At 38.4% G+C, this 72,089-nt stretch overlaps 1 long non-coding RNA gene across 1 annotated transcript; it reads left to right on the top strand.

The window, feature by feature from the left end:
* The first annotated feature begins 54,794 nt into the window (after nt 1–54,794).
* On the top strand, nt 54,795–57,224 carry LOC123328703. The gene is made up of 3 exons (XR_006543726.2): nt 54,795–56,032; nt 56,117–56,228; nt 56,625–57,224. It is a non-coding gene; the product is annotated as an uncharacterized LOC123328703 (long non-coding RNA).
* The last annotated feature ends 14,865 nt before the right edge of the window (nt 57,225–72,089 follow it).

Here is a 72,089-nt window from a genome sequence, read left to right as displayed (position 1 = left end):
TCAGGGCCTTCTTTGCCCAGGAGATCACTGTGCCTGGAGAATCAGGCTTTTCCAGGCTGGCACATTTCTATCAAGCAGCCAGAAGAACTGGTAATTTTTATTTATTGTCTGCAGTTCATGGCAGCCAGTATTTTACCACCTGCACATCTAAAAAAGAAGGGAAAGAAAAGCACACCAATATTCTCAAAATGTTTATATTCAAGGAGTGTGTATTTCAGAGAGGGAGGTCGTGATGTGTGTGTTTTTATTGTGTGTGAAAGAATCCTTAGTGGCAGTGCAGCTGGAAAAATAATGGAAGCACAGGGTACTGTCTTTTGTGACAAAGTTTCCTCTGGTAAGTTACAATTATAACGTAGAAAATGATACCTTAGACTGCAACTAATTTGTGAATCCTGGGAAATGCCATTCAATGATTCCTCATCAGGACAGCAGAACCTGATCTGTAAAAATCTGGGCCTCAGTGGGAAGCTGTTTGCAAAGAGTGATTTGCATTTCAATTGTAAGTCCAGTACAACCTTTAAATCTCCATTGCTGCACTATCACAATGGAATTTTTCTTTTTTCCTTCATGAAATACTGAAAAAATAAAAAAAGGAATATTACCATACATCAGTTCCACAACTACATACAATAAAATATAGGTGGTTATAAGGAAAAAAAAAAAAATGGTGCTGATGGTTATATTTTCTCCCAACGAGCAATTATATCAAATTTTTATAATTGTAGAGGAAATATGATTCCCCATGTAGGAGCCCACGTTAGTCCACAAGTGCCATGTCCCTTTCCTCTTTTTTTCCTGCAAAATTGCAAATAGTTGAAAAATGTAGTTTATCCATTATTTAATTTTACTTGATGAAGACAGAAAAAGTAAGACACACAAACCAAAACAATAAAATGAAAAAGTTATTTATTAGAATTAGTTTTCTCTCTAAGTCAGGTCATTGTTGGACTACTGAGGGACAACCCCCCCCCCCCCACACACACACATACACACACATAATCACCTACCCCTTTTCACTCAGTCTAGTAGATTCACTGAGAGATTCTTAACTTTTCCATGACTTTAGATTGTTTGGATTGGCATTCCTCTATTCATAGGTGATTTAATCTCTTGGGTGTGACTCACTGTACAAAAATGAATGATTCTAGACTCCCCCTCGCCTCCACCCAGCATTGGCAACTTTGGCCTGCAGGGCCCGCCTCCCATGGCCTCCCTCCTTTGTTGTACAATATGGGTTGGGTTTCCTATTTGACAGAGCAGGCAAGGAGCTGCTGAGCCACCAGAGCCTGCTATGCCACTCCTGGATAGACAACTTCTACAGCAAAACAAACCCCTGAGCCTTTGGAGTGGGAGCACTGACTTCAAGACCCTAGACTACCAGAGAGCTAATCCTAAGGGGGTTATTAAATAGTGAGAACTCACACAAAGGAAACCACTGGAATACAAGACCCAGCATCACCCAACCACCAGTAGCACCCTGTGCAGGATGCCTCATCTAAACAACAAACAAAACCAAAATACAAACCTAATCATCAGCAGACAGGATTACAACCTCACTCAGCCTTGCCCATCAGAGGAAAAACAAACAAACAAACAAACAAAAACTCAGCACAAATCTCACCCTATAAGAAGCTTACACAAACCACTGAACAAACCTTAGGAGGGCAGGAACCAAAAGGAAGAAAGAATTCAACCCTAGGCTGGGAAAAGAAGACCTCAAACACAGTAAGTTAAAATATATGTGTGTGTGTGTGAAGTCACTCAGTTGTGTCCGACTCTTTGCTACCCCATGGACTGTAGCCTACCAGGTTCCTCCATCCATGGGATTTTCCAGGCAAGAATATATATATATATATATATATATATATAATGAAAAGGCAGAGAAATACTACACAAATGAAGGAACAAACTAGAAACACAGAAGTTCAAATAAATGAAGAGGAAATAGGCAACTACCTGAAAAAGAATTCAGAATAATGATGGTAAAGATGATCAAAAACCTTGAAAACAAAATAGAGAAAATGCAAGAATCAATTAACAAAGAAGAATTAAAGAATAAACATACAGAGACAAACAACACAATTACTGAAATTAAAAATACTCTAGAATGAATCAATTGGAGAAGGCAATGGCACCCCACTCCAGTACTCTTGCCTGGAAAATCCCATGGACGGAGGAGCCTGGTAGGCTGCAGTCCATGGGGTGGCTAAGAGTCGGACACGACTGAGCAACTTTACTTTCACTTTTCACTTTCCTACAATGGAGAAGGAAATGGCACCCCACTCCGGTGTTCTTGCCTGGAGAATCCCAGGGACGAGGGAGCCTGGTGGGCTGGCGTCTATGGGGTCTCACAGAGTCGGACACTACTGAAGTGACTTAGCAGCAGCAGCAGCAGAATGAATCAATAGCAGAATATCTGAAGCAGAAGAACGAAGCAGTGAGCTGGAAGATAAAATGGTGGAAATAATTTCTGAAGAGCAAAATAAAGTAAAAGGAATGAAAAGAACTGAGGATAGTCTCAGAGACCTCTGGGGCAATATCAAACACACCAACATTCAAATTATAGGGGTTCCAGAAGAAGAAGAGAAAAAGAAAGGGTATGAGAAAATTTTTGAAGAGATTATACTTGAAAATTTCCCCAACATGGAAAAGGAAATAGTCAGTTGAGTCCAAGAGGCACAAAGAGTCCCATACAGGATAAACCCAAGGAGAAACACACCAAGACAATATTAATCAAACTAACAAAGACTAAACACAAAGAAAGAATATTAAAAGCAGCAATGGAAAAGCAACAAGTAACATACAAGGGAAACCCCATATGCCTAACAGCTGATCTTTCAGCAGAAACTCTGAAGGCCAGAAGGGAATGGCAGGGTATATTTAATGTACTAAAAGAAAAAAATCTACAACCAAAATTACTGTATGCAGCAAAGATCACACTCAAAATTGATGGAGAAATACAAAGGTTTTCATACAAGTGAAAGTTAAGAGAATTCAGTACCATCAAACCAGCTTTACAACAAATGTTAAATGGACTTACATATTCAAGAAATACAAGAGAAGAAAAAAGATCTACAAAACTAACCCCAAACAATTTGTATGTTAGTTGCTTGGTCATGTCCGACTCTTTGTGACCTCATGGACTGTACAGCCTGCCAGTCTCTTACGTCCATGGGATTTTCAGGCAAGGATTCTGGAGTGGGTTGCCATTTCCTTCTTCAGGGGATCTTCCCAACCCAGGGGTGGAACCCGGGTCTCCTGCATTGCAGTCAGATGCTTTACCATCTGAGCTACTAGGGAAGCCCTTAGAAAATGGGAATAGGAACATATATATCAATAATTACTTTAAATGTAAATGGATTAAATGCTCCAACCAAAAGACACAGACTGGCTGAATGGATATAAAAACAAGATCCATATATATGTTGTCCACAATAAATGAACTTCAGACCTAAAGACACATATTGACTGAAAGTGAGAAGATGGGAAAATATATTCCATGTAAATAGGAAGGAAAACAAAGCTGGAGTAGCAGTCCTCATACCAGACAAAATAGACCTTAAAATAAAGAAGATTACAATAGATAAGGAAGGACACTACATAATGATCAAGGGATCAATCCAAGAGGAAGACATAACAATTGTAAATATCTATGCACCCAACATAGGAGCACCTCAATAGATAAGACAAACACTAACAGACATAAAAGGAGAAATTGACAGTAACACAATAATAGCAGGAGACTTGAACACCCCACTCACACCAATGGACAGATCATCAAAACAGAATATTAATAAGGAAACACTAGTCTTGGGGTCACTAAGAGTCAGGCACGACTGAGTGACTTCACTTTCACTCTTCACTTTCATGAATTGGAGAAAGAAATGCCAACGCACTCCAGTGTTCTTGCCTGGAGAATCCCAGGGACGGGGGAGCCTAGTGGGCTGCCATCTATGGGGTCGCACAGAGTTAGACATGACTGAAGTGACTTAGCAGCAGTCTTAAATGATACATTAGATGAGATGGATCTCATTGATATCTTCAGGACATTCCATCCAAATACATAAGAATACATCTTCTTCTCAAGTGCACATGGAACATTCTCCAGGATAAACTACATCTTGGGTCACAAATCAAACCTCAGTAAATTTAAGAAAATTGAAATTGTATCAAGCTTCATCTCTGACCACAACGCTATAAGACTAGATATCAATTACAAGAAAGAAACTGTAAAAAACATAAACATATGGAGATTAAACAACGTTTCTAAATAACCAATAGGTTACTGAAGAAATCTAAAAATGTCTAGAAACAAATGATGATGAAAACACAACTCAAAACCTATGGGATGCAGCAAAAGCAGTTCTAAGAGGGAAGTTTATAGCAATACAATCTGACCTCAAGAAACAAGAAAAACATCAAATAGACAACCTAACTTTACACCTAAAAAAACTGGAAAAATAACAACAACAAAAAAAACCTCTCAAATTAGTAGAAGGAAAGAAATCATAAAGATCCAAGCACAAAGAAATGAAAAAGAAATGAAAGAAACAGTAGTAAAGATTAAGAAAAATAAAAGCTGGTTCTTTGAGAAGATAAACAAGATTAAGAAATCTTTAGCCAGACTCATCAAGAGAAAAAGAGAGAAGAATCAAATCAACAAAAAGAAATGGAAGATGGTGGAGGAATAGGATGGGGAGACCACTTTCTCTCCCACAAATTCATTGAAAAATCACTTGAATGCTGAGCAACTACCACAAAACAATTTCTGAATGCTGGTGGAGGACTCCAGGCACCCAGAGAGGCAGCTCATTATCTTTGAATGGAGGTAGGACAAAATGTAAAAGATTAAAAGAGAGACAAAAGAGTTAGGTATGGAGACCCATCCCGGGGACGGAGTTGTTAAAGAGGAGAAGTTTCCAAACACCAGGAAACCCTCCCACAAGCAGGTGTGTGGGGAGTTTTGGAATGTCAGAGGGCAACATAACTGGGAGGAAAAAATAAATAAATAAAACCAAAGATTATGCGCCTAACTGCAACTCCCAGTGGAGAAGAAGCCAGATGCTCGCATCAGCCGCCAGCAAGGGGGTTGATGAACAGGGAGGCGTGGGCTGCATTGTTTGGGGTAAGAGCAGGCCTGAATGCCCTAAGGGCAATCTGAGGGAGCTAAAGTGAGATAGCAACCCAAACTGTGGGATAGCCAGGGAGAGTAAGAAAAAAAAAAAAAAAACAAAAGATGAAAGAGAGAGAACTTTCCCGTGAAAAGCTCTAACCTAAGGCACTGCAGGCCTGCTCACAGAACAAAGGACTGAGAGAATACCAGAGGACAGCTATCCAGCAGTGAACAGGCCCACCCCCCGCTGGATGCAGGGAGGCAGGTGAGTGACAGCCAGAACCAGAGGGAGAGGGGCAAACTCGTCCCCAGAGACAGCATCCTCTACCAAACTGCGAGCAGGCTCCCAGTTGCTAACCAAGTCTTCCTGGGATCCTGAACAGTTGACATCTGCAGAAGGGTCACAGCCAGAGATCAGCTCCCCAGAGGAGATACACAGCACACCTGAGACAGCACTCTCCTGGTGCACCTGAAAAACCAAGGGATTGGGACTGGGGAGGTGATTAAGACACACCACCCACCTGGGGAGTGTACTCTAGACACGCATCTGGTTGCCTGAGCTGCTAGGACTTGGGAAGGGCACAAAACGCAGGCCCAGCCAAGTTTGTGCCTTTGTGAAATACCCGAGAACCTGAACCTGAGTGGCTTAGACCTGGGAAGTTCATGCAACCCAGGGCCCTCCTTAGACAGCTCCCCTGCAGAGCAACCAGGAGCCTGAGCAGTGTAGATGGGGAAAGCACACATGCTGTGAGTGGGGGCAAACCCAGTGTGGCCCAGACACTGCAAGCACTCCCCACACACACCAGTGATATTTGTTTGCAGTGTTCCTCCCTCCCCGTGGCACAACTGAACAAGTTAGCCTAAATAAATGACCACCTTCGCCCCCTTGTGTCAGGGTGGAAGTTAGATACTGAAGAGACTTGCAAATAGAGGAGGCCAAAATAAACGAAGAAGAGTGAACCACTTTGGAAGTGACAGGTGAAACAGATTAAAACCCTGTAGCTAGCATCGGCTGCATTGGAAGGGACCTATAGACCTTGAGGAGAAGTATAAGCTGGAACAAGGAACTATCTGAAACTGAACTGACCCCACACTATCCTCAACAGCTCCACAGAAATTCCTAGATATATTTTACTATTATCATTTTTTAATTTTTAATTTTTTTATTTTAAGTTCTTTATTACTCCTTTAATTTTCATTTTTAAAACCTGCTATTACCTTGCAAAGAAAAAAAAAGACCCTATTTTTAAAGCAAATTTCATATGTATTTTTTTATAACGTTTGTGGTTTGTTTTTTTTTAATATTGTATTTTTGAGAGTCTAACTTCTACTCTAGATTTTTAATATTTGCCTTTTGATATTTGTTATCAATTCTGTACCTTTAAGAATCCAATCTTCAGTACCCATTTTTACTTAGGAATGTGATTACTGGCTTGATTGCTCTCTCCCCTTTTGACTCTCCTTTTTCTCCCCCAGGTCACCTCTATCTCCTCCCTCCCCCTTCTCTTCTCTACATAACTCTTTGAATCTCTTTGGGTGTTTTGGGCTGTGGAGAACATTTAGGGAACTGATCACAGGCTAGATTGGTCTCTCTCCTTTTGACTCCCCCTCCTTTCCTCCTGGTCACTTCTATCTCCTTCCTCCCTCTTCTCTTCTCTATGGAACTCCATGAACCTTTCTGAGTGTTCCAGACTGTGGAGAGCAAATAGGGAATCGATTGCTGGCTAGATTGCTCTCTCCCCTTCTGATTCCCACTCTTCTCCTCCTGGTCACCTCTATTTCCTTCCTCCCTCTTCTCTTCTCTTCTCCATATAACTCTGTGAACCTCTCTGAGTGTCTCCCACTGTGGAGAATCTTTTCACCATTAACCTAGATGTTTTATCATCGGTGCTGTATGGATGAAGAAGTCTTGAGACTACTGTAAGACTAAGACAGAAAGCCACAGGAAGGAGGTTAAAATCCAAAACTTGAGAACAACAGAAAACTCCTGACTCCAGGGAACATTAATTGACAAGAGCTCATCCAAAAGCCTCCATACCTACACTGAAACCAAGCTCCACCCAAGAGCCAACAAGTTTCAGAGCAAGACATACCAAATTAATTCTCCAACAATGCATTAAATTACCCTGAGCACAAAAATACAGGTGGCCAAAAGTCACACCAAACCCATAGACACCTCAAAACTCCCTACTGGACACTTCATTGCACTCCAGAGAGAAGAGATCCACCTCTACCCACCAGAAGACCAACACAATCTGCCCTAACCAGGGACCTTGACAAGCCACTTGTTCAACCCTACCCACAGGGAGGAACCTCCACAATAAAGAGGAACCACAAACTTCCAGCTTACAGAAAGGCCACCCCAAACATAGCAACCTAAACAAGATGAAAAGGCAGAGAAATACTCAGCAGGTAAAGGAACATGATAAAAGCCCACCAAACCAAACAAAAGAGGAGGAGATAAGGAGTCTACCTGAAAAAGAATTCAGAATAATGATAATAAAAATGATCCAAAATCTTGAAAACAAAATGGAATTATAGATAAATAGTCTGGAGACAAGGATTGACAAGATGCAAGAAGTTTAACAAGGACATAGAAGAAATAAAAAGGAGTCAATCAATAATGAATAATGCAATAACTGAGATCAAAAGCACTCTAGAGGTAACCAACAGTAGAATAACTGAGGCAGAATATAGGATAAGTGAGGTGGAAGATAGAATGGTGGAAATAAATGAAGCAGAGAGGAAAAAAGAAAAAAAGAATGAAAAGAAATGAGGACAACCTCAGAGACCTCTGGGACAATGTTAAACACCCCAACATTTGAATCATAGGAGTCCCAGAAGACAAAAAGAAAGGCCATGAAAAAATACTTGAGGAGATAATAGTTGAAAACTTCCCTAAAATGGGGAAGGAAATAGCCACCCAAATCCAAGGAACCCTGAGAGTCCCAAACAGAATAAACCCAAGGCAAAACACCCCAAGACACATATTAATCAAATTAATGAAGATCCAACACAAAGAACAAATATTAAAAGCAGTAAGGGAAAAGCAACAAGTAACTCATAAGAGGAACCCCATAAGGATAACAGTTGATCTTTCAATAAAAACTCTTCAAGCCAGAAGAGAATGGCAGGACATATTTAAAGTGATGAAAGAGAAAAACCTACAACTCAGATTACTGTCCCAACAAGGATCTCATTCAAATATGAACAAGAAATCAAAAGCATTACAGACAAGCAAAAGCTCAGAAAATTCAGCACCACCAAACCAGCTCTTCAACAAATGCTAAAGGATCTTCTCTAGACAGGAAACACAGAAAAGGTGTATAAACTAGAACCCAAAACAACAAAGTAAATGGCAACAGGATCATACTTATCAATAATTACCAAAAATGTAAATGGGTTGAATGCCCCAACCAAAACACAAAGACTGGCTAAATAGATACAAAAACAAGACCCCAAGATATGCTGTCTACAAGAGACCCACCTCAAACCTAGAGATACATACACACTGAAAGTGAAGGGCTGGAAAAAGATATTTCATGCAAATGAAGACCAAAAGAAAGCAGGAGTAGCAATACTCATATCAGATAAAATAGACTTTGAAATAAAGGCCGAGAAAAGAGACAAAGATCAGATCAGATCAGATCAGTTGCTCACTCGTGTCCAACTCTTTGAGACCCCATGAATCGCAGCACGCCAGGCCTCCCTGTCCATCACCAACTACCGGAGTTCACTGAGACTCACATCCATCGAGTCAGTGATGCCATCCAGCCATCTCATCCTCTGTCATCTCCTTCTCCTCTTGCCCCCAATCCTTCCCAGCATTAGAGTCTTTTCCAATGAGTCAACTCTTCGTATGAGGTGGCCAAAGTACTGGAGTTTCAGCTTTAGCAACAGTCCTTCCAAAGAAATCCCAGGGCTGATCTCCTTCAGAATAGACTGGTTGGATCTCCTTGCAGTCCAAGGAACTCTCAAGAGTCTTCTGCAACACCACAGTTCAAAAGCATCAATTCTTCAGTGCTCAGCCTTCTTCACAGTCCAACTCTCACATCCATATATGACCACAGGAAAAACCATAGCCTTGACTAGACAAACCTTTGTTGGCAAAGTAATGTCTCTGCTTTTGAATACGCTATCTAGGTTGGACATAACTTTCCTTCCAAGGAGTAAGCGTCTTTTAGTTTCATGGCTGCAGTCACCATCTGCAGTGATTTTGGAGCCCAAAAAAATAAAGTCTGACACTGTTTCCACTGTTTCCCCATTTATTTCCCATGAAGTGATGGGACCGGATGCCATGATCTTCATTTTCTGAATGTTGAGCTTTAAGCCAACTTTTTCACTCTCCACTTTCACATTCATCAAGAGGCTTTTGTGTTCCTCTTCACTTTCTGCCATAAGGGTGGTGTCATCTGCATATCTGAGGTTATTGATATTTCTCCCAGCAATCTTGATTCCAGCTTGTGTTTCTTCAGGGATCAAGACCATCCCCATGGAAAAGAAATGAAAAAAAAAAAAAAAAAAAGAGGGAGAGAGAGAGAGAGAAAGAAGGACACAACATAATGATCAAAGGATCAATCCAAGAAGAAGATATAACAGTTATAAATATATATGCACCCAACATAGGAGCACTACCATATGTAAGGCAAATGCTAACAAGTATGAAAGGGGAAATTAACAGTAACACAATAATAGTAGGACACTTTAATACCCCACTCAAACTTATGGATAGATCAACTAAACAGAAAATTAGCAAGGAAACACAAACTTTAAATGATACATTGGACCAGTTAGAACTAATTGATATCTATAGGGCATTTCACCCCCAAACAATGAATTTCACCTTTTTCTCAAGTGCACACAGAACCTTCTCTAGGATAGATCACATCCTGGACCATAAATCTAGCCTTGGTAAATTCAAAAAAATTGAAATCATCTCAAGTATCTTTCCTGATCACAATGTAGTAAGATTAGATGTCAACTACAGGAAAAAAACTATTAAAAATATAAACACATGGAGGCTAAACAACACACTTCTGAATAACCAACAAATCACAGAAGAAATAAAAAAAGAAATCAAAATATGCATAGAAACAAATGAAAATGAAAACACAACAACACAAAACCTATGGGATTCAGTAAAAGCAGTGCTAAGGGGAAGGTTCATAGCAATACATGCCTACCTCAAGAAACAGGAGAGAAATCAAATAAATAACCTAACTCTACACTTAAGCAACTAGAAAAATAAGAAATGAAGCACCCTAGGGTTAGTAGAAGGAAAGAAATCATAAAAATTAGGGCAGAAATAAATGCAAAAGAAACAAAGGAGAACATAGCCAAAAGCAACAAAGCTAAAATCTGGTTCTTTGAGACGATAAATAAAATAGAATAACCATTAGCCAGACTCATCAAGAAAAAAAGCGAGAAGAATCAAATCAACAAAATTAGAAATGATAATGGAGAAATCACAACAGACAACACAGAAATACAAAGGATCATAAGAGACTACTATCAGTAACTGTATGCCAATAAAATGGACAACTTGGAAGAAATGGACAAATTCTTAGAGAAGTGTAACAAACCAGGAAGAAATTAGAAAATCTTAAAAGACCATCACAAGCACAGAAATCAAAACTGTAATCAGAAATCTTCCAAAAAGCAAAAGCCCAGGACCAGATGGCTTCACAGCTGAATTCTACCAAAAATTTAGAGAAGAGCTAACACCTATCTTGCTCAACTCTTCCAGAAAATTGCAGAGGAAGGTAGACTTTCAAACTCATTCTATCAGGCCACCATCACCCTAATACCAAAACCAGACAAAGATGCCACAAAAAAAGAAAACTACAGGCCAATATCATTGATTAACATAGATGCAAAAATCTTTAACAAAATTCTAGCAAACAGAATCCAACAACACATTAAAAAGATCATGGCCAAGTAGGCTTTATCCCAGGGATGAAAGGATTCTTCAGTATTCACAAATCAATGTGATACACCACATTAACAAATTGAAAGAGAAAAACCATATGATTATCTCAATAGATGCAGAGAAAGCCTTTGACAAAATTCAACATCCATTTATGATAAAAACCCTCCAGAAAGCAGGCATAGAAGGAGCATACCTCAACATAATAAAAGCCATATATGATAAACCCACAGTAAACATTATCTTCAATGGTGAAAAAATGAAAGCATTTCCCCTAAAGTCAGGAACAAGACAAGGATGCCCACTCTCACCACTACTATTCAACATAGTTTTGGAAGTTTTAGCCACAGCAATCAGAGAAAAAAAAAGAAATAAAAGGAATCCAGATAGGCAAATAAGAAGTAAACTTTCACTGTTTGCAGATGACGTGATCCTCTACATAGAAAACCCTAAAGACTCCATCAGAAAATTACTAGAGCTAATCAATGAATATAATAAAGTTGCAGGATATAAAATTAACACAAAGAAATCCCTTGCATTCCTATACACTAACAATGAGAAAACAGAAAGAGAAATTAAGAAAACAATTTCATTCACCATTGCAATGAAAAGAATAAAATAGGAATAAATCTACCTAAAGAAACAAAAGACCTATATATAGAAAACTATAAAACACTGATGAAAGAAATCAAAGAGGACACAAATAGATAGAGAAATATACCATGTTTGTGGATTGGAAGAATAAATATAGTGAAAATGAGTATACTACCCAAAGCAATATATAGATTCATTGCAATCCCTACCAAGCTACCAGCAGTATTTTTCAGAGAACTAGAACAAATGATTTCACAATCTGCATGGAAATACAAAAAACCTCGAATAGCCAAAGCAATCTTGAGAAAGAAGAATGGAACTGGAGGAATCAACCTGCCTGACTTCAGGCTCTACTACAAAGCTACAGTCATCAAGACAGTATGGTACTGGCACAAAGACAGAAACATAGATCAATGGAACAAAATAGAAAGCCCAGAGATAAATCCACACACCTGTGGACACCTTATCTTTGACAAAGGAGGCAAGAATATACAATGGAGAAAAGACAGTCTCTTTCACAAGTGGTGCTGGGAAAACTGGTCAACCATTTGCAAAAAATGAAACTAGAACGGCTTTGTAACACCATACACAAAAATAAACTCAAAACTGTTTAAAGATCTAAATGTAAGCCCAGAAACGATAAAACTCCTAGAGGAAAACAAAGGTAAAACCCTCTCTGACATAAATCATAGCAGGATCCTCTATGACCCACCTCCCAAAGTAATGGAAAGAAATGCAAAAATAAACAAATGAGACCTAATTAAACTTAAAAGCATTTGCACAATGAAGGAAACTGTAAGCAAGGTGAAAAGACAGCCTCCAGAATGGGAGAAAACAATAGCAAATGAAGCAACTGACAAAGAATTAATATAAAAAATATACAAGCAGCTCCTGCAGCTCAATTCCAGAAAAATAAGTGACCCAATCAAAAAATGGGCCAAAGAACTAAACAGACATTTATCCAAAGACATACAGATGGCTAACAAACACTTGAAAAGATGTTCAACATCACTCATTATCAGAGAAATGCAAATCAAAACCACAATGAGGTACCATTTCACACCAGTCAGAATGGCTGTTATCAAAAAGTCTACAAAAAATAAATGCTGAAGAGGGTGCAGAGAAAAAGGAACTCTCTCACACTGTTAGTGGGAATGCAAACTAGTACAACCACTATGGAGAACAGTGTGGAGATTCCTTAAAAAACTGGAAATAGAACTGCTATATGACCCAGCAATCCCACTGCTGGGCATACACACCAAGGAAACCAGAATTGAAAGAGACACGTGTACCCCAGTGTTCGTTGCAACACTGTTTACAATAGCCAGTACATGGAAGCAACCTGGATGTCCATCAGCAGATGAATGGATAAGAAAGTAGTGGTACATATACACAATGAAATATTACTCAGCTATTAAAAAAGAATGCATTTGAATCAGTTCTAATGAGATGGCTGATACTGGAGCCTATTGTACAGAGCGAACTAAGCCAGAAAGAAAAACACCAATACAGTATATTAACACATATATATGGAATTTAGAAAGATGGTAACGATGACCCTATATACAAGACAGCAAAAGAGACAAAGATGTAAAGGACAGACTGTTGGACTCTGTGGGAGAAAGCAAGGGTGGGATGATTTAAGAGAATAGCATTGAAACATGTATATTATTATATGTGAAATAGATCACCAGTCCAGGTTCTATGCATGAGACAGGGTGCTCAGGGCTGGTGTACTGGGATGACCCTGAGGGATGGTAAGGGAGGGAGCTGGGAGGGAAGGTCAGGATGGGGAACACATGTACACCCATGGCTGATTCATGTGAATGTATGGCAAAAACCACCACAATAGTGCAAAGTAATTAGTCTCCAATTAAAAAAATTTTTAAATGGCCAAAATTGCATGTAAAAAAAATTATAAATGTAAAAGGAGAGGTTACATTTGACAATGCAGAAATACAAAAGATTATAAGAGAATATTATGAACAACTATATGGCAATAAAATGGATAACCTGGAAGAAAAGGACAGATTCTTAGAAAAGTTCAATCTTCCAAGACTGAACCAGGAAGAAATAGAAATTATGAACAACCCAATTACAAGCACTGAAATTGAAGCTGTGATCAAAAATTTCCCAAAAAATGAAAGCCCAGGACCAGATGGTTTCACAGGAGAATTCTATCAAACTTTTAGAGAAGAGCTAATGCCTATCCTTCTAAAATTCCTTCAAAAAATTTCAGAGAAAGGAACACTCCAAACTCATTCTACAAGGCCCCCATCACCCTCATACCAAATCCAGACAAAGATAATGCAAAAAAAAAGAAAACTACAGGACAATATCACTGATGAACATAGATGCAAAAACCCTCAACAAAATTTTATCAAACAGAATTCAGCAACACATCCAAAAGCATATACACCATTATCAAGTTGGGTTTATACCAGGAATGCAAGGATTCGTCAATATACACAGATCAATCAATGTGATACACTATATTAATAAATTGAAAGATAAAAAACCATATCATCATCTCAGTAGATGCAGAAAAAGCCTTTGACAAAATTCAGCACTCATTTATGATTAAAACTCTTCCAAAAATGGGCATAGAAGGAACCTACGCCAAAATCAGCTCAGTTCAGTTCAGTCGCTCAGTCGTGTCCGGCTCTTTGTGACCCTATGAATCGCAGCACGCCAGGCCTCCCTGTCCATCACCAACTCCCGGAGTTCACTCAGACTCATGTCCATCGAGTCAGTGATGCCATCCAGCCATCTCATCCTCTGTCGTCCCCTTCTCCTCCTACCCCCAATCCCTCCCAGCATCAGTCTTTTCCAATGAATCAACTCTTCACATGAGGTGGCCAAAGTTCTGGAGTTTCAGCTTTAACATCATTCCTTCCAAAGAAATCCCAGGGCTGATCTCCTTCAGAATGGACTGGTTGGATCTCCTTGAAGTCCAAGGGACTCTCAAGAGTCTTCTCCAACACCACAGTTCAAAAGCATCAATTCTTCGGCACTCAGCCTTCACAGTCCAACTCTCACATCCATACGTGACCACAGGAAAAACCATAGCCTTGACTAGACAGAGCTTTGTTGGCAAAGTAATGTCTCTGCTTTTCAATATGCTTTCTAGGTTGGTCATAACTTTCTTTCCAAGGAGTAAGCGTCTTTTAATTTCATGGCTGCAGTCACCATCTGCAGTGATTTTGGAGGCCCGAAAAATAAAGTCTGACACTGTTTCCACTGTTTCCCCATTTATTTCCCATGAAGTGATGGGACCAGATGCCATGATCCTCGTTTTCTGAATTTTGATCTTTAAGCCAACTTTTTCACTCTCCTCTTTCACCTTCATCAAGAGGCTTTTTAGTTCCTCTTCACTTTCTGCCATAAGGGTGGTGTCATCTGCATATCTGAGGTGACTGATATTTCTCCCGGCAATCTTGATTCCAGCTTGTGTTTCTTCCAGCCCAGCGTTTCTCATGATGTACCCTGCATAGAAGTTAAATAAGCAGGGTGACAATATACAGCCTTGATGTACTCCTTTTCCTATTTGGAACCAGTCTGTTGTTCCATGTCCAGTTCTAACCGTTGCTTCCTGACCTGCATACAGATTTCTTAAGAGGCAGGTCAGGTAGTCTGATATTCCCATCTCTTTCAGAATTTTCCACAGTTTATTGTGATCCATACAGTCAAAGGCTTTGGCATAGTCAATAAAGCAGAAATAGATGTTTTTCTGGAACTCTCTTGCTTTTTCCATGATCCATAGTAAAGGCCATATATGGTAAGCCTACAGCAAACATTATTCTCAATGGTGAAAAATTGAAAGCATTCCCCCTAAGATCAGGAAGAAGACAAGGGTGTCCATTTTCACCACTGTTATTCAACATAGTTCTGGAAGTCCCAGATACAGCAATCAGAGAATAAAAATAAATAAAATGAATCCAGATCAGAAAAGAAAAAGTGAAGCTCTCATTGTTTGCAGATGATATGATACTGTACATAGAAAACCCTAAAGATAATATCAGAAAATTACTAGAGCTAATCAGTGGATTTAGCAAGGTTGCAGGATACAAAATCAATACACAGAAATCACTTGCATTTCTATATACTAACAATACTGTTTATAATAGCCTGGACATGGAAACAACCTAGATGTTCATCAGCAGATGAATGGATAAGAAAACTGGTACATATACACAATGGAGTATTACTCAGCCATTAAAAAGAATACATTTGAATCAGTTCTAATGAGGTGGATGAAACTGGAGCCTATTATACAGAGTGAAGTAAGCCAGAAAGAAAAACACCAATATAGTATACTAACACATATATTTGGAATTTAGAAAGATGGTAACGATAACCCTGTATGTGAGACAGCAAAAGAGACACAGATGTATAGAACAGTATTTTGGACTCTGTGGGAGAGGGAGAGGGGGAGATGATTTGGGAGAATGGCATTGAAACATGCATAATATCATAGATGAAACAAATCATCAGTCCAGGTTTGATGCATGATACAGGATGCTTGGGGCTGGTGCACTGGGATGACCCAGAGGGATGGTATGGGGAGGGAGGTTGGAGGGGGGTTCAGGATGGGGAACATGTGTACACCGTGGCAGATTCATGTTGATGTACGGCAAAACAAATACAATATTGCAAAGTAATTAGCCTCCAATTAAAGTAAATAAATTTATATATTTTTTTAATTAAAAAAGAAAAACCAGAAAGAGAAATTAAGGAATCAATTCCATTCACCTTTGCAATAAAAAGAATTAAATATATAGGAATAAACTTACCTAATGACAAAAAGGACTATACACAGAAAATTATAAGACACTGATGAAAGAAATCAAAGATGACATAAACAGATGGAGAGATATTCCATGTTCCTGGGTAGGAAGAATCAAATTTTTGAAAATGACTATACTATCAAATGCAATCTACAGATTCAGTGCAATCGCTATCAAATTACCAATGGCATTTTCCACAGAATTAGAAAAAAAAATTTCACAATTCATATGGAAACACAAAAGACCCTGAATAGCCAAAGCAGTCTTGAGATAGAAGAATGGAGCTGGAGGAATCAACCTTCCTGATTTCAGATTATACTACAAAGTTACAGTCATCAAGACAGTATGGTACTAGCATAAACACAGAAATATAGACCAATGGAATAAGATAGAAAGCCCAGAAATAAAAACATGCACCTATGGATATCCTGTTTTTGACAAAGGAGGCAAGAATATACAATGGGGCAAAGACAGCCTCTTCAATAAATGGTGCTGGGAAACTGGACAGCTACATGTAAAAGAAAGAAAGTAGAACACTTCCTAAAACCATACACAAAGATAAATTCAAAAGGATTCAAGACCTCAACATAAGATCAGAAACTATAAAACTCTTAGAGGAAAACATAGGCAGAACACTCGATGACATAAATCAAAGCAAGATCCTCTATGACTCACCTCCTAGAATAACTGAAATAAAAACAAAAGTAAAAAAAGGAACCTGATTAAATTTAAAAGCTTTTGCACAGCTAAGGCAACTATAAGCAAGGTGAAAAGGCAACCCTCAGAATGGGAGAGAATAATAGCAAATGCAACAACAGACAAAGGATCAATTTTCAAAATATACAATTAGCTCATACAACTCAATGCCAGAAAAACAAACAACTCATTCAAAAAGTGGGAAAAAGACCTAAACAGACATTTCTCTAAAGAAGACATACAGATGGTCAACAAACACATGAGAAGGTGCTCAACATTTCTCATTATTAGAGAAATGCAAATCAAAACCACAATGAGCTATCACCTCACACTGCTCAGAATGGCCATCATCAAAAAGTCTATAAACAATAAATGCTGGAGAGGATGTGGAGAAAAGGGAACGCTTTTGCTTATTTAACTTATATGCAGAGTACATCATGAGAAATACTGGGCTGGAGGAAGTACAAGCTGGAATCAAGATTGCCAGGAGAAATATCAATAACCTCAGATGTGCAGATGACACCACACTTATGGCAGAAAGTGAAGAAGAACTAAAGGTCCTCTTGATGAAAGTGAAAGAGGAGAGGGAAAAAGTTAAACCTCAACATTCAGAAAACTAAGATCATGGCAACCAGTCCCATCACTTCGTGGCAAATAGATGGGGAAACAGTGGCTGACTTTATTTTTCTGGGCTCCAAAATCACTGCAGATGGTGATTGCAGCCATGACATTAAAAGACGCTTACTCCTTGGAAGGAAAGTTATGACCAAGCTAGACAGCATATTAAAAAGCAGAGAAATCACTTTGTCAACAAAGGTCCGCTTAGTGAAGGTTTTGGTTTTTCCTGTGGTCATGTATGGATATGAGATTTGGACTATAAAGAAAGCTGAGTGCCAAAGAATTGATGCTTTTGAACTGTGGTGTTGGAGAAGACTCTTGAGAGTCCCTTGAACTGCAAGGAGATCCAGCCAGTCCATCCTAAAGGAGATCAGTTCATTGGAAGGACTGATGTTGAAGCTGAAACTCCAATACTTTGGCCACCTGATGCAAAGAGCTGACTCATTTGAAAAGGCCCTGATGCTGGGAAAGATTGAGGGCAGGAGGAGAAGGGGACGACAGAGGATGAGATGTTTGGATAGCATCACCAACTCAATGGACATGGGTTTGGGAGGACTCTGGGAGTTGGTGATGGACAGCGAGGCCTGGAATGCTGTGGTTCATGGAGTCACAAAGAGTTGGACACGACTGAGTAACTGAACTGAACTGAACATGCCCTGTTGGTGGAAATGTAAACTGATATAGCCACTATGGAAAACAGAATGCAGATTCCTTAAAAAGCTAGGAATAAAACGACCATATGACCCAGCAATCCCACTCCTATTCATATATCCTGAGGAAACCAGGGTTGAAAAAGACACATGTATCCCATTTTTCATTGCAGCACTATTTACAATAGCTAGAATATGGAAGCAACCATTAATAGATAAATGGATAAAGAAGTTGTGGTACATATACAGAATGGAATATTACTCAGCCATAAAAAGCAATGCATTTGAGTCAGTTCTGATGAGGTGGGTGAACCTAGAACCTACTATACACAGTGAAGTGAGTCGGAAAGAGAAAAGTAATTATTGTATTATAACACACATATATGGAATCTAGAAAAATGGTAAATGAATTTATTTACAGGGCAGCAATGGAGAAACAGACATAGAGAATGGAATTATGGACATGGGGAGAGGGGAGGAGATGGTGAGATGTAAGGAAAGAGTAACATGGAAACTTATATTACCATATGTAAAATAGATAGCCAACAGGAATTTGCTGTATGGCTCAGGAAACTCAAACAGGGGCTCTGTATCAATCTAGAGGGGTGGGATGGGGAGGGAGATGGGAGGGAGGTTCAAAAGGGAGGTGATATATGTATACCTATGGCTGAATCATGTTGAAGTTTGACAGAAAACAACAAAATTCTGTAAAACAATTATCCTTCAATAAAAAAAATAAATTAAAAAAAAAAAAGAATGCTTCCATCCTGTTGCTCTGTGCCCCACTCTATCAAAGAATATGGCACCTTTCAGAAACAGGGGTCCCCAGGGAGGGTGGGGTGGGGGCCAGGAAGGGTGGGGTAGAAGAATTGATCCCTCTCTGGCATATTTTTATATCAGGATTTTGCTTTGAAAAAAAAAAAAAAAGTAGTAGTGAAAGTGTTAGTCACTCAGTCCTATCTGACTCTTGTGACTCCCTGGACTATAGCCAGCCAGGCTCCTCTGTCCATGGAATTCTCCAGGCAAGTATACTGAAGTGGGTTGCCATTCCCTTTTCCAGAGGATCTTCCCAACTCAGGGATTGAACCTGAGTATCCTGCATTGCAGACTGATTCTTTAACATCTGAGCCACCAGGGAGTTTGCTTTAACTTTGTGCATTTCTCTATAATTGTCAAAAATTGTATGTAAATCTGTAAGCTCATCTAGGTTGTGAATGATTCACTGATCATCATATCTAATGGTGAGTTCTCAGTGTTCATCTAATTTACCTGACCTCTCAATAGATTACTCGGTTACATACTCACCCTTGAGATTTTCCTCTTCCCCACCCCCACCCCCTTTCAGGACTCCACCCTCTGTGGCTTTCTTGTCCAAGAAAGAGTCCAAGAGTTCAAGCCCTTACTCCTCTGTGTACTCCTTCTGGTCCATTTATAAATGCTAGCATGGAGCCAGTCTTTGGATCTCCTGTCTTCTGTGTCTACACCCACTGCCTGAGCTCCCTCAGTCAATCCCCTAGCTTTATATCATCTGTATTCTGATGGATCCTAATCATTGATCTTCAGTCCAAACTCTACAGATCTCCAGCAGGATCATCTGCTAACTCCTACTGCCTCTCTACTCTCAACTCCCTCACACATTTGCATCTTTTCCAGCTTGCCCATCACAGTAATTGGCTCTACCATTTATCCAAGTGTCTCAATGTCAGAGTAATAAGGAGAGAGTGGGTGGGGGGATCCTAAATTCTTTGACTCCACATCCAGCTCAACATCAGCTTCTGTTCCTCTAGAATACTGCCTGTGTCTTCAAATTCATCTACCTTTTCTCACTCCTTTTTCTTGAGGTAGTGGTTTAGTTGCTAAGTTGTCTCTGACTCTTTTGTAACCCCCTGGACTGTCACCTGCCAGGCTCCTCTGTGCATAGGATTTCCCAGGCAAGAATACTAGAGTGAGTTGCCATTTCTTTCTTCAGGGAGCTTCCCAATCCAGGGATCAGACTCATGTCTCCTGCATAGCAGGCTGATTCTTTAATGCTGAGCCACCAGGGAAATGCTTCCTGTTTCTTACTGTTTCTCAAATATACCAAAGCCAATGCTGCATGAGGGCCTTTGCATCACCTAGCATTTTCCTGGATGGCTGTTCCTCTAAATGGTCTTATTGTTTTCAGGTCATGTCCAATTCTTGCAACCCCATGGACTGGGGCCTGCCAGACTCCTCTCTCTGTGAGATTCTCCAGGCAAGTAAGAATACTGGAGTGGGTTGCCATTTCCTTCTCAAGGGGATCTTCCTGACCCATCAATCGAACCCGGGTCTCCTGCATCACAAACTCTTTACTGACTGAGCTACAAGACTCTGTGTAAATGTGATTGATCTTTTTCCAAGAACACCATATCTAAAGTAGTAGCAATCCCTCCCTTTGACCCTCCCCTGACACTCTTACCCTGTTTATTCTTTATTGCATGTATCACAACCAGAAATTATGTTATATATTTGTACACATATTTATTATCTGTTTATATGCTGGATTATAATTTACAGATAAGTTAGTTTGCCCTTTTTTGCTAAAGCCTTAGCAGCTAGTATGGCAGAAATTGAAGAACTAAAGAGCCTCTTGATGAAGATGAAAGAGGAGAGTGAAAAAGTTAGCTTAACAACATTCAGAAAACTAAGATCATGGCATCTGGTTCCATTACTTCATGGCAAATAGATGGGGAAACAAGTGACAGACTTTATTTGGGGGGCTCCAAAGTGACTGCAGATGTTCACTGCAGCCATGAAATTAAAACATGCTCACTGCTTGAAAGAAAAGCTATGACCAACCTAGACAGCGTATTAAAAACCAGAGACATTACTTTGCCCACAAAGGTCCATCTAGTCAAAGCTATGGTTTTTCCAGAAGTCATTTATGGATGTGAGAGTTGGACTATAAAGAAAGTTGAGCACTGAAGAATTGATGCTTTTGAACTGTGGTGTTCGAGAAGAATCTCAAGAGTCTCTTGGACTGCACAGAGATCCAACCAGTCCATCCTAAAGGAAATCAGTCCTGAATACTCATTGGAAGGACTGATGCTGAAGCTGAAATTCTAATACTTTGTCCACCTGATGTGAAGAACTGACTCTTTGGAAAAGACCCTGATTCTTGGAAAGATTGAAGGCAGGAGGAGAAGGGGATGACAGAGGATGAGATGGTTGGATGGCATCAATGGACATGAGTTTGAGCAAGTTCCAGGAGTTGGTGATGGACAGGGAAGCCTGGTGTGCTGCAATCCATGGGGTCGCAAAGAATTGGACACGACTGAGCAACCGAACTGAACTGAAGTAGCAGCTAGTAAAGTGCTTCCCAGGTGGAGCAGTGGTAAAAAATGTGCCTGCCAATGTAGGAGATGCAGGTTCAGTCCTTGGTCAGGAAGATCCCCTGGAGTAGGAAATAGCACCCACTCCAGTATTCTTGCCTGGGAAATCACAAGAACAGAGCAGACTGTGGGCTACAGTCCATAGAGTCACAGAGTCAGACAAGATTGAGCACAGCACACTAGCAGCTAGTATAGGTTCTGAGACATACTAGTGGGTCAATAAATACTTATTCAATGTTAAACCAATGACATGTTAAATCAATGTTAAACTTTAACATGACTTTAGTTTACTTTCTCTCTAACTTTGTCCATCTCATAAATTATTTGAAATAACCTGATTTCCCCCACCCTGATTGATTGTTAGTATTTTGTGTTATGCCTCAATTTAAGAATTTTTGTTTTACATATGACTTAAATTTTCATAATGATTAATAGTGGTTATTTAAGCATTAGTCCAGTTATTGCTTTTATTTTTCGTCATGAGTTCTCTATTTTTAAATTATTTTTTCCAATTATATTTTTTCTTTCAATTGGAGAAGTTGACTCAGTGTTTGTTTTTGCAGTATCAACTTTCTTTTTTAATTAAAATATAATTATTTTACTATGGATAACATAAAATATAGCAGCCGAAACAAGCATAAACTCTGCTCTGGGTTACAACCCCATGCAAATATGGATGTCCTCAGGGACCACTAAGTTGTAGGATTGTCTGTTCTGTGCCCTCGTCACGTCCTGGCCACAGTTTTCAGAGTTTCAGTCTTCACTCTTGCTGTCCAGCTCTCTGCCTTCTCTTTGTAGTTCTCATTTGCTGTTGTAAATCACTGGAGCTAGCAAAGTTAAAACCAAGTTTATTCAACTCATTTTCAGGATAAAAGTTCACTATCTGTGAATGAGAGCCTGTGCTCTGATTTGAGCAAAGGACCTTCATTTTGCTCAGTTGCTGTCTCTTTGTTGTCTTCTGGATATCAGAGCCACCATGCCTAACCAAGGCATTTTTGTGTCTATATTTACTAGCACAGATGGATACGCTGTAACTAATACACTTACTTGTTATGGAGCCCCAAACTTGTGTTCCTGGGTCCCCGAGGAGAAAGTTGCCTATCCCCACTTTGTTCCTGATGTTGGGTCTCCCTGGATCATGATTGAATATTGCCTACTACACAAAAGACAGTTTTTGTGTTTTGGGATTTTTTACATGTAATAATGTTGGGTATGTAACATTATAAAAAGACCCCAATTAACATCTTTCTAAAAGACAAACATGAAAATCTCTATGTACTCCCATAAAAGAAAAATGCCACTGAAAGTAGACTCCCACATCTTCAACGGCAGCTGGAGGGAGAAGACGATTCTCTGTGTATGGCGATGGCAGTGTCCTGACTTTCAGTGTCTCAGTTTCCACTTGGGCCTCTACTCAGCAAAGCCCCTGGGGCCCCAATTTTGTCCCAGCTCTGATAAATTCTACTTATTCTACTGTGCTGTGTACACTCTTCAGAGCTAGGTAAGTGAAGAGCAATAATTGTTATTTTCATACCAAGTGTTATCAAATCAGAAATCTGATTCCTAGCAATTTAATATATATGTTGTTATATATTATATAACCACATACCTTTACTGCTGTTTGGCTAGATAGAAAATATGAGGAGACTGGAAACCAACTGGAAATATTTCTACAGACTTAATGGCAAATGTCTTGTCTTTTCTTTATTAAAGTGCTCCACTTACTGGATCCTCTGTTTTTCAGTGCTGCATCCCCCCACTTTTCCTCCATTTTCTGTTCCCTCATTCTGGAAGCCTTTCCTGATTCATGACCCATTTCTATATGCTTTCATCACTCCTCAGTCCCTTAGTGGTCGTCTTACTTCGCAGGATGTTAATGCAGTCTCTCTAATGTTATTTATTGTTGAAATGGCCCAGAGGCTACTAACCTAGGTCTGAATCAGCCCAACCACTTAAAATCATTTCAAGCTTAGGCAAATTGCTTGACCTCTCTCAGCCTGGTTTCCTCATCTGTAGTAGAAAAAAAAAAAATAATACCCATCTCTTCATAAGCATATCTAGAAGATTAAACAGTATTATGAAAATTCAATTATTGTTAATTAAATATATTTCCCCTTCTTTCGGTTTTGCCTTTATAACAGTAGTAAAACATTTTCAAGGTGCAAATAAAGTCCTGCCTCAACAAAGTTGTGAAGTTCTCAAAGGGTGTAACTATACCAAGGTTTTTAAATTATAGAACAATAAATACATGATGAGGATTTCCTAGTCTAAGGCACTGTGACAGGCTCAGTGGTGGTAGGGAAGTGGGGATGGGCAAAAAAGCAAGAAAAGACAAAAGCACAATCAGTTGCACCCCAAAAGCATCTCATGTACTTGAGGTAATGTAAAAAAGTCAATGATAACACAAAATATAAATAATAATCCAAAGTAACAAGAAGGGCAATGGCCAAGAAAATAGTTGCTGCCTATTGACTAGCTCAGGAAATACTGTAATTAGAGGGAAGGAGACAAACAGGATCCCTCACAAAGACATAGTCAGGGCAGGTCACTGGTGTGTCTGAGTTGATGAAGATATTTGATAGATGATTGGAAGAGGAGAAGGCCATTCATGATAAGATGACTTATGAATGACATAGCACAGAATTTGGAACTACTCCAAAGTAAATATAAGAAAAGGTAAGTTGAGGCAGAAGTCCACTGTGATTTTAGGAGCTGGTTCTCACATTTTGGGCTATGCCATCTTCTCCTTTTAATCATTTCTTTAAAAATTCTCAGCTTAAGCTCTACCATTTCTTCATGTGTCACCAGGTTCAAAGTTATGGCCTCAGACAGAGGACTTTCAATCAACAGCGCCCAGTATGTATTAATACTTCACTTGTCTTGAATTACCAGATAAAATCGACTGCAGCAACCCACATGATTGCTCAGCAATTGATTTAAGTGAATTAAAAATCTCAATTATTTCTTACATCTGATTAGTCATAAAAATGTATGTAGTGCCCCCAAAATATATAGTTCCAGCCTAAAATTCAGGAATTATAAACAAAGAATACATCTAATTATGGGCTCTTCTCTCCAGTTCATACATCAAGAAAATTCCAGTGGTCAGAGAAACTGTTGTCAAGCTATTTTTGAAGAGGTTTAGTCAGGGCTATCTGCTATGGTTAATTGGGATACTGAATAAGGCACATGGATAAATGTGTTTATTTAAATATGTAATTTAGTCTCCATATAACTGTGTTTTTCTTTTAATGATATACATGCTGATTCCTAGTCATCAGCCCTAGGAACCAGTAAAATCAGATTAAAAGCATTAGTAATGTAGTTAATTCCATTTATAATATGCTTACACGAGAGAGGAGAACATTAAAATAAGGAAAATCTATAAACTGGAATAAAAGAATTTTTTTAGAACTCTTTGTAAGAAACCTTAGAAAGAAAAACATAAAGGTTTGCATAAACATTCTCAGGAAAACTTAAGCCATGTTTCGCAGAGTGATGTTTGTAATCCCAATTAAAATTTGCCTTGGTCACTTGAATCTTCAGGTTGATTCAGGTGGCTTTGTATTAAGAGCTGAGTGTCCTTTAGCAATGCTCTGCTAGTTGTAACATTGCCTTCTGTAACCTTGCCTAATAATCACTATCAGCTAATCAATTTTTCCTTTTTATTCAAATTCTATTATCCACTCGCTTTTGACCTCTAGTACTTGGGATAGCCCATGCATTATTTTTTTCTGAAATCCTCAGCATATTACATGCAGCATTAACAGGATGAAAGCCCTAGCATTAAACCCAATCAATAGCTCCCACAGGTAGACATCTATTTCATCCCCTTCTTTAATGTGCTGTCCTTTGTACATGAAGATGTCAGTATCGACCCATAGTCTATCTGGCATTTGGTATGGATTCTGAACTTTGTCCAGTTTCATTGGTGTATTTGAGCCAAGTCATCCTCTTTTTTTTCCAAGGTCACCTCTTGAGATCCACAGTCCCATTTGACAGACAGGTAAGCAGTAACTGTAGAAATGCATAAAACTACTTGGCTTATAATCAAAACTAACAGTCATTTCACTTGCTTTTTCAAGCCAAAAAGTTAATTAAACTATGCATTTTGACTTTATTTTCTTGTCTTTTACATCTTAGTAATTAGCTAATATCAACAATGAAAGCCCCTAAAAGTATACTACTTCATTTATTTTTCATTAGTTTAAATTTTAAAATGAAGTCATATGAGGAAACACAGATACATAAAACATATTTGTTATTAAAAAATTCCAAATATATAGAAGTACATAAAATTAAATCTCCTTGCTACTTCCTTCAGTCCAATCCTCTGTTACAAAGATTTCTGAAAGCATATAAAATTACAGATATCTGTAATTTTACAGATAACTGAAAAAAGAATACAGATACATATATATATGTATATGTAAACTATAAATATAAAATGTATTTTACTATCAATATTAGTACAATATATATGTTGATAGCTGTATTATTTAATATTTCCTAAAACATCTATTTCTGCTTTATTGACTATGCCAAAACCTTTGACTGTGTGGATCACAATAAACTGTGGAAAATTCTGAAAGAGATGGGAATATCAGACCACTTGACCTGTCTCTTGAGAAATCTGTATGCAGGTCAGGAAGCAACAGTTAGAACTGGACATGGAACAACAGACTGGTTCCAAATAGGAAAAGGAGTATGTCAAGGCTGTATATTGTCACCGTGTTTATTTAACTTATATGCAGAGTACATCAGGAGAAACGCTGGACTGGAAGAAACACAAGCTGGAATCAAGATTGCCGGGAGAAATATCAGTCACCTCAGATATGCAGATGACACCACCCTTATGGCAGAAAGTGAAGAGGAACTAAACAGCCTCTTGATGAAAGTGAAAGTGGAGAGTGAAAAAGTTGGCTTAAAGCTCAATATTCAGAAAATTAAGATCATGGCATTGGTCCCATCACTTAATGGGAAATAAATGGGGAAACAGTGGAAACAGTGTCAGACTTTATTTTGGGGGGCTCCAAAATCACTGCAGATGGTGACTGCAGCCATGAAATTAAAAGACGCTTACTCCTTGGAAGGAAAGTTATGACCAACCTAGATAGCATATTCAAAAGCAGAGACATTACTTTGCCAACAAAGGTCCATCTAGTCAAGGCTATGGTTTTTCCTGTGGTCATGTATGGATGTGAGAATTGGACTGTGAAGAAGGCTGAGCACCAAAGAATTGATGCTTTTGAAGTGTGGTGTTGGAGAAGACTCTTGAGAGTCCCTTGGACTGCAAGGAGATCCAACCAGTCCATTCTGAAGGAGATCAGCCCTGGGATTTCTTTGGAAGGAATGATGCTAAAGCTGAAAGTCCAGTACTTTGGCCACCTCATGTGAAGGGTTGACTCATTGGAAAAGACTCTGATGCTGGGAAGGATTAGGGGCCAGGAGGAGCTGGATGGCATCACTGACTCGATGGACATGGGTCTGGGTGAACTCCAGGAGTTGGTGATGGACAGGGAGGCCTGGCATGCTGCGATTCATGGGGTTGGAAAGAGTCGGACATGACTGAGCGACTGAACTGAACTGAACTGAAAGATATTTCATTTTAGAAAACACAGAGCTACCTTGTTAATTTAATAATTATATCATATCTCATAGTATAATCACAATTTATTCAATCATACACTTATTGATGGAAATTTAAATTTTTTCTGATTTTTTACTATTACAAATGTTACCATGAAATATCATGTGTTATTTATCTACTTCTATATAACAAATGGGGCTTCCCCAGTGACTCAGGTGGTAAAGAATCTGACTTCAATGTGGGAAACCTGGGTTCGATCACTGGGTTGGGAAGATCCCCTGGAGAAGGAAATGGCTACCCACTCCATTATTCTTGCCTGGAGAATCCCATGGACAGAGGAGCCTGGTGGCCTACAGGCTCCATGGGGTTGCAAAGAGTCAGATACAGCTGAGCGACTACACATGCATAATAGTATATTTATGAGTTTTTGAGGAAATTCAACATTGCTTTCCACAGGTTCCTCATCATTTTGCATTCCACCAACACTGTACAAGGGTTCCCTTTTCTCTACATCCTTATGAAAATTTATTGCATTTTGTTTTGTTTTTGACAATGGTCATCCTAACAGGTTGGGGATGGTACCTCAGTGTGCTTTTAATTCTCATTTCTCTGATGATTAATGGTTTTGTACCTTTTTGTATACATGCTGGCCTTGTGTTTGTCTTCTTTGGAGAAATATATATTCAAGTCCTGTGCTCATTTTTAAATCAGGTTTTGTTTGTTTGCTTTTGAGTTGTAGAAAATTTCTTATAAATTTTGGACAGAAAAATACAAAAGCTGTTTTTTAGATAGGTGGTTTGTAAATATTTTCTCTGACTCTGTAGGCTGTCTTTTGACCCTTTGATTCTTTCCTTTGCTCTGCAGGGTTTTAGTTTGGTGTAGTTTCACTTGTCTATTTTTGCTTTTATTATCTGTGCTTTTGGTGTCATAGTCAAGAAATAATGTCCAAGACCAATGTTAATGAGATTTTTCTTTATTTTTTCTTCCAGGAGTTTTATAGATTCAGATCTTTTTGTTAAGTCTTACTGCATTTCAAAATGATTTTTTCTTAAATGGGATAGAGTGTTGCTGCTTTGCATATGGATATCCAATTTTCCCAACACTGTTGGTTGACGACACTGTTCTTTCCTTAGGTATCTTTTCAGCACCTTTGTTGAGATCAGTTGATCTTATAAGTATGGGTTTGTTTCCAGGCTCTATATCCTTTTCCACTGGTCTGTGTCTCTGTTTTGGTGCCAATACTGTACTGTTTTCATCATTGTAGCTTTGTAATATTTTTAAATCAGGAAGAGTGATTTCATTCTCTGGTGAATTTCTTGTTAATAGCTTTTGCTGTTTTAAATCTAGTTACTTGCTCTTGAATACATGTTAAAGAGGTCTTTATTTATTGTAGATATTAATAATAATATGTTGTCTTTTAATGAATATTAAAACATTTCCATCTTTAGCATTTAAAACGTTTTACTTTGAATATTTACAATTTTTAAATGTTATTTTGTATGTGTAGAAGTTTAATATACTCTTAAGTCTGCCTTTTTTTTTCTGATATAGGCTTTATTTCAGTCACTGAAAAATATTTTAAAAATTACCCAAAGATTTCTTTCCTGTACTTCTGTAGCATAAGTTTTATTTTTTTGTTTCTTATATGAGTTAAGAAAGTAACTTTAGTTTTGTTTCATATTTTTTCTTATGAGTAGTTTTAAAATGATTTATAACCATAGAACACTTTTGCTTAATCAGAGACATAAAATAAACCCTCATACCTCCTCCCCACCAAAGGCTGTAGCTCTCTGGGCTAGAGCCCTGTCTCCTTGTTTCCTTTACCTCCCATGCTTGATCACAGTTAAGAAGAGGGGAGAAGGAAGCAGGAGAAGTCACACTGAGCATGTGGGTTTTATGAAACATAGTTTGAAAACCACTGTGATCTAAAAGATCTAAAATTTGGAAACAAATGTAACTTGCTGGTTAAAATCAGTTGTTCACCCAAAGACTGGGAAACATTTAAAAGTACAGCAAATAGTATTTTGTTAGTTTATTCATTTACATTGATGTTGATATATGAGTATTGCCTTACACACATGAAGAAATTTATGGACTTCTATGTTTGATTTAATATTTTAAAAAATTAAATTAGGCCAGTATAAAGCAACTAGTTATATTTGAAAATAAGGGAATATAGATTGCAAATCAATTAAATGCCATTTTTCCCCCTAATAAGAAAACCATATGGCTTCAGGCACCAAGAAATGAATTCTATCACTTAAGAAACAATCCTTACATTCTAGATATTTATCCACCCAGTGGATGAATGAGTCATGAGCTCAGTCATGAGCTCATAGATTCAGAAGCCATGGCACTCACACCGTGCATATATCATTTATATCCCAAAATATATACACTGCAAGCATATATGGACACACACAGAGTAAATCACAAGGCTTTCCATCCTATAATCCTTTCTCTTTTGCCCATGATGGATCTCATTACTAATTAAAGAATCATTTGGTTTGCATAATTGTCTTCTGTGATACATAATTTCAACCTTTCAATGTCTCTTCAAGTTGGCTTATTAGACTAAATGCACTCCTTTGTTTTGGTGACATCATCAGTCACAGCTTTTAGATGGACATACTCAGCAGTAGGGTGAATAATATGTAAAGAAGTCCTCTCTTTGTTCCCAATCATGGGATTTAACAACAGGTAACTGCATTTGTAAATTTCTTTGGCTCTTTAAAACTAACTGCCTAAGTTTTCACACCCTGTGCTTGAAGAGCTCAGGCTTCTGATTGAAAGGAATTAGTCATTCGCTGTTAAATATCCACTGCTATATATATATATATAGACTTTGGAGCAAATTGGTAACAGGATGTAAGAATACAGCCAAACATTCTTCATTCACATCAAGCTTTTATCTTTACAATTTGTAAACTTTAAAATAAAATTCAGACTAAAAATAGTGCTTTTCAAGTGTACAATACAGGAGATAGATTAAAATGTCTGGGGCAATCAAGACATTGTAATAAACACATACAGATATGTCTATGTGTGTGTGTGTGTGTGTGTAATGTACTTGTGTATACATATATGTATACACACATTCTTTCTTTTGGAGTAACAGAGATATCTTGGAAAATGGCCATGTTTGAGAGAACATTTAGACAGCATTTGTAAACTAGTTTGAGAGCATTAGAGGCTGCCGTGTTAGGTCAGATCAGTGGGTCCATTAGCTCAGCTGACTAAAAGAAACAGTATTAGGTGTAACTCATAGTACTGGGGATAAATGGTTTTGCTCTCTGGCATTAGCCTCAAAAGAATGTTAGAAAATGCTTTCCCAAACATCCATATCTTCCCTTCAAGGAAGTAAATAAAATCCATAACTTTAATTATTGTCTTCTTGAATAATATGATTCAGGACTCCTTGGCTTGTAAAATTGTACCTCTCTCAAAACACAAGGTGTGGTTTCTGTTTGAATGTTCTGAGATTTGTGAACAAGTGTGTGCTGATGCATCAAGTTCCCTTTAAGAAGAGTATGTGATCTCTTTGGGTATTTTTTGAGTTTTGTTCAATACTGAGTGGGTTCTGGCTGCAGTGTTAGGATGCTCAAGGAATTTGCACTAACTTTTTCTGAATTATTTGTATATACAAAATACTTTAGAGTTCTACAATCAATAACTCAGAGAAAAATTTGAGAAAGATGTTCTCTATTAAAATTAAATAAAGGTAATAAGCCAATTTGGGGGCTTCCCAGGTGGTGCAGTGGTAAAGAATCCACGTGCAAGTTAGGAGATGCAAGAGATGCAGGTCAATCCCGGGGTTGGGAAAATTCCCCTGGAGGAGGAAATGGCAACCCACTCCAGTACTCTTTTCTGAAAGATTCCTTGGACAGAGGAGCCTAGCGGGCTACAGTCTATGGGGATGCAGAGTGGGACATAACTATCAAGTTTATTAACTTTTATTAAGTTTTAACTATGCAAGACATATGCATTTTTCCAATCTACCAAGTGCAAAATGGCATTGAGTAAAACAAGTTTTCACTTCTCTCAATTCCCTGGTCATCTATTCTTCTATCCAGGGCATGCACTTTACTAATTTTATAACTATTGTTCTATGTAAGGCCTTACAGAAATGTTCTATGCATTTGCATACATGCATTATATAATTTTCACACTGACATTTGCATTATATAAACACTTCTCTGCAGCTTTTATCACAATGTATTCTGGAGCATTTCCCTGTTTGTGCATGTATAAACATCTCCTTTATTAATGATTGTAGGATATCCTATTGTACATATTGTGAGCTATTTTCAAAAATTACCTTATCGGATAACACTTTTTGTAATGGATAGTTTGGGGAATTTGAAGAAAGAATAAAATGACATCTGCTTCTGGAAAAACATGACATATCTATTTTCCTATGATAATGACATTCTGTATTGTGTTTTGTGAAGGATTTTCCTCTTTTCTCTTAACTTATCCAAGTATTTTTCTGAATACATTTACACAATTAAATACAAACAAAATTTCAAAAGTTTGTATCTGGGACAAATGAATAAATCTGGGTAAATTTGCAAAAGAATAAATTTGAACCACTATGTCACATCATTACATAAAAATTAACTCAAAGTGGATCATAGAAATAAAATGAGTTAAAACTATAAAGCTTTTAGAAGAAATGTAGGGGTAAACCGTTATGATGTTGAATTAAATGACTATTTTCAAAGAAGATCTATGAATGGTAATAAACACATGAAGAAATGCTCAACGTCATTAGTTATTAAGGAAATGGCAAATCAAATCCACAATGAGATGCTACTTCATACCCATCAGAATGGATGCAATCAAAATGATGAACAACAAGAAGTATTGATGAGGATTTGAGGAATTCGGAAAACCCTCAAACACTGCTGAATACAAAAGGGAATACAAAATGGTACAGCTGCTTTGGAAAATAGTTCAAGAGTTCCTCAGAAAGTTAAACATAGAGTTACAATATAGCCCAGCTAATCCATCTGATGTCTTCCTATGTATTGCCAAAAACCTTTAGATATTAAATAGCTCCCAATTATTTAGCCCTTCCCTGGAGTATCTCAACTTTTAAATTTCTAACTGAGTGTTCACCAAGGCTTACAAATACTCTATACCTGCCTAAGTGTACACCTAAGGATAATTGAAAACATATGTCCACAAGAAGTTTGTACACAAATATTTATAGTAATATTACTCATGATAGTCAAAAGTGAAAACAAGTAGAAACAATTCAAATGCCCCTCAACTACTGACTGGGTAAATAAAATGTGATATATCTATACAGTGTGATATAATTTGGAATATTAGGAAATGAAGTACTGATAAAGACTACAACACGGACAAACCTCAAAAGCATTGGGCTATGAAGGAAGCGCTACCTGTTGTATTAAACATTTTTTTTTTTTTAATGTCCAGAATAGGCAAATCTAAAGAGACAGAAATTAGATAAGTGGTTGTCCAGGACTGGTTGTAGGGGCAAAAGGTGGAATGGAGTAGTGACTACTAATTGGTTTGAGTTTTTTGAAGGGGAGGGAATAATGAAAATATTCTACAATTAGATTATGATGATGGTTGCACAACTTGAAATGTTGAATTGAATTGCACACAGGAAGTGAGTGAACATTATGATATATACATGTACATTTTAGCTCAACAAAGCTGTTAAAAAACAAAAATGAAAAGTCTGTCTTCTTTCCACATTTGTCCAAGCCACATAGTTCTCACATTATTGCTCTCCATAAAGTACCAAGTCTAGACATGTTCACAAGTAAAAGCTTTCAGGAGTGGATAACTCCAATATTTCCACATTCTTCATATGTATTGAATATAATATTAATACCAAAAACTGAAAATGATTTCATGTAAAAAGGAAACTCCAAACCAATATCTCATGAATATCAATGCAAAGATCCTAAATAAAATCTCACAGTAAAGACTGCAGAATAAAATTCAAAAAGAATACTGTCTAACTAAGTGGATCTTATGCTAGGAAAACAGTCCTTCATATGAAAAAATCTATTCATATAATTTGTCAAATTAATAAATAATAAAAACCATATGATCACCCACCCTAGAGATTCTAAAGGATATCTATAAAATTTAATGTTCCTAGGCAAAAAGTTTACTAAAATAGAAATTGGTTGATAATACCTTAAAATGGAAATAACATTTGGTGGGAATGTAAACTGGTGCAGCCATTATGGAAAACAGCATAGAGATTCCTCAAAAAATTGAACATAGAACTATAGCATGATCTAGCGATTTCATTTCTGGAATTACGTATTTGAAGGAAATTGAATCACTATCCACTGAGTGACTGAACTGAACTGAAATCACTACCATGAAGAGATATCTGTACCTCCATGTTCATTACAACACTATTTCAATAGCTAAGACAAGGAAACAACTGCTATGTCTATCAGTGGATGAGTGGATAAAGAAAATGTGTTATATATGTGTAATAAGTCAGACATAGAAGGACAAATACTATATGATCTCACTTACATGTGGAATCTAAAAAACTCAGCTGATAGAGTAGATTGGTGGTTGTCAGGCACCACAGCAGCATGGTGGAAGTATGGGTGAAAGTACAGACTTCTAGTTATTATATAAGTAGGTTCTGGGGATATAATGTACAACACAGCGACTATAGCTAACAATACTGTGCTATATATATGAAAGTTGCTCAGAGAGTACATCTCAGAAGTTATCAACATGTACACAAAAATTGTTAGTAGGTTAGGTAATGGATGTGTTAACTAACTTAAATGCAGTAATCATTTCACAATATACACATATATCAAATCACCACATTGTATACTTTAAACTTATACAACATTATATGTCAATTATATCTCAAAGCTAAAAAAATGAAAATTATTTTGATTAGCATAAAATCATGGTTGAAAGCTATTTTCTCTGAGCACACTGAAGATATTATCACACTGTATTCTGGCTTTCATTGTCACTGTTGAGAAAGTAGCTGTCCATTCATTAAACCATTGATGGTTCTAATGTTTCTCTTGGTATTTTAATATATTTATGTTTTGTGCTCCTGAGTTTCATGTAACTAGGTACATATTTTTCTGGCTAGGATTCATCTGGTCATGAATATGAGAATTTTGAAAATATGTTCTGGAAAATTCTAAAAAACTATAGCTTTGAATACTGCTTGAGCCCCCTTCCCTCTTGTCAATTAGGCATATTTTAGAACTTTTTGCTCCTTCATTTTGATTTAACTTTTTAAATGCTTTGCATCTCTTTGCTTCTATTCAGCTATACCTTCCAGCTCACAAATTTTTTTTCTTTATATTAAGTTCAATTTGTTTCTTGTTCAAATATGCTTTTATATTTTTATAATATTTACCTTTATGATAATTTCAGTCTCCTATTTTCTTTCTTAGATTTTTATTACAGAAAAATATTTTATATTCAATATCAGATTTACTTTTTGAAGACTTTACCTGATTACATTGTGCAGAAATTTTAATGATTCTCACTTATGGTATCTTATTTTCTTGTGCCTTTTGTACATATTTCTTAATAGTTTATTTGTAAGGATGTCTTGGAGGTCTATATGAAAGATGCATTCTGTTACAGAAAACTGTCCTGTTTCTGCCACTGGGCTAGAATTTTTACCTAAGTCCTTGTGCCTCTGTGCATGCATTGTGTGTGTGTGTGTGTGTGTGTGCGCGCGCGCGCGCATGTGCGAGCACACGCATGCACTCATGTTCTGGACACCAATATAGTATGAATATGAATTTTGACGGACATAATCATGTTATAACTGGTTTTTAGTTAGGACTTTTAGTAGAAAATATCCCTTTTCCATCCTGTGCAGTTTCCAGAGATGCAGTTTTACTTGTCTTCTTTTTGCAAGGATTTTGGGCCAACAGTGGGCTTTTTACTGAGATGTGTTTACTTGTGCTTTATGTTACATTGAATATGTCGCCCTCAGAAGGATTGGTTCTATGTAGGAGTGTCTCATATTAGATTTCCCACTCTGGGTGACCCCTAGACTTTGCTTTCCCCATTCTCTCAAAGATCAAGAAAGCAAAAGCCAAATTTACTTAGAGCAGCAAATGTTCTCAAGACAAAGACAGATTCAGGGTTACTTAACTCTTTGTTCCTTTCTTCTGAATTTTACTTATTAATTTGCTGCTTGTAAATATTTTTCAAAACGAATATAGATATAAAACAATTTAGTTGTTTTCAGCAGAAGGGTCATTCATGGTAACTAGTACTCAAGAAATATTTGGTGGATCAATGAACAAATGATTTTTAAGGCCCTCCTGTGTTTATTGATGGTTCATTCAAACTCTCACAGAGAATAGTAGAGAATAAATCCTTTTCCCAGTGGGTATTTTTGTGTATCAATCAGTTCAGTTCAGTTCAGTCATGTCCGACTCTTTGCAACCAGGACTGCAGCACACCAGGCTTCCCTGTCCATCTCCAACTCCAGGAGCCTGCTCAAACTCATGTCCATCGAGTCAGTAACGCCATCCAATCATCTCATCCTTGGTCGTCCCCTTCTCCTCCTGCCTTCAATCTCTCCCAGCATCAGGGTCTTTTCAGATGAGTCAGTTCTTCGCATCGGGTGGCCAAAGTATTGGAGTTTCAGCTTCAGTATCAGTCCTTCCAATGAATATTCAGGACTGATTTACTTTAAAACTGACTGGTCTGTTCTCCTTGCAGTCCAAGGGACTCTCACGAGTCTTCTCCAACACCACAGTTCAAAAGCATCAATTCTTTGGCACTCAGCTTTCTTTACGGTCCAGCTCTCACATCCATACATGACTACTGGAAAAACCATAGTTTTGACTAGATGGACCTTTGTGGGCAAAATAATGTCTCTGGGTTTTAATATGCTGTCTAGGTTGGTCATAGCTTTTCTCTCTTCCATAAAGAAATACAGAACAGGAATTATTAAGGAAAGAGGAACCCTATTTCCTACCTAAAATCTGGTTTAAAAAAAATGAAACAGAAAAAATAAGAAACAAGAAGAAAAGAGAAAGAGAAAAAGTGATAGGATGATGAGCAAACAGCTCAGAGGTGAAACTGAAGTATCAGACTCTGTAGTTGGTGTTTACTCACTCATGAGTACCTTTTACGTATTTCTCCCATATCTGAAACTATTGCCAATTACTCTACAGATATTCTTGCATATCTACTCCTATGAATATATTTGGCTTTTGAGAGTTTCCCAGCCTCTCACTAATCTCATCCAGAGTCACTACTCTTAACAGGCTAGAAGAGGAACCCAGTGGTTTACTGGAAAAAAAAAAAATTCAAATTGAATATAGTTTGCACAGTGGAGAAAAAGACATCCTCTTGGTTCTTCAGAATCCATTCCAGGGACTAACCACTTGTCTTTCAATTCTGTTCCCTCTTTTGTTTAGCTTTTGAAAAGAAATATGTTTATCCCTCTACTCCATAATTTGGGTAGTCTGAATCAGTGAAATTATGCCTTTTCCCAGAGCTACATTTTCAGAAACATGAATGTAGATAGTCTGGTTCTCCCATGAGCCATAATGCTTTAGAAGCACATTGTTATCTCCCAAGATGAAATACGTGACATCCTGTAATGGGACCGAAGTATCAGGACCTTTGACTCTTTTCAAGGCGAGCACCATCTACTCACTCATTCCTTCCCTTCAGGCCATCATCTTACCCTCTCCCTAGGACTAGGGACACTAATGTACACACTACTCCCAAAGATCAGAACTTGGCTAGTTTTTCATCTACGTATGTTTCCTGAAATGAGGGAATATCTTAAAAGAGCAGAAATGGTAAGATTTCTTGGGACAAGGAATGGCTTGTTAATGGCTGCCATTAACAAGCAGAGCACAGAGGCAAGTGGATGGAATATGACCTCCTTGCTTAATGGGAGCTGGTAACCGACATTCTGTCCACATGAGAAAAGAGAATGTTAAATGGTTGTCTAGAATATGGACCATTTCCCACACTGAGTGGTAAGAAAGGCCAAAGCACCTCCGTCATGTTTCTGCTTAGGAAACTTTCTTGTTTATGCATTCCCATGTACACTCACTATAGCATGGATTTTGTGAGTAGGGGCATCGTCCTCATTTGCAGAAAGGAGTTTTCTTGGGCAGCCAGTGTGGGTTCTCTCTTCACTGGACTTCCTCCTGACATCACACTTCAATCAAAAACTTTTTGTACAAAATGTCACTTTCAAAGTTGCAATTTGGGGGGGAAACAAGTATCTTTATAAAAAATTCATGGCCACAATGATCTGATAATGCAGTGTTCTGATACCAGCAGATGTTGTGTCTAACATGTTCCCTGAAGCTGTACTCTGTTCCTTCATATCTTTCATTTCCAGTTGCTATCTGCTGACTGTGGGATGTCATGTACTTACCCTATAGCTATGCGCGGCAATTCGCATCTAACACCACCGCGCGTAATGAGCTTCACAAGATGCTTGTCGCAATAACTCCGTACTTCCCTAACCATATGGAACACAACACTCTAAAGCCCATAGACACTTTTTTTTATTACAGTTCAGATCCTTAAAACATAATCTGTGTGATGTCTAGTGAATGTACGTGAAGAGCTGCTGAAAACAAAGTTAACACTTGTTCACATCATCTGTTACAAATGTCCAATTTGGGACAATAAATTTCCTCGGAACCTGTTCTTTTGCTGACTCGGTTGCTTTATCTTTTTTTCCTCTTTCTCTCACGTCGTTTTTTTTATGAACTATGCATATGTATTAAATGGGATTTGTTGTCCCTAGATACCAATTTGCATAAAGTACAAGCCATCATTGGTTGGAGAGAAGCAAATTACTTCTCCGGCAAGATCACACTTTTTTTTTTTTTTTTTTAATTTTAACAAACCACAGGCAGAGGCTGTTAACAGCACTTAGCCAGATATGCAAAGTATCACTTTTCTCAAAAGCAGCTTGATCAATGAGGGGGAAGGAAAAAAAAAAGTGAGAGGTGATATTATTCAATTAAGTCCCATAGAAAGCTGACCTGACACCAAAATGCTGTACCTGTTCAGCTACCTACCTGTCCACCTGTCAGTATGCTGAGCCTCAGCATTTCCCCCTGAATACCTTTCAGGGCAGGTATTCAAGTCTTCTGGGGGAAAAAAAATCAAGAGACTTAGCAAAGAAGTGAGACCAACTCAGCAGCTTTTAAAAATAAAACTAATCTCTCAGTTTATTCTCTACTTCTCAGAAAACTCACTGTTTTATATTTCTTTCTTTTCCCAGTTATTCTTGCCATTCCCTTCTTCATGGCTTAATGATCAGGCAGCATTCTGTCAACAGCTCTGCTTATAACTGCTGACTCAGAACACCTTATAAGCTGCAAGTAGGGCCTGTACCCCTCACCTCTGCCCATCACTAAAAGCTGATTTTCCCTAACAGATGCAGGAACAACTGTGGGATGTGTTGGATGGAGCCCCAGGATCCAGGTCCACACGAGTCCATAGATTTCTCCTTCCCACGGTTCTTGTTGTGTACACCTGTGACAAGTTGGCAATTGCCTGAGTGATATCACAGAGACTTGCAAATTCCAGCTTATCCCTCTGCTAAGCAGAGCTGTGCTAGTTTTTGCTAAATAAAGAAACAAACAGCTCTCTCAGCCAAGAATCTCAGACAACGTATGGGGGGTGGAAGTTGTGAACCTTAGAAACAGCTGGGAATAAATGACACTCTCCAACTTTTGACAAATTTGCCATAGAAACTTTAGGAGACTGTGGTCTGACTTAGATGCACATTTCAATTAAGTTAAAGTGCCAGGGGCTTTGATATGTGTGATAGAATAATTGCCGTTTTTAAGATTATGTTAAAACCATTATAACCAGACTAAATGTAAGTTCTCCACAGGTAGCAAATATATTTTCTAACCATGGTAACCACTAAAGGTAAACAAGGGGTCAAATCCTAGAAAGAGGCACTCCATTGTTCCTTACTGAGGAGGATCAAAGAAATGTGTATCATTATAGTATCATGTTATTTACCTTCATTGTGTTATCAGGAGGCTAAGAAGAGAAACAAATGAGAAGGCAACTTGGCTAGTGATGTAAAGAACTGACGCTACCACCATCCTATCTCTGGGGAAGACGCAGAAGTAACCAAAACTCATCATTAGGAAGTCAGAACCTCTGAGATTACGAGTGTTTGTGTGCTTGTGTGTGTGTGTCCTCTCATTACTGGGTTTCTAGTGCCCAGAAAGCTAGACTTATGAGGTACTCAGTACCTATTTGTTAAATGAATTAATGAATGTCTCAGTTGTGAGTTAATGAACACATAAAGGAAGCAAGCTGTGTACAAAGAACTATTTATGTTAATAACACTAGAGTAAAAAGATTAATGAAATTCCTGTCATGTGAGATTTATTCCCCTGAATATCCTCAAAGAGAGCCTTTTGAGTACCTAGATTGTTCTAGGAAATAAACTAAGCATTGCTGATTGCAAAATGAATACAGTAGAGTCTGGGAGCTAGCATGTGGATGTAGAAATGGTGTGGGTTTTGGAACAGAAACAAATAAAACAATACCACTTACTAGATCAGTGAACTTGAGAGAGCGACTTAATCTCCCTGAGCTGCAGTTTCTTCTTCCGTGAAATAAGGAAAAATATGCATGACGCAGGGATGTTGTGATGATTCAATGATATTAACCAATAACAAGTTCCTATTATATAGTAAATGCTCACTGAGTGTTGGTTTCCTCTTTTATTTTCCTTCCCCTAAGAACTTATAATCTATTTCTACTCCTCTAGATGAACACATTAAATGTATCCCCAGCAAAAGAAAATCTTGAAAGATTTAGAGAGGAACACAGAACTACTTATTCTGAAAAGAAAAATAAGTGAAAGAAGGATCCTTTTTATTCTCTTGTCTTGTCTCTCTTGCCTGGGCTCATTCTTTCTTACCCTGCCTGTATCGTCTTTATTTTTTCTATTTGATTATTCTGATTCTATTCAATATCCAATATCTAAGCCTTCAGTATTTAGGAAACAGAGTTTCAGAGACCACAAGTGGGCTTTTGCATTTTTTGTTTACCTCAAAAAATTTAAATATTTCTGTTTTACTGTGATCTATCATCTTTTGCAGTATAACAAAGAAGCCCCAAACTAAGTGTTTTGAAATACCAGTTAACTGTTTTTCATATTAATTTTGAGAAACAGTGGTTTCTCGGTGAATTTGATGAATGGCTGCCCTTCTGGTTTTAGCCTAGATCCACTCATATAATTGCATATAGCTGGGAGGTTGGCTGGGTTGAAAATTTAAGGACTGACTAATATGTTGGTCCTGACTATTGTCTAAAGCATCTTTATTCTCTTCCAGTAGGCTTCTTATCCTCCAGTAGGCAAGACTGGTTTCCTCTGTGACATTCTCAAGGCAATGTTCCAATATATTGAACATGGAAGATGCATGCACTCAAAGCTCCAAAACTTGCACAAAGTGATTTCTGCCATATTTTATTGGACAAAGCAAATCAGAAAGCCAACTCAAAGGGATAGAGAAATAGATTCTAACTGTGGATAGGAGGCATGCCAATGTCACCTTGCAAAGAGTTGCACACAGTGGATTTGGAAGTATTTGTGGCCATTAAACAATCAACCTTAGGTGCTCCCCATACCTCGATATTGAGGATTTATGTCCAAATTCTCTTTGAATTGAGCTTTTTCTCTGACTCCCATTTTGAATGACCAGCTTTACAAATCACTGTTTATAAAGATCTCTATAGGCACCAAATCTTTATTTCCAGGTTTAGCATATTTAGAGTCATTAATGTGCTGTTCTAAACAGAGGATTGTCCGATCTCATTTTATACTTTCTCCTTGTTTCTTGATATCTGGAAGTGGCAGGGATGATAGAAAATTATTCTCATATTGTTTTTAAAAAATGCTCCCTTTCAGAAAGCTTACACAAAAAGGAAGAAAGAGATCAGACAAACAACCTAACTATATATCTCAGGAACAAGAAAAAGAAGAAAAACTAAACCTGCAGTTAGCAGAAGAAAGAAAATAATAAATAACAGAACTGAAATAAATAAAAAATGAACAGTCTTATGGACTCTGTGGGAGAGGGAGAGGGTGGGAAGATTTGGGAGAATGGCATTGAAACATGTAAAATATCATGTATGAAATGAGTTGCCAGTCCAGGTTCGATGCACGATACTGGATGCTTGGGGCTGGTGCACTGGGACGACCCAGAGGGATGGAATGGGGAGGGAGGAGGGAGGAGGGTTCAGGATGGGGAACACATGTAAACCTGTGGCGGATTCATTTTGATATTTGGCAAATCTAATACAGTTATGTAAAGTTTAAGAATAAAATAAAATTAAAAAAAATAAATAAATAAATAAAAAAAAAAAAAGAAAAAAAAAAAATAAATAAATAAAAAATGAATAGAAACGATAGAAAAAAATCAACAATATTTAGAGTTATTAAAAATATTAAACAATCCACAAACCCTTAGCTAGATTAACTAAGATAAAAGAAAGAAGATTCAAATAAAACCTGAAATGAAAAGGGAGACATTATGACAGGCATCTCAGAAATAAAAAGGATCATAATGGACTATTATGAATAATTATTTATGAACAAATTGGATAAATAACTAGATGAAATGGATAAATTCCTAGAAACATACAACTTGCCAAGACTAAATGAAAAAGAAATAGAAAATCTCAATAAACCAATCTTAAAAATGAAGATTGAAGTAAAATAATTTCAAAAAGAATTTCCAACAAAGAAATGCTCAGAATCAGATGGCTTTATTGGTGAATTCTAACAAACACTCAAAGAAAAAATAATTCCAATCCTCTTAAACTCTTTCAAAGAATAGGACTAGAAAAAAATACTTTTAAATTAATTTTATAAGACAAGCATTTTACTGATTCCAATGCCAGACAAAGACACTGCAAGAAAAGAATACTATGGGCCAATATATCTGATGAACATGGATGCAAAAATTGTCAATAAAATACTAGCAAACTAATATGCAGATCTAAAACATCTACTACAGCTTCACTAACTACACTAAAGTCTTTGACTGTGTGGATCACAACAAACTCTGGAAAATTCTTCAAGAGATGGGAACATCAGACCACCTTACCTGCCTCCTGACAAATCTGTATTCAGGTCAAGAAGCAACAGTTAGAACCAGACATGGAACAATGGACTGGTTCCAAACTGGGAAAGGAGTATGTCAAGGCTATATATTGTCACCCTGCTTATTTAACATATATGCAGAGTTCCTCACATGAAATGCCAGGCTGAATGAAGCACAAGCTGGAATTGAGATTACCAGGAGAAATATCAACAGCCTCAGATATGCAGATGATACCATTTTAATAACAGAAATCAAACAGGAACTAAAGAGCCTCTTGATAATGGTGAAAAAGGAGAGTAAAAAAACTGGCTTAAAACTCAACATTCAAAAAATGAAGATAATGGCCTCTGGTCCCATTACTTCATGGCAAATAGATGGGCAAAAAGTGGAAACTGTGACAGATTTTATTTTCTTGGGCTCCAAAATCACAGCAGATGCTGACTATAGCTAGGAAACATAAAAAGCTTGCTTCTTAGAAGGAAAGCTATGACCAACATAGACAACATATTAAAAAGCAGAGACGTTACTTTGCTGACAAAGGTTCATATAGTCAAAGCTATAATTTTTCCAGTAGTCATGTATGGATGTGAGAGTTGGACCCTAAAGAAGGCTGAGCACTGAAGAACTGATGCTTTTGAACAGTAGTGCTGGAGAAGACTTTCGAGAGTCTCTTGGACTGAAAGAAGATCAAGCCAATCAATCCTAAAGGAAATCTACCCTGAATATTCATTGGAAGGACTGATGCTGAAGCTGAAGCTCCAATACTTTGGCTACCCAATGCAAAGAGCTGACTCACGGGAAAAGACGCTGATGCTGCAAAAGGGTAAGGGCAAGAGGCAGTGGGGGTGGTGCAGAGGATGAAGTGGTTAGATAGCGTCACTGACTCAATGGACATGAGTTTAATCAAACTCAGGGAGATAGTAAAGGACAGGGAAGCCTGACATGCTCCAGTTTATGGGGTCACAAATAGCCGAACACAACTTAGTGCCTGGACAACAACAACAAAGCAATCCCTTTCAAAATTTAAATGGCAATTTCATGGAAATAGAAAAAGCGATTATAAAATTAGTGTGGAACCACAAAAGGTCCCAAACATTCAAAACAATCTTAAGAAAGAAGAATAAAATTGAGGGTATCACACCTTCTTATTTCAAATTATAAACCACAAAGCTACTGTAATCAAAACAGTATGATATTTGTATGGGTACATTTTGTGGTTGTTGTTAGTTGCTAAGTTATGTTCAACTCTTTCACCACCCCATGGACTGTAGCCTGCCAAGCTCCTCTGTCCATGGGATTTCCCAGGCAAGAATACTGGAGTGAGTTTCCATTTCCTTCTCCCATATAGACCAAAATAGAGAGTCCAGAAATAAACCAAAGCACACATGATCAACTAATTTTCAACAAAGGCATCAGGAATACATAATGGGTAAGGGTAGTCTTTTTAATAAATGATATTGAGAAAACTGGATATCCAGATACAAAGATTGAAATTGGAACCATATTTTACAATACACACAAAAATGGACTCAAACTGTATTAAAGGCAAATGTAAGACTTGAAACTCTAAAACTCCTAGAAAAAAAATGTATGGTGAAAATCTCCTAGATACAAGTCTCATGATGATTTCTTGTCTATGACACAAAATGCTGTCTAGAACTTTTGTTTGCAATCAGTGGGAGTGATAGGAATAGTAAGTTTACTCCATTTTGATCAGCACCAAAAGTGCTAGCATGGTTTTAATGAATTAGAAGAATACATAAGTCCTTATCAAGTAGTTCACAGCAGTCTGGGGATTGTATTCTTATGACATACTTCGTTTAAAATATATATATATATATATTATGGGTATCAAGAAATTCTTTTTCCAACATGATGCCTGTGTGTGCTGCAATTTAGTGACTATCTCAGTGAAAGGCTTCAAAGATGACTGTGACCTAGCAGGGATTCAGGGAACATATTTTTATTAAAAATAAATATTTATAATTAAAAACATAATTTACTAACATATTAATAAAATATATATACCTTAGAAAACTTATCATTAAAGGAGTCCTTTAAACAATCATGCTTGTGGCTCCATTGTGTCTGACTCTTTGTGACCCCATGGACTGTAGTTGGACAGCCTCCTCTGTCCATGGAATTTTCCAGTCAAGAATACTGGAGTGGGTTTCCATTTCCTACTCTATGAGATCTTCCTGACCTAGGATCAGACCTGCATCTCTTGCATCTCCTGCATTGGCAGGTGAATTCTTTACCATTGCACTACCTGGGAAGCTCATCCGTTAGGCAATGTGCTCAGTACTCTGTAGTTCAGTCATGTCCAACTTTTTGCGACCCCATGGACTATAGCCCACCAGGCTCCTTCATAGAAATTTCCAGGCAAGCATACTGGAGTGGGTTGCCATTTCCTATTCCATCATGGAGCAATAAGTTAATCTAAAACACAGAATAGACTTTAATCTTCTCAAACAGTTATATGTTATGCAAAATACACTTTGTTAATTTCTAATCATGTCCTGTTAAATCTGCACAATTATTGATCTTAGTTGTGAAAATCCAGAGAGGATGATGTTTGTTTGCTTTGTCAATTTGCATTATCAAGAAGCATTGTAAATTCCTTCTTATTTTGGAAAGTCACCACACTTCTAAAATCTGGCATTCACCCTTGTGGCTTTAAATGTTTATATCATTAGCACTTAAAGAATGTATCTGTCCCTTAGGGAGAGGGTTGTACTATCAAAGATCACAGAATCTGATGAAGAAAATAGAATTCTCAGTTTTCAGTGAGAACCATAGATGTCACACACAAAAAGGATTACTTCTATTGGCTTGAATGACCTGTCCTCTTCCTATAGGCAGATCTATAAAGGAACCACCATAATCAGAAGGTGTTGAACAGGTTGTCAGAACTAGGAAAGTACATTAATTTGAATGTTTAATAGACCACAGTTTTGTATGCTCAAACAAAGACTTTTTCCTACTATCTATTAACTGTGAGAGTTTGGGCGCGTCAGTTTAAACAGTGTTTGGATTCTGCTCTTGAATTGGTAAGAGATTTTTTAAAAAGTGAGATATCAAGTATCTTAATACTCTTTTTTTTAATTTTATTTTATTTTTAAACTTTACATAATTGTATTAGTTTTGCCAAATATCAAAATGAATCCGCCACAGGTATACATCAAACAGTACAAATAGCAGGAGGAGAAGGGGACGACAGAGGATGAGATGGCTGGATGGCATCACCAACTCGATGGACGTGAGTTTGGGTGAACTCCGGGAGTTGGTGCCTTTGAACTGTGGTGTTGGAGAAGACTCTTGAGAGTCCCTTGGACTGCAAGGAGATCCAACCAGTCCATTCTGAAGGAGATCAGCCCTGGGATTTCTTTGGAAGGAATGATGCAAAAGCTGAAACTCCAGTACTTTGGCCACCTCATGCGAGGAGTTGACTCATTGGAAAAGACTCTGATGCTGGGAAGGATTGGGGGCAGGAGGAGAAGGGGACGACAGAGGATGAGATGGCTGGATGGTATCACGGACTCGATGGATGTGAGTTTGACTGAACTCCGGGAGTTGGTGATGGACAGGGAGGCCTGGCGTGCTGCAGTTCATGGGGTCACAAAGAGTCAGACATGACTGAGAGACTGAATTGAACTGAACTGAACTATATGCGGCAGAGAGGTTACATAGGGTATTGACCACAAAAGACCCCTTGACCTTATAAGTCACATTTGAGAAAGCTGTTTGAATGAATTGCAATGCGTAAAACATACCTTTAGATAGTGAGAATGAGGTAGCTGGTCAAGAGCAGCTCACTTTATGAGGGCAGAAAAAAGGAGGAGGAGGTTGTTTCAGTATAACTTTGAGGCAGAAATCTTATTCTTTTCACATAAATTCTTAAGTTTAAAGATTTAGAGAGATAGTGTAAAAATTATTTATTGAGCACGTACTATGTATCTGACACTGTTTTCGGCACTAGAGACACAGTGATGAGAAAATACACAAAGATCTTTGCTTCCTGTGATTTACGCTCTAGTGGGAAGAGACAGGAAATAAAATAAGCAAAGTATGTCATTTGTTAGATACTGATATGTGCTTATAGAGGAGAAATATTCTCAAGGAACATTCAGTCTTTTGAGGAGGAGAAATACCTCTCCTTGTAAAGAAAAAGGTAAAAATGTCAAATGAAACCAAAGAGACTACTCTTCAATGGAGAGAACATTAGGAAAATGAAGTCATTTTGTACAAGAAAGTAGCCCTTCACCTATGCTTTTGTTTGCTCTTTTAGCATGTGTTTGTCAATATTTTGCTGGGCTCCTACCTCTGTCACTGTAGTTATGCAGGAATTAACATTGGAAGACTCACTATTGATGTACAATCTTGGTCCCTTAATTATGGATTGTGATATAATTCAGTTACCAGGGTAGTACATTTTCCAATTACACATTCCATTGTCTTAGCTGTTGTATGTCACTTCCACCTACCTATCAACTAGCGCATTTCACTTCATTATGTGCCCACAGTCATCTTTAGTGACAACCGGCCTATCCTGAATTGTTACAGCAAGCCCTAAGTTCAAGCAGTGAACAATGTTCCAGTTGCATTTTCAAACAGGCTTATGTGTATAATATGATTCAGCAAATCCACATAATAAAATTGATTTCATGCCCCTCTCCATATTTATATATGGTATATTCCTTTTAACCATTGTTTTCAGAGTAAAATCAAATTTTTCATGATGAGTGGGAGACCCTACATTTGTAGCCTCAAAACATAATGGCTCATATAGTTTCAAAAGCTTGCCCAAAGTCACCCAGCATATTAATGTCTTGATCAGAGTCTTGATAGACGAGTTTTCTAGAGTAGTTAGCTATTTCAGAACCATTAAGGTAGTCCTGGAAAGGGTCTGTGAAAAAAGTCCCTGAGAGAGGAAAGAGTGCCAGTAATGGGATTTTTCCCCCTCTTTTCCTTAACACAGTTCCATAATTAATGCATGTTTCTTTGATTCTACATTTATATTTAACACATTTTAAAAGGTACAAAATGCCTTTTAAAGATGCTTCTTCTTGTTCCCTTGTGATTAGTTGAGTACCGAAGAGCCATGTACAGATTAGAGAGGAACTCACAGGAAGGAGGGGTAGGCTATTGACAGAGACTCCCCTGGAGCAGGAGCCCTGTGAAGGGGAAGTTCATGGACTTGGAAACTCTTGCACCACCTGCTGGTAATTTAGGAAAGCAATTAAATGCCAGACGTGGACTGACGCACTTGCTGTGGCATTTGGGAGCAACCACACTCTTTGGGTATCATTTTATCATAAGAGTCTGGAGGGCTGACAGATGCTGAGCCTGTGCTTAAACTTATGGAAAACTTAGTTTTGGCATCTTACACCCCTGGAAAACTGGCTGGTTTTAAAAAGAACCTTTTCTCCTCTTTCCCTCAATCCACTCTAACAGAACCTCAGCCTGGGGAGGACTTCAGTCTCTTTGGATGCCTCTCTTCACTCTACTCCAACTCTGCCTCCTTGGGCAGGTTCCTAAGTGGCGTCTTTCTTCTCCAGCCCTTGGAGCTCTTTCCCAGAGAATAATGTCTACTTTGTCATTTCTTGAAAGTACCCTGAGACATTTGATACTTGCAGAGACTTAAGAGATCAGGGATTTCTGTGGTCCACAAATCATGGAAGGGGAAGGTCTAGAGAAAGCAAGGATCAGTGCAAGGTAGAAGAGGAGCTTTTCTCCTTGTATCCAGGATACCCTGAGCTGCACCACTCCCGGGCTTAGTGAACATCCAGCCGTCATTGCTCAGATAAGAGCTACCAGAAGCCACTTAGCATGGGATTGCCACTCAGTGCAACTGACCGTTATTCAGTAACTCTGAAACTTAAAGGATCTAGTTGATTTCTGCAGCCATAGTCCTCAAACCTTATAGTACATAAAAACCACCTGGGGAGCTTGTTAAATGGTTAGATACTCAGGCTTTGTCCCAGAGATCCAGATTTTAATAAGTCTGAGTAGGACTCTGGAATTTACACTTCTAACAAGGCCTCCCAATGGTCCTGATGCTCAGACCACAGTTTTAGAAACACTGAGAGCAGCCAGTAGAGTAAGAATTCTCTCATTACTTCCACTTCAAAAAGTATTTCTCCAATTATATCTTCTGTCCTTTTGTCTCATCCTTTTTGTTGTGGCTGTTCTTTTTTTTTTTTTTTTGCAAGAAAAGCAGGATTATTATTAGAAAATTAGGAAATTTGGAAGAATACAAAGAAAAATTAAATAGCATAATTGGAACTGATACCCAGAGAGAAAACTCATGTTAAACTATTAGCCTTGGTTGTGTATTCTTCAGAAATTTTGTATACACACACATTTTATATATATATATAGGAGAAGGGAATGGCAACCCACTCCAATATTCTTGCCGAGAAAATTCCATGGACAGAGGAGCCTAGAGGGCTACAGTTTGTGGGTTCCTAAAGAGTTGGACTGGAGGAGGAAATGGCAATCCACTCCAGTATTCTTGCTTGGAGAATCCCACGGACTACAGTATATGCGGTCACAAGAGTTGGACACAACTGAGCGACTAAGCACAGCACATATATATAATTTATAGGTTGTTTTGTTCACTTATCAATACACCATCATACATCAATACATTTGCATATTGGCAGGTCCATACCATCTTCATTATCATTTTAATGGCTATTCCATTAGCCATATGTATGATTATTTAGTCAGTGCTTTTAGCTTTTCCCAAAACTTCTACCCTTATAAACAATCTTTTGATGAACATTCCTGTGTATATGCCTATTTGTTCAAATTTTCATTAGTACAAATTTCTAGTGGTGGAATTGTCAAGTTAAAGGGTAATAGATTTTAAAGCTTTTGATAAGTTTAAAAATGTCCCCCCAAAAATGTATCTTGATTTTCCCTCTTAGTAACACTTTATACAAGTGAGGAAACATACTCTTGCCAACCCAGATATTATAATTAGAAAACTATTACCCATATGTTCTGATATAAAAATATTTTCTTTTTTAATTGTGCATTTATTTGGCTCATAGAGAAGATGAACTTTTTTTAACTATATGCTTGCCATTTGAATTTTCTATTTTAGGAATTGCTTATGCCCACTGTATTCTTGCAATGTTTGTCTTATTCTTATTAACTAAGAAGAACTGTTCACATATTAAGTGTATTAACTCTTTATGGCTATGTATTTCAAATACATTTCTTGAAATATTATGTTTATGATTTTTAATGATCAATAATTTGATTTGTTATTATACAGATATTGACTTTTATGAGGTAAAAAAATATATTTTATTTTGGAATTTGTCTTCAACTTCACATGTAGAAAGACTTCGACTTCAAAATTAAATTAATACTGACTTAAATTTTCTTCCAGTATATTTATAGCTTATTTAATACATAGATCTTTAATCCGTCTTAGATCTAAAGGTTAATTTTATTTTCCAAATTGTCAGTCTGTTGTCCTAACAGCTGTCAATCCTCTCATTTTTATGAGAGAAAAGTTCTGAACAGCAATCTGAATATACACATGCATGATCTGGGAGAAACAGAACAAAATCTCTCTTTAGATGGTGCTTCCTTACACTAGTTCATGGAAAACTTTCTCTTGCAACTGATTTTGAGATTTGCTAAGGTATATGACTTCCAGAAGAAGCTACCAGCCATCCCTTCCCACTATCTGCAGGTCAGTAGGTTTCCAAAGGCTGTTGTATCTCAGATCAATCGACACGCAAAGGAGAAGATAACAAAAGCAACCCAGTATGGTTTAATGCCAAGATTTCGTTTGTGGACTTCAATACCCTTCCATTCCCTCCCAGTATTTTCCACACTCCTCAACTGCAACATGAGAGTGAAGTGAGCACAGTGTGAGAGCAGATGTGCGTTTTGACCCTGGCTTTGTCACAGTGTGACCACTCATCTCTCTGAATCCTTTGTAAAATGGGTAGGTGTGTGCGTGAGTCTGCTTGGGCTGCCATAACAAGATATCATAGACTGGGTGGCTTAAACAACAGAAGTGTATCTTCCCACAGTTCTGGAGAATAGAAGTTCAAGATCAAGGTACCAACAGAGTTGGTTTCTGCTGAGGTCTGCCTTCCTGGCTTGCAGAAAGCCAGCTTCTTGTTATATCTTCCTTGGGCATTTCCCCTGAGATTGTGCCCAGAATGATCTCTGGTGTCTCTTCCTCTTCTTAAGATACTCACACCCAGTATTTCATTTGTCACTTAGTCAAGAGGCTAGGAGAATCTTGTTCTAGACATGCTGACACTGAGGTGCACACAGATGTTAGGCCACTTGCTAAAGCCCACACAGAAGCTGAGCTGTGGAACAAGGACTAGAATAATGTACAGGATTCCTGGAATTCCAGCAAAGGCTCCTGTCCTCTTGGATTGGATTTCTACCCTTATGGCCTCGTTAACCTTATCTTCCTCCTTAAAAGCCTTATCTCTGAAGACAGTCACATTGGAGTTAAGGCTTCAGTTTATAAATTTGGGGGAGGTTATGATTCAGCCCATAACAGTATAGATAACTAGATCTCAGATAGATGTAAACATTTTGAAAACACTTTTCAAATAAGTGTCAGAGGCTTCAGGAGAAAGAGTCTAAAACACAAATTGAATTTCCATTGAAAACAGTCTGTTTTTAGTATGTCAAATATGGCCAGGGCTGTGCTAGAAGCCATCAAGTGTTCAAAAGAAGTGTACAGCACAGTCCCGACCCTTCAACCGCTTAGTCTTTCAGTGTGGGAGGTGACACCAACTTTGAAACAATGAGAGAATAGCACAAAGCCCACTCTGATGAAGGGTAAGATGAGGCTTCAAACAATACACCTGCAAGACACAAGCTGCATCTTTAGGGTTCAAATACTGAAAGTGTGATGAGACTTTGGCCCTGCCCTCAGGGCTTCCTACATTCAGAGGCAAAGCGGAAAGATGCATCACATTTCCTCTGAGAAAGTGCCCTTGTTTTGAGTGTTGGCTTTTTCTATTTGGAGGCTGGTAGCCCCTGACCTGAGCTGATGGAATCAAGCTTCAGTCAATGCCCAGACAGAGAGGTCCGGCAGAGTACCACCCAGCACACTTGGCACAGCATCTCAGGGAAGGTTTTCTCTGTAGATTTCAGGAGTCATTGGTATTTGGACCAATAAAAGAAATAGCATCAGGTCTTTCTTTTCAGCAGATCAATGTTATTTTAGAAAATATCAGTATGTACCAAGAGGGCAGTTTCCTGGTTGTCTGAATCAGTCAGTCTAACCCGGCCTCTCATTTTTAGAGAAGGAAGAAGTGAATTTATGGAGACAAGTGTCAGCCTCTTTAAACACAAGCAGTGGCATTAGTGATCTAAAAGCAGATAATTCCAAACTTGGAACTGGTGAGTAACCAGGAAAATATAGCAGGGGCGGGAGTGGGGCTCACCAGGGCTGCAGGTGCTGTGAATGAGGAGGGCTCCCCACCAAGGCGAACAGAGTAAATCTCTCCCCTTTCCCTCATGACATCCCTTTCCTTCTTTCTGCACCCTCACCCCTTCCTTCAGAAAGCAGGTTGCTCAATGCCTGGTTGTAAGCCCCACAAGTGAAGCTACCTGAAGTGGTTTAACCCACTGCAAGTGTTGTAACCAATCACTCAACAATTCCCACGGCTGCTTTTGTAAGAAGCCTCTCTCTTAAGCCTCTGGTTTAAGAATTTAGAGTAATCATGTAAAAATGATACCCCTGTGCTCCATGATCCGCTGAATCTCGCTAATGCCGGATCCCAGAAGAGGGCTTATTAATGGTGAGATGCAGTGCCTCTCTCTCGGCTCGTGTTTCGCATGGATATCTCTTATGGATTCAGCTGTAAACCTCACTGCTGATAAAGGGAGTGTAATGAACCTCCTTGCTCCAGGAAAATGAAATCTAGGGCTGATGGAGAAGTTACCTGCTGTACCTCCTGGCACTGGGACAGGTGTTCTTTCTGGCTGTGGGAATGAAGGTGCGGGGCCACTTACTCAGACATCTCAGTATTTTCTCTGCCAGGGTGAAAGAGGCTGCATTTAAAGATCACTCTTTGAGACTAGAGAAGTGCTGTAATTTCTTAAATACTTCCATAGCAACTGTTTTTGTCCATTATCTAATGCTACCAAGATGGAGGATGAATCATTTCTGTGTAATTTTAATAAAAATAAAGAAGGCCATGGCATCACCGACTCAATGGACATGAGTTTGAGTAAACTCCAGGAGTTGGTGATGGACAGGGAGGCCTGGCGTGTTGCAGACCATGGAGTCGCAAAGAGTTGGACACAACTGAACGATTGAACTGAACTGAACTGGAATCTCTGGACGCCATGAACTAGATTGTTCTAGAATATTTGGGGGCTCAGGAATTCTATCACTTTGTTCTGACAGTGACCACTTGGCAGCTGTTTTCTGTAATAAATTCTGTGGGTTGCAGGGGTGAGGGGGGGGTGGGACAGTGTAAGATGGAACAGTTGCCCATCTGGGCTCTGTCATTCATAGTTCTTCCCCATCCAAAGTCAACAAGAGAAATGACAGCTTCTATCTTTAGATGAGGAGCACTTTCTAGCACCCAGATGTAAGACTGGTTGGCATACACTATGATAGAGCCATTTTTGAACTAGAATTTCACACTTGAAACAGCTTGACTCTGTACCTACCAAGCTTTGTATGTGTGTGTGTGCTTTGTCACTCAGTTGTGTCTGACTGTTTGCAATCCCATGGACTATAGCCTGCCAGGCACCTCTGTCCATGGGAATTCTCCAGGCAAGAATACTGGAGTGGGTTGCTATGCCATCTTCCAAGGGATCTTCCCAACACCGGATCAATCCCAGGTCTCCCCCATTGCAGGTGGATTCTTTACCATCTGAGCCACCAGGGAAACCTGTATCAAGCTTTATCCTTTCCCAAATACTCACACCCATTTGTCATTTAAACAGTCAATCAAGAGGCTAGGAGAATCCTGTTCTGAAGATGCTGACCTTAAGGCACACACAGATATTAGGCCACTTGCTAAAGCCCACCCGGAAGTTGAGCCATGGAACAAAGACTAGAATAATGTACAGGATTCCTGGGCTTCCAGCAAAGGATGCTTTCAAACATGCCACGTCTGTTAAACTAAGGGTTCCCTTATAGCTTATGCATTGAAACCCAAAGAAAAAATTGGCTCCCTGAAGAGATTAATGATTTTAACTAGACAGTTCCCAAGAAAAGCATTTTTCTCTGATTTCATAATAGTGCAGGGTGACAGGTGAAACTTCAATCACTTGTCCCAAGTGCCCAAGCAGACGTCCTAGGCTGAAACATCGTTTATGCCTTCTCACAGGAAGTATAGCCCAAGCTGTAGTTACTTTGGGGTACAAAGTTTTACTTCTGGAAATAATACTTCCAGGTAATTGGCCATCCTGGAAGAATATTTCATTATCTCACAAACCATGGTTCGACAACTGCAATCAAATCCTTGGAATAGGTGCCCTGTCCTGTAGTATAAGGAAGACAAACACTGGAGAACTGAAATCTCAGTTCTGAAGGAACAGCCAGGACCCCTAATTTTCAAACCAGAGTCCCTGCTGGTGTGACACCTTCCCTAGAATGACACACACATATATATTTACATAAACACCTGCAGATAACACTGATGGGCACTTTGCCATTAAAATGACTCTTTCAGTGGGTCCCTTTAAATAACCAACCCTGCCTCACTTGAACAGATACTGCCATTTTAAATTTACTTTTCACTTCCACGCATGTGTGCTAAGTCACTTCAGTCACGTCCAACTCTTTGCGACTGCAGGAACTGTAGCCCACCAGGCTTCTCTGTCCATGGGATTCTCCAGGCAAGAATACTAGAGTGGGTTGCCACTTCCTCCTCTATTAATTTTCACTTACTTAACCTTTTTAAAAAAGCACCTCATTTTACTCACTGACTATTGAATAAAGAATTAGTATTATTTTCCTTCCTCCAGCGAACTTCCTTGCACTTTATCGTCAGTAGATTGTAGGCCTTTGTGTTTCTCTGCCAAGATGTCACTGTTGAACAAATCACAGGTCTTAATGCTGCCCAGTTCATGCAGTGATAACTTTTTATTCAGAATTGCTTGAGGTCATCTCAATGGGAGGACTGGGCAGGAATGAGAATTTACCCCCAACTTGAATTAAAATAACTTCCAAGTACTTCCTAGAGCAGGAACAAAGATGAAAGGGACCCCAAATTATGTGAGTGTTTGAAATCACAAGAAAAGGGTGTCCTTTGAAATAGACTCAGCCACATTTGTTTGCCTTTAAGTCAGATCACCTTAACCAAGGACATTGGGTGGCAGGAACAAATGGTTAATGATTATGGAAGGAACCTGGCCAATTGGCTTTTCTTCCTTTCTCTTTCTTTTACTCATCTTTTTATACTATTATTTTTTTTTTAACTTTGGCTAGAATGCCCAGTAGGAGTGCAGACTGGAAGATTGGCTGTCTTTTGAACTGGAGACATCACAGGAAACTGGGGAGGCTCCAAATTGCTAACCTGAGGCCGGAGCAAAACTTTTTTTCGTTGAAGGGACTGCGTGTTTTTTTTGTTTTTTTTTTTTTTTTTCCTTCCTCCCCTTCATCGAATGGCAACCCAAGTCCTGATGGATTGCAACTGTCTTTGTTCCTGCAGCCAAGCCTTATATCTGGCTCACACTCTGCCATGCTCATAACCTCACACTAGAAAGGAGATTACAAAGAGGGGCAAACACCCTAGAGGGCTCCCCTTTATCAGAACCTTCCCTGTCAGTTGGGCTCCTCATTTCCCGAGCCCTCATGTGATTATTAGTGTACTGACGGAATAAAAATAACCTCATATTCCTACATGAATCATAAATAAAACCCTTTTATTTCATCAAAGAGGTTGGCAGGTTTATAGTCCTTGCAATGCAGGCACGATGTGAATGACATACCTTTAATTTTGCTGACAAGCTCATTGGGGTTCGAATGAAAAAAAAAAAAGAGTGAAAAGTGGGTGACTTCGGAAATGGTTGTGGGGGAGCTTTTTGGTGAGGATAAATATTTCACCTTGCCACTGTAATCAAGGAACCAACTGATCTTGGTAATGAACTCTTCAATTACAGCACACTTCTGACTCTTCAAAACTGCCTACGCCAACAATACCACAGTGATTATTGTTGGTGTTACAGACAGAAGCAACATGAAGAGCAAGAAAGAAGGGGGAGAGAAGGGAAAGAAAAGAAGTGGTGTGGTGGGAAATGAAAGCCACTAAAAGTTAGCAAAACTGGGTCATTAAATTAGAAAAAGCTGTGGAGCTGGCAATAGAAAAGCATATTTCCCCGCCCCCATTCCTCTCCCTATCCAAACTATCTGCTGATTCCACAAAATGCTCCACTTTTTTTTATTATTAATCTAGGCTTGAGCTCTCAAAATCAGAGACCCCCAACAATGAGAACCTCCATAGTTTGCATACCCACTTGCCTTTGATTTCTCTGAAGTTTGCCATATAATGTTGTGAAGTCCCTTCTTTTAAAGGACGTGAAGAGAAGCATCCATAGCAATGTTCTTGGTGCTGACTTTCCTACAGGTAAATTTCCTGCTTCTTACTTAGAATCAAAGAAAGAAGCACTAGACACTGGGTCCCTAAATTATTGACCTCCAATTTTTCCAGAGCCTCAACAAAGCTTTGGAGATCAGAGTTTTAAGTAGTACGGAAACAAGATGGGGGAAATGGAAGATTTTTAAAGCTGATTACTGGAAAAGGAAGGAGGCTTCACTTTAGGGTAAGTTCTGTTTGGTGAGTCAGTGCAGGAGACTGAGAACTCAACCTTAAAGGATGAGCTTTTACATGGGCTTGCTTTGGGGCTCCCAATTTAGCTTGGGATGTGTTTTACTTCACACTCTAAATTTTCCTCCATTATATGAGAAATTTTAGCAAGAGTAATAGTTGCTGCCACTGATCTGCAGGCTTCTCCCTATGAAAAATAGGTCAAACTTTGCAAGGCATGAGGCTTTCTTTAAGGCAGCTAAACAAGACAGAAGAGCTGAAGGGGACTAAGAAAGGAAGTATGATTTTTCTCTCCTCAACTGAACTACAACCTCATTGAGGACAAGAGCTGTTTTATGCTAATTACATACCTTCCACAGAGCCTAAAATGCTGCATGTCTTGGTTTTCTAGGTAACATAAGACAAAGGACGATGATCACTCAAGTAGCCACTGGAGACCAAGGGACTCATTCTTCTACAAAGCTCTTAGACTCAAACTCACGCATCCAGTCAATCCCCAAGTCCCCAGTTTATTCTGAGGTGACTTGCTACTTCATGGATTCACTGGGGTTAAAATTTTTGTGGTAACACAGAACTTAACCATCTTAACAATTTTTAAGTGTACAGTTCAGTGGTATTAAGTACATTTATAATTTGTACTATCATCACCACCATCCATCTCCAAAATTCTTTTCATCTTGTAAAACTGAAATCCCCTGTCTATTGAATAAAAGCTTCCCATTCCCTCTTCCTGCCAACCACTGGCAACCATCATTCTACTTTCTATGCCTTTGATTTTGGCTACTTTAAGATCTCATTTAAGAGTGGAAACATGCTAATTTGTCGTTTTTGTGACTAGCTTATTTCACTTAGCAGGTCTGTAAATATCTTTCATATTGAAGCATATGTCAGAATTCCCTTCCTTTTTTAAGACTGAACAATATTCAATTACATATGCATAAAACATTTTGCTTATCCTTTCTTCCATTGATGGACACTTTGATTGCTTCCACATCTTAGCTATCATTAATGCTGCTATGAACATGTGTGTACAAATATCTATTCAAGACCCTACTTACAATTCTGTGGGGTGCAGACCCAGGAGTGGAATTGCTGGTTCATATGGTAATATTATTTCTAAATTTTTGAGTAACTGCTAAACTTTTTTTTTTTTTCCCACAGCAACTGTACCATTTTACAATCCTACAAACAGTGTCCAAGGGTTCTAATTTTTTCACATCCTAATCAACACATGTTTTGTTTTTCTATTTTTTTGATAGTAACCATATGAATGTGATTTGGTATATCTGGTTTTTTTTAAGATTGTTTTGATGTGGACCATTTTCAAAGTCTTTATTGAATTTATTATAGTATACAATATTGCTTCTTTTTTATGTTTTAGCCACAGGGCATGTGGGATCTTAGTTCCCTGACCAGGGATCAAACCTGTGCCGCCTGCATTGGAGGGTTAAGATTTAACTACTGAACTGCCAGGGAAATAATTTTGATTTGAATTTCCTAAGATTAGTTAGGTTGAGAATCTTTTCATGTGCTGATTAGTCATTTATATATCTTCTTTGGAGAAATGTCTTTGAGTCCTTTGCTCATTTATGAACTGGGCTGTTTTTTGTTATTGAGTTTTAGGGATTCTCTTCATATTCTGGATATTACTCTTCATCAGACATATGGTTCGCAAAATTTTCCTCCACTCTGTGGATTTAATTTTTATTCTCCTGATAGTGTTTTGACACACAAAATTCTAAAAGTTTCAGGGAATTCAGTTTGTCTGTTCTTCTTCTGTTGCTTGTGCTTTTCATATCATATGCAAGAAATAATTGCCAAAACCAATGATGTCATGAAATTTTGCCATGTATTTATATCTAAGACTTTTATAGATTTTTGGTTTTACACTGTAGTTTCTGACCCATTTTGAGTTGATTTTTTATATGGTATTAGATAAGGGTCCAAGTTCATTCCTTTTCATGTGGATATTGAGTTTTCCCAGCACATAGATGTTGAAAACTATCTTTTCCCCACTTACTGGTCTTGTAACCCTTCAATCCCTTGATTTTTAAGACAACTTATGTAGACTTCCCTGGTGGCTCAGATGGTAAAGTGTCTACTTACAATGTGGGAGACCCAGATTCAATCCCTGGGTTGGGGAGATCTCCTGGAGAAGGAAATGGCAACCCACTCCAGTATTCTTGCCTGGAAAATCCTGTGGAGGAAGGAACCTGATAGGCTACAGTCCATGGGGTCGCAAAGAGTCAGACATGACTGAGCGACTTCACTTTCACTTTCATGTACACTTGTAAGTCTGAAAAAATTCATATTAGGAAGGTGCTATTTTGCCAGTATTATAGATGAGGACACTATGGCTTAAAGAGGTTAAATATCATGCCAAAAGATGACACGGAAGAGTGTCTCTGAATCAGCATCACAATTTTAAAAAAGTTCATCTTGAAGACAAATGATGATTGAGAGGTCTATTCTACACATCTATAAGGAGATATTAATTGTACTTCTAGGCAAGAAGTTGCATGGCAGCCCATAGGTGGAAAATACATCTGTAGTTAACAATTTCAATGAACTACTCATTCTTCTAGCTGGACACACAAGTGCTTACACTGTGGCCAAGAAAACCTGGCCTGTGATAGAATTTCAGGACCTGTTACAGCTGCCATGGGCTCATGCACAAGACTCCCAGGCTGTGTGAGAAAGCATCAGATGGACTCCAAGAAACTATGCCAAGACACAGATCACATGGGAAACAGGGTATTCTAACAAACTACTCTGAGAGTGGAAAAATAAGTAATTGGAACATTAAGGCTTTCTTCCAGAACACAAGTGTTTCATCAGGGCCTGCTCTTCCTAGCACATTTATGACCATGAAAAGAATAAAACATTAACTTAAAAATATTATCTAACTTCACATACAAGGCCATATGTGTGTGTGTGTGTGTGTGTGTTGTGTGTATTTGTGTTGCTATGAAAACAAAATCCATATAGCATAAGGGCACAGTGAAGAAGAATTGGGGATGGAGATTAAATAGGGGCCCAAGGGATTAATGTAAAGCAGATCGTCCTTTGATAGCCACACATATTCAGAATATCTGAGTACTTTATTTATTCACCAGGAAGTGTACTCCATGCTTCATATGTATAATTACCACTACCCCTTACAACACGTCTATGAGAAGCCCCACCCACTTCCATGATACTATTTCTTCTCTTATGTAAAAGTGGGCAACAAGAGAAAAGGTCATCACTGACCTGAGCTGCTCCTAGCTTGCAGAATCAGACTGAACCCCTGGCCTGTCCCAAATATGCCCAGGGATCAGACCCTGATTCTCTGAAATAAGCAGACCACTTCATATTGTGGTTGATTCAATAGCAATTTACAGGTGTTTTTCTGAAGGAACTGGGATTAAGACTTCACTTTCCTCTCATGATTTCTTCTTTTGTACCCCCAACTTTGACTTAAGAGTGTGCTTTGGTCTACGGAATCTGATCCTGGCTGTATTTACACTCTGAAGCCTGTGGAGCATAGATCGAAGCAATTAATGAATGCTGTGCTGATTCAAATTGGTTAATTCCATGTCTCCTGACATGGATATTAACTGTCCTCTGTGGGTAACACGCTTCAGTCATGCTTTGTGCTCCGGCTTCAGCTTCTGTTTGACCCCCCTTGTTAAACATGCTGGTGTCCAGGTTCTATACCTGGCTCTTGATATAATAAACCATTTCTAAATCATGATATCAGACAAGTGCCGACAGCCTAGTCCTTGAATCTTGCCTATGATCAACCACTTTCCCTCTCTCTAGAACCTTACTCTGTTCCTTTAGTTAAGAGTTCACACCAGAATATAAATGTTTGTTGATGGGTTGTTGATAAGCAGTCTCCCTGTTGTTCAATGCAAGAGTCTCTTCTTTAAAAGCTTATACGTGCTCTGAAAATACTGTTTTTATGCATATAATGAATATACTGAGAAACGTGTCTCTATTTGAGAGAGAAAGAAAGAAAAAGAAATGGGAAGGATGAGAAAAAAATTGAAGAAACTATAGAGAAAGACAAAATCAGCTCTATTGAATTCTAGATTGCCATCTTGTCAAGATTTTTGCAAGATTCCTCTGCCACTCTTTCAATTTTCATTACTTTCTATTTTCTGTGAATAAGCATAGAAACAGGTTCTAATTTTACCAGAGGCTTCTCATCAAATCAGACTTTTTATTCTCCCTAGGTTGTCCTAGTCACAAAACATCTCTTTTCAAAGCCTGCATAATATTAGCTAACTCTAGTGGTGTATAGCTTCATGCACCCACAGTGAAGATGCAAATATTATTCTTTAACCTGACTCTAGTTATCTTTCCTCTCAGAGATTGATATTCTTAGTAGCCAGAATCGTCACAGAACCTCTGAGTTTTACAAAAAACTTCCTTAATCACTGGCCTTGCAGACACCAACTTTTTGAACTCAAACCAAGTCATATCTCTCCTCAGTGTTTTAAGGAACCTCAGATGCTTGATACTCCTGTTTCTGATCTGGTATAATGAAGAATTTTCTATATATGAAGGAGATTTGTCTCAAGATGGATTTTACACTCTCTCTGGAACAATGACAATATAACTGGTCACTACTTCTCACTGGGGCCGCTTGGGATGGCCTAATTGTATTGGAGATAAATGGCAGAAGGTTTTCCCAGAGGACCAGTTTACAAAGAGCAGTTCTATATAAATTCACAAATTTGATGTCATTATCCTCTATGTCAAAGCATAAACTGAAGGATATGTTTCAGCATCGTAACCTCAAATCTAATGGCAAGGAGGAAAGGTCTGGCAGACACATTGAACCTTCTGTTTACTCACTTACAGGAGTGATTTTTAAGATCTTCCCTCTCCCAACAATGGCCAAATCTGCATTCGTACACTTCTATTGGGGTTGGATTCAGGTGTGTACTTCTTGAGACTCTAAATGTAACTATACACTTAGAACCTGTATAGTGAAGGTGAAAGTTGCTCAGTCGTGTCCAACTCCATGACTATAGAGTCCATGGAATTTTCCAAGCCAAAATACTGGAGTGGGTAGCCGTTCCCTTCTCTAGGGTATCTTCCCAACCTAGGGATCAAACCCAGGTCTCCTGCATTATAGGCAGATTCTTTACCAGCTGAGCCACCAGGGAAGCCCGATCCTATAAAGCCTATAGTTGGCTTAAACTCCAGTTATTCTTACTCAAAATTGAGATTACAGAACACCCTTAAAATATTATGCCTTATATTAATGGGCTTCCCTGATAGTTCAGTTGGTAAAGAATCTGCCTGCAATGCAGGAGACCCTGGTTCAATTCCTGGGTTGGGAAGATTCCCTGGAGAAGGGATAGGTTACCTACTGCAATATTTCTTGGGCTTCCCTGTGGCTCAGCTGGTAAAGAATCCACCCACAATATGAGAGGCCTGGGTTCTATCCCTGGGTTGGGAAGATCACCTGGAGAAGGGAAAATCTACCCACTCCAGTATTCTAGCCTGGAGAATTCTATGGAGTCACAAAGAGTTGTTCATGACTGAGTGACTTTCACTTTCAATGGCCAGTGAGTTCTAAGGAGGTCCTAGGCATAGTGTCTTTTTTTTTTTTAATCAAACAACTTTTGGTATAAAATCACAAGGGAAACTGTATGGACCTACTGTCTGACAGATCTGAGCTCCCAGTCCAGACAGAATGCTAGCTAGCTGTGTGGCTCTAAGTCCTGCAGGGATTTATTTATTTATTATCTTATTGATGAGACTTTTGCAAGATTTTATTAGATGAAATAACAAGACATTTATCACAATGATTTGCATACATTAAGCCCTCAGTAGGAATATTTGATAGAGAAGGCAATGGCACCCCACTCCAGTACTCTTGCCTGGAAAATCCCATAGACGGAGGAGACTTGTGGGCTGCAGTCCATGGGGTCTCGAAGAGTCGGACACGACTGAGTGAATTCACTTTCACTTTTCACTTTCCTGCATTGGAGAAGGAAATGGCAACCCACTCCAGCGTTCTTGCCTGGAGAATCTCAGGGACGGGGGAGCCTGGTGGGCTGCTGTCTATGGGGTCGCACAGAGTCGGACACGACTGAAGTGACTTAGCAGCAGCAAGAATATTTGATGCATAGGTGTAAAGAGACAGCTTTTCCCAATCAAGCCTGCTAAGGTGAAGTCCACATTAAGGTTATGGATTATAAGGCATTTGAGAGCTCACAGTAGAAGGAAAATGTAATTAGCAATCAGGAAAGATTTCCAGAGGCTGAGGCAGAGTCAAAGAGCTGGATTTTGTACTAGATGTAAAGTAATCCAGGGCTTCCCCGGTGGCTCAGTCTATAAAGGATCTGCCAGTAATGCAGGAAATACTGGTTCAATCTCTGGGTCAGGATGTTCCCCTGGAGAAAGGCATGACAACCTACCCCAGTATTCTTGCCTGGAGAATTCCATCAACTGAGGAGACTGGTGGGCTACAGTCCATAGAGTTACAGAGTCAGACACAACTGATGTGACTGAGCACACACGCACATACATAAAGTAATCCAGGAAAGGCCAGTGGCATGATCCACAATGAAACTCGGAACTCCAGGTGAATATGAACAATAACTAGAAAATGATTGTGTAAGGAATTGAGAAGAAGACCAATGAACATGAGTCTGGAAAGAAGATAGGGATTGGGCTAAGATTATTTCTTGTACGAAGAAGAGAGTGTTTAAGGTTTTGTCATGAGGTTGATGATTCATTGATGACAGGAGAAATGTAGGAAGACAAATCAGACAGTGTAAATCAGGACAGCTGATAGGCAGGTAGGAGGGGTGCCATGGGCAGAATCAGGAGGTGGTGTGTCATGTTATGTGAGTCGGGCGGGGAGGGGATAGCAAAGAGGGTAAGTGTATTTCTGGGTGTGTGACCCTCAGAAAGAATGAGTAAAGCTTAGGTTATGAGTAGATAGGAGTAGGAGGAATAAAGACAAGACTCACAGTTGATTCTAACCCTTTGCTTTTGCATAACAGGAAATGGTAGCTACCCTAACACAACAAGGGGGGTTAAGAGGAAGAAATGCCTTTGGAAAAAAAAAACTATAAATACAGAAACAGGTGGTCTGTTGCCCACAGTTCACTTCCAGGTGTCCCTAAAGGGTCTGGAATGAAATGAGAACATAGTTTCAGTGAATTCCAACTGGGTTATATAACATATTCTGAATATGAAACAAGATGTAGCATCTTTTCTACTCATGGCAAGGAGGGCGTTTTGCCAAGCAATGCTTGGAACAGCACATCTATTTTGTTGGGCTGAGTCACTGTGCCTTCAGAAACGGTTCTAATCTCAGCTCTGTATGATGGCTGTGGAAAAGTTTACTTCCAGTTTTTTTTTTTTTTTTTCCTCTCTAAAAGGAATGTAATGACATCAACTTGTCCTCCACTGCCACTGCAACGCATTTTGAGAGAAGTTCACGTATTTACTGAGAACATGTTCAAGGCTTCTCTTCCGGTTGCACCTGCTCGATCCTCCCAGGGTGCACTGCGGGTGCCTGAGAGGCAGGAAGAACCACTGAGCAGGGCAGATATCTTGATGTATTTGTCTCCCCCAGGAGACTGTGAGCTCTTGAAGGTTGGGATCATACTTCTTCATCTCAATAATCCTTGTGTTTAGCACACAGAAAGTAAAAGAGTGAATTAAGGAGTGAAATGTGCATTTCATTTCACTGTGTAGGGTGTAGGACCCCCTTGGTTAAAAATCTGGCTTCCTTTCTATGGAATCTCAGCCCCTTTCTGAGAGAAACACAAGGCAACCGGAAAAGGTTGCTTCCTCCTGATCCTTTCCTTTTTCTTAATTATAAATATGGTAGCTTCTCACTAAATGAAAGGAGGCGACACTTGTGCATTTCAGTACTACCCTCACTAAAGGGCAGGACTAGAAGTTAGGTCTGAGCTAAAGAAGAACCCAGTTAAGTAACAGTGCCATCAAGAGCACATGTCCATATACTTAGACCATCAGGCATTTAATGCACGACACACCTTCTTCCAGTAACATCTGCATCTGCATGACATGGATGTATGGGCATGTGGGGGAAAGCCAAATATATCTTTGCCAGGCAGCTGTTTAAATGTTGGAATATAATGACATGTGGACTTCTGCAGAGTGGGACTAAGTGGGAGGTAGTGGAATGGAAGGGTCTGAAAACTATTTCTTAGTCATACATTCTGAAAACCATATACAAGACTGAGGAGTGGCCTTTTTATACACCATGGTGTTTCCTCTTTTTGTTTTAGATTAGGGCTGGTCTTCAACAATGAATCAATATCCTCGGTTTTTTGTTTTTTGTTTTTTTTTTCTTTCTCACTGTTCATTATTTTTACATGTTTTAGGCAAGTACTTGGAATGGATTAGGACTGTGTAATACAGGGAAAGGAAATTAATACTAACAAAAATATTTAGCTGCTTTCTTTGCTAATTGATAATGATTAAGAGCTAGATAATTTGCAAATTGGGTAAGAAAACCAAAAATGAACCTGATATTTGTGAGTTGAAGCCTGAGGAGGATAATAACTGCATCACAAAATAGCTAAAATGTCTCAAAATTCCCAAAGCTTGTGTGTAGAAGCAGCTTACAAAATTCAAGCTTATGATCTCCTATTAACTGGCTTATATTTTAACTACAAATACAAACATGTTTAATTATAGAAATTATGATGAGACTTGCAGAAATGGCCAACAACAATAAAATCCTTTGGCATCATCTTATTACTTCACGTGTAGGCACTACTATCAAATTACCAGCCTGATTCTTGCTTACCTATTTCATATCAGCATAAAGGCTTCTCCTCCAGCAAACTGATATATGAAATCTCATTTTCAGGTAACTGTGGTCATTGGAATGAAGCTCTCAGGGTAATAGAAAACCCATAAACACACACAAACCAAGGCTCCTCCCTTAACCCCACCCAACCCTTAAAAGTCACATTAATAAGAAGGAACATATTGGCAGATTGGAAATGGCATGATGTGTCAGCATATTTAGTTCCCCAATCAAATTATTGGTTGAAGAGTAGAAAACAAGTGGTCTAGGAGAGGAACAAGAACTAAAGAGTTTAGGTAATTTTCATGTTGCCTGGGACCCTATTTGGAAAACTGAATACAGTCATTTAATCCACTTTTGTGGCTATCCTGCCTTGTACTTTTGGTTCTGTCCTATATGGCATGGTGTATAGCACCATGGGCAAAAAAACACATGTGGCCATGTGTAATTAACTATGGTGTACAACAGTATATTATCACTGGCTTACAAGTGAGTTTCTAAACGTCTATAGCTGTTTGTATCAGAATTTATTTTATCAGAAAGGAAAGAGAAGATAGTCAAATTAATTTAAGCAGAATTTAATACAGGAAACTGAGTACTTAAAATATAGTAGAAGAGTCAAAGCTAGGTTCTACACTGAGGTTTCAGGAATATTTCTAAGAATGACGGGTTCTCTAGAGCAGTTATACCCTCTAAAGCCACCTGTAGAGCTAAGAAAGGAACTGGGGCCAAGGAGGTACCACTGTAAACACCTCAGTGCCTGTCAACGTATTTAGGAGACTGGAAAATGGACAAGCAATGCCTGGTGTTTTCATGGCCTTCACCTCTTCCCTGCTAAATCTCATAGGTATAGATTTGACTGAACTTAATTTATGCTGAATTCTAACTGCAAGGTAAACAGGGGACATAGTTTTAGTTTTCCAACATTTTTCAAGTTGGAGAAAGATGAAACAAAGACTTAGTGGTCTAGTCCTCTGTATCTTCCAGAGAATTGGAAACTAGTAACTATTTGTGGTCTTCCATATTCAGGCGGGGGCCCCAGAAACTTTAACTGAAACACTTTAATTTCATTCAGTTAGAGGAGCAGCAAATGCTGTTTGGTTTAGGCCTAGAAGACTCTATATAGATGATTTATGCATGAAGATGTTTTAGGGTAGAACAGGATGGATTAACCAGATGAAGGAAGTAACATTATAGTCCTTAATGCTAAAAGGGACACATTTGGGGTTGAAGTGGCATCTTCTCATGTTGGTCCAGGTCCAAAAGAGCAATGTAAGGCATTATATGTGATGGTGGTCAGAGCCCCAAAACTTCCCTGCTGCTGCTGCTGCTGCTAAGTCACTTCAGTCGTGTCCGACTCTGTGCAACCCCATAGACGGCAGCCCACCAGGCTCCTCCGTCCATGGGATTTTCCAGACAAGAGTACTAGAGTGGGTTGCCATTGCCTTCTCCGAAAACTTCCCTAACTAAGGTCAAATCTACCTATAGGTTTAGAGGGAACAAAATAGACAGCCATCTCTATAGTTCTCAACTACTGTGGAAAATTGCTTCTCCTTTGAGCCCTAGTTTAAGATTTTTTAAATCAAAATTTAACCAGTGTTTCTTGGCCTTCTTTGCCTCCAGACTCCTATAACACTAACTGTCCTTACCACATATTTAGTACTTTTGCTCAATAGTTGATTCCTGTGTATTACACAGCTATTTCATGTTTAACCGTTTTTCACTTCCCCTAAAGGGAGGGAAATATGACATCAATAATTTTGTCCCCCTCGCCTCCACCACATTCTGGACACCTGTTCGTTCTTGGAAAAGGGGGCTTCTAATACAATTATTTTGCCTGTGCTTTAAAAATAGAATGTCTTAATCTTCAGGTCACTTCTCTTTTCCCTCCTTTCACTATGCCTCTGTGCCTTTGTGTATGACTGCCGATACTCCAGACTCTCCAGTCCCCTCTCAGAGCTCCCTTTGTGTTTATTACTTTCTCACTTGCTATGGTTTCTTAATGCTTATTTTACCTTAAGCCAGTCACTCCTTGCTTTCTGTATTTCCTTTCCCCACCCTAGTTCACAGTCTCTAACTTTGGCTCAGTTCCCACTTTTTCTATATTTTTATGCTTTATCCCATTTGTCTCCTTAATTGGGGTCCCTAGTTTTGTTTGTTTGTTTCTGACTCTGCATCTGTCACCTTCTGTGCTTCTGTTGTTTATCTCACTCTACATACACATGATCTCCACTTTTATTTTTTCCTCTCTGCACTTCACTTGTTCCCGTTCTGTGCCACTCCCTTCACTCATCCCGTTACATTACCTTTCTGTTTATCCGGCCATATTCACAGAAAGCCTCTCACCGCTTTCAGCATAGAGGAAGACCGACAGGAGACTTCACTTTTTACACCCTTGTCTCTATCCAAGGCTCAGGACCTGATGAGCAAGGTCAATCTCAGACGCAAGATTCCCACCATCTATCACCTCCAAAGCCAGGTCTACCTCTCTGCTGCAGTTTTTGCAAAGATAATTCAGCACAGGCACAATTTGTTTTGAATTTCAACCCAGAGGAGTTTAAGAAAAAAAACTCGGTGTTGGGCTGTCCTGTCTATGACAGAGATTCTTGGTTTGCCAGCTACCTCTGGAGACATCTTCAAAGAAAAGAGTCTTCTCGTTAGTCCTATAGTGTCTGTAATGTGCACACACACACATGCACAAACATACGTACATGCATCCATACATATATACAGCATGGGACTTCACTCTCTAGCCATGTGTGTAGTTATTTGTATAAGTGCACACACATACATACACATATGCACATATATATAAATAAACATATCTAAAGTGTATATATATACACATTGAATATTCATATGGATACGTATTACATATATAATACACATATACGTAACATACATATGCATTGTATACATAATGTTTTATATATATGTTTCTTGTATTTGAAATTATAATAATTGAGTTAAGCATTCAGTAAGAACTTTATAATGAGAAAAAGAAATAGTCTCTATCAAATTCATGATTGTCTATTTGGAGAATAAAAACTAACAATGCTCTGAAATTTTATCATACTTTAAAGATGTTTACACTACCTCACATTAAATTATTTTATCTCTACCAACTGGCTCTTTCACTGTTGCTCTACTTCCTTACACATTTTCTTCAATCTCATAATATATTCCTGTGAGCTGAGAAAAGTACCAGCAGGGTAGAATGAAGGCAGGTTGTATTATCTAATTTTCAAAGTGGAGAAACAAGGACAGGACCTGGTAAAATTACTATCTGAATTTGCTCTATCAAACAGGTAGGGAGCTGACGCCTAACCAATGCCCCTCCTTCACCTTCCACATCACATTTCATCCAGATTTGTTGCCCCAGTTTAGAAATCACCCAAACTCAAAGTGTACTTTGGGATCCATTTTGGGATCAGACTGGAATTATAGGATTTTATTTTCCAAGTTTAGCTAAACGAAAAATCTGATTTTAGAAGCCAAAATCACAAAGATAAGTGCACGAGATAGAATGGATGGAGTTGTGTTTCGAATACCCATGTTTAGACATTCAGCTAAATAGGAGTTGAGGCAAAAGGCATTTGTTGAAGCCCAGTAATTTTCAATACTACAGATATTTCACATGGCAGGAATTTAAGGGGAATCTTTACATTACATACTAAATATATTTTCCATACAAATCAATCTTAGCAATAATTATAAAATAAATTACCAGAGAAAAATCCCTCTAAATTTTAGAATTTGAATTGTCATACTTCACTTCCCAAGATGTGTAAATATTGATAATTTATGCCTGTGTTTGGAAGTATTGATGTTGAGACTTTTGGCTTAATAGAGGCATTGGAATCCACAAGGTATATGGGAAACAATAAAAATAGAAGAAATACAAGTTTTATTTATAAACTCTACACCAAAACAATGGGTGCTAGAAGCTCTCCTTCCCACTCACTTTAATTTCAACAGAGTACCTACCTGGCAAGAAGGTAGAAAGTGGTTAAAGAATAGCCCTAATTAAAAAAAAAATTCACTGCAAAATAAAGTTAACTTGCAGAATTTCCAGATTGTCACAGGAACTATCAAAAGCTCAACCATTTGGGGATATTGAGGTGAGTCTGCAAAATATCTTGCCTTGAAGATGCCTACATATTTATGCTCTTAGAGGAAGCATGCATAGCCATGGCAGACAGCTATCCCAACCAAGTCCTTACTCCTGTCCCTTAATGACCTGCTTTGGGACTGTGCTTCACTGCAACCACTTCAGAGATTGGAATGGCTTCCCACAACTAGTCAACCCTGCTTTTCCTCACCAAAGTCGATCCAGACAACCTTACTGATACATATTAATGGCTGAAGTTACAATACTCAGGGAAAAACATGATCTCAATTTGGCTACATATTAAAAATGCCAGTCCCTGTTGTCTTACCTAGTACTCTTAATTGCATACATTTAGCCCTCAATTGTAGAATAATTTTGTTTCATATTGAAAGAAACAGCTCCAGCCTTGGCTATTTTGGCATACAAGTCTCCAATATGACTCTGTTTTCTAAGCAGACATTAATGATTCTAAAACTAATATTCATTGTTTGAAGAGGCACAGCGGCCTTGGCATTTACTTAACCTTTTGTCTCATGTATGAGACTGAGTCAGCCTAAATCCTTTTCTTAATTAATATCTTTTCTTTTTATGGCTAACGTTATTTATTGAACAATTTGCATGTAACAATTAGAGCCATGAGAGCTTAAGAAAACTCTTCCATCTCAGAAGTCCACTTTTGCTGATTTTTATTTATTTGGTTTTTTAAGGGTGTTCTGATTATACAAACTCAGGGAAAGCTTAGCTGAAGCAGTAGGGGAATAAGTTACTGCAGACACTTCCTATGTAGGTGATCCCTTCTGCTGGAGCCCAGAGGAAAAGAAGGAAAATATTCCTTCTTTTTGGGAAAAAGAAAAATGATGTGATTTATGTAGGAAAACTGTTGCCACTTTGCAAAGAATGTGGATTTCTTTTCATTTAAATGCCTTCAGAAAATTCATGTAAATATTAACCATTGTCTACAGGGGTGAGGCATAGCTCTAAATAAATCAGTATACTTAAGGAACGAAGTGTTAAAGTTTTTCTCTTTTAAAATAACAGGATAAAAGTAAAAGTAATAAACTGTTAAAAATTTCATCTATAACTCACAAATGCCAACAAAACAAATGACTATTTGCTATCTTCTTTTAAATTTCTATCCATAGAAATTCATAAATTTGGCATAAGTAAAATCATAGTATAGAAATAGTATTTTTATATATAGTATGCTTTTCATTTTTGTTGATATATTGTTTCCAATCTGTCATATTGAGTAGGTGCTGAGTATTCAAATAATTGGATTGCTCAGTAACTCAATCAGCTCCATTTGGGGGGTACTATAAATGGCAACCCACTCCAGTGTTCTTGCCTGGAGAATCCCAGGGACAGAGTAGCCTGGTGGGCTGCCATCTATGGGGTCGCACAGAGTCAGACACGACTGAAGCAACTTAGCAGCAGCATATTCTTTATAGGGCTTCCCAGATGGCACAGTGGTAAAGAATCTGCCTGCCAATGCAAGAGACACAGAAGATGAGGTTTTGGTCCCTGGGTTGGGAAGATGCCTTGGAGGAGGAAATGGCAAGCCATGCCAGTTTTCTTGCCTAGGAAATCCCAGGCAGAGGAGCCTGACAATCTACAGTCCATGGACTCACAAAGAGTCAGACATGTCTGAGCGTGTGCACACATGCACATGCGCACACACACACACGCATACACACACACACACTCTTTATAATGTTTTGATATTTAATGTAATATTGCAATAAACATCTTTGAAGAATACATCTTGTCCATTTTTTGCCATAGGAGTAGAATTATTGAGTGAAGCAATATGTTCATTTCCTTCTTTTTGGTAACAATATTTCACAGTGTATTTTTGTCCCAACCATGTGTAGCATTAGTTTGATAACCTTGCCTTTGATGCACATTTTTAAAAAAATAAAAATTTTGAAGTTGTGCCAAATGGATATGAGTTAAACACATACATTTTCTTAGTAACTTAGCTTATACTCCCAAATCTAGAATTGTTTAAAATCATTTTATCAAAAGCTTGATTCTTTTTCATAATTAGACATTACTTTGAGCAAAACCAAATATTTTTCATCTTTAAGGTGCTTCTAAGACCTCAAGCTTACTCTTAAATCACTAAATACCAATAATCATCTAATACTCCTAGTGGAAGTGTAGAAGTCACAGAAAATGTTTATGGAGGTATTTTGATTTATATTTTAAATTGTACTTAATATGAACTCATGGTATGATTATTTCCCCCTTTCTGAGAAGAAACCAGAGGGTGCAAACTTCTCATTTGAGGGCTCTAGTGAATCAAGGTTTTACTCTAGAAAATGAAATTTTTTCCTTTCCCAACTGGCATCTCAAAGACATTTCAAGTACTTATATTACCAGATATTAAGCACTTCAGCAAGAAGTTATCTAAATTTCCCAATTTGCTCCTTAAAGTCTTCTTGCAGGCTCTTTTCATATTTACCTGTAGAGTGCAGACTGTCTTGGGCACATTCCTGAATTTACTCAGGTAGTAGAAATACCTCTGTGTGAGTCCAATGCTCCCAACATATAACAGACAAGAATACCAGTTCATTACAGCAGTGTGTCACATTTTCTGGAGAAAGGTTTTTTGCTAGTAATTCCTAGCAAAAGGAAGAGCTAAAGGTCTAATTAAAGATTAGAGGTTGCTTATATAAATATTGATTAAGAGTAAAAAATAGGTGAAAAATTTTGCATGTTAATAACACTGCAATGAACATCCTTGAACATTTCTCTTTACAGTATGAGAATATTTCTCTAAAGTAAACACACAGAAGTGACCACCACTGGTGGCTCAGATAGTAAAGAATCTGCCTGCAATGCAGGAGACCCAGGTTGAATCCCTGGCTTGGGAAAAACCCCTGGAGAATGGAATAGCAACCCACTCCAGTATTCTTGCCTGCAAAATTCCATGGACAGAATAGCCT

This window comes from Bubalus bubalis, chromosome 12 (genome assembly GCF_019923935.1).
Source record: "Bubalus bubalis isolate 160015118507 breed Murrah chromosome 12, NDDB_SH_1, whole genome shotgun sequence".
Taxonomy (NCBI): Eukaryota; Metazoa; Chordata; class Mammalia; order Artiodactyla; family Bovidae; genus Bubalus; species Bubalus bubalis.
Note: the sequence above shows the minus strand (reverse complement) of the source record. Positions and strands in the feature narration are given on the sequence as shown.